Here is a 72,089-nt window from a genome sequence, read left to right as displayed (position 1 = left end):
AACCCGATCCAATCAAGAACAACCGAGGTGAGGGAAGGTTGACTTTTATTTTGTGGAGTGTTTACATTTGTAGAAATACTCACATGTGTTAGAATTCATGAATGCTCCTTATATGTCACCTTGCATATGTGAGTATGATGACATGTTATATTATTGAATTCTTATGATATGGAATTGAAAATTATGATATCTTATATATGTTGAGATGTGTGACGGGATCCAATGTGGCTGAGGTGGTTTCAGTACTGTGATCGCCGTGTGGATGTCGCATTCATGTATTGATTATGTGTATTAGATTAGATGTAGTCATAGATTACACTTTGTGGTCGATGGTAATTCCAGTATCATATAGTCCAGGACTGTATTTGAAACTGGATATGCTTCGTGGTCGATGGTAATTCCGGTGTTACATAGTTCATACTCAACTGCTTGTATGCTAGAATAGATATATAGTCGTGGATCACACTTTATGGCCGATGATAATTCCGGTGTTGTGACTACCAGGAGGGGGTTATCAGGGGTTTGCTGGGTGACCAATGGTCACATTCTGAGATTGGTAAGCTCCTAATCACGACTAGGGTTTGTATCGTTGGGTGATCGATGTGTGAGTGTCGGGACCAGGGATACAGCTTAATGTGTCGTAGTAGCATTTATCAGACTTAGTTATATTGTTAGGTGGTTTAATAAACAAATGGATTGCATCATTCACATCATGGACTATGTGTTTAATTTCTGTATTCATGTCATCATAAATTATTGTGTATGTCATTGCTTGTGCTTGATTGTGCATTCCCCCCACCGCTCACTGAGCAAGTTGGAAGCTCACCCCACATATCTGTTACTTTTAGATGATGATGCAGGTACGATGGTGCCATTGGGAGATGACTCAACCTCTTCTGAACCTGAGTTTGGAGTAGGTGACTGGTGGATGCTAGATGCCAAAGAGCATGACCAGGACTATGCCTGTGATCACTGTGCATACGCAACACCCTGAGATGCACGGTGTATTTTGGTGATTTTGATACCGAACTATTCATTGGTATTCTTTTTGGGCTTATTATGTGTAAGTCATGAATATTTGTAAATGGGATAACATGATCATGATTATGTAATATCATTAGATAAATTCCCCATTTTAAATTTATTATCCGCTATTATACTCTGATTCCGCTGCAAATGGTTTGGTTCGGATTGTGAAGTTGTGAATATTGAGGTACTGCTATCAGAGATCTTGGTAGGTTGGTAAGACGGGTAAGGGTCTTACTCACACCACTAGTATTCCTAATGGTGAGTTGGGATTATTGGAAGTGGGGTGTGACATGGGAGTTGCTGGAGGCTTTGATAGTAAAGCAGGCCTTAAGATGTTGTAACAAATATCTTATTGGTAGGACTCTGGTGGCTTACCATGATGATAAATGTAAAGTATTTTTTGTGCGGGCATGCGAGAGTAACCTTAAATCAAGCACTTGATCAAAGGAGAAGAGAAAAAGAAGGTCACTAAAGCCCTTGCCACTCGTTGAATTGTGCAGATCGATTATGCCACTTTCGAAACAAAAGAAAGAGTGGCTAGGGGGATTGTGTTTCATCCGCTTTTCTTCTCGTAGAACAAACTCATAGGCCCAACTTGAGTTAGGATCCATCTATTAAAGGTCAGTAAAATGGCTTCGAATATATTTGTTTTCCCAATTTATTCTGTCATGCCTTTAGGTGTTTACATGGAAAAACACCAAGTAATTCAATGTCTGCTGGTTACATCTCTGAATATTTTTTGTGCCAGTGACCAGTTTACAGATTAGTGCTCTTGGAGTAGTCGGTCTAGCTTTGAAACCTACACATCTATAGCTTTGTTTTCTAGGAAATCTATGCAATAAAAGATCTTGAAATTGAGACTTTTTCCTATACACCATTCATCTTCTCTTACATGAAGGTCTTTGTGCTTGGACGGCGGCTCAGAATCAGCCTTAAGAAAAAAATTCCGTAAGGCACAGTCAAGTAGTGGAAGAAGCACTTCTTCCAATCCTGGATGGGGGATCAATTGTAGGAATGGCATAAATTCTGATCTATGTTCTACATGGCCAAGGAAGTATCATTTTTTTAATCTCATTATGACTCGTTCGTTCGAAAGAGATTCTTTCTCAATGAGAACAGTGGAGTGCTCCTATATGGAAGGAGGTGAGGGCTTTCATTCTCGATCTTCATATTTAGTTGGCCTTCTTTATTGGATCAAGTGCTTAACTCCTCTTGTCCTAATCTGCTGGTCTTCGTTTAGACTATTTAGTCTTAGATTTAACCTTTGTGTACTTTCCTCTTTGTATGGTTGAATGCGTCTCTTTGGGTTATATTATGCATTTATTGTGTTTTTTTTTTTTCCTTCTAATGTCTCACTTCTTAGCTGGCATTATCTGCTACATGACTTGTGCATAGTATTTTCTACTACAAATGCTCTAGAGTGCATTTTAGGAAGACGCTGGTTTGTGTTGGTGTTACTAACCAATTGCAAACAAATTCAGGTTGGGCTTTTGGCATACTTCTCCAGGGTCATTTTTAGGTTATCAAAATCGAATTTCAACCCAGAAGGAAGTAATTGGAGGCCGAAGTAACTGAAATCCTCGAAGGCTTAAGATAGCATCTATGAATATCACTGAAGTTTGGTTCTTTTCTTAGGATTTACTTCAGCTTATTCCAAAATTGATTCAACGGCTATGGCCATGGCACATCTTTTTAACTTTTTGAGACATTTACTAGAACTACAAAACTGTCTATTTCCATTATGAATGTACCAATATTAGTCCAGTGATGCAGTTTATGTTTGATATTGCTATTAGTATATCTCTTAGTAATAGGTCTAGTTTAGTTCTATATGACAACGTAAATTCATCTTATTTATCTTAATAAAGTTTCTCTTTGGCCATAAAAAAAAATCCTAACGTGTAAAAAACCCTAATCCATAGTTACTGTCTAGATAAATATTCGTGGTAAATGTTTTTCTATTTTTTTTTTTTTCAAAGTATTTTCTTGGTTATCAGTTGCAGGGAACTTTATAGTGGAAATCTCTTTTACCAATGGGTTATATGGCAAGGCAGGTGAAGTCTCAACACATGCATTGTTAATCATTTAGGTGAATGGATTCTCTATGGGCTTAAGACCATGGGTTTTAATAATTGGTATAGGGATTGGGATTGACCTTGGCTGACATTGTTTTGATATCGATCTAGATCATTGTATCGGTCTGGATCAGATTGATTAATTTCTGATTTTCACTTAAAAAATTAATTAATTTTTTTTACCTTTTTACCCTTTGTCTGTATTAATACAATGATAACCGGATCAACCCAAAATTGGAATCGTCCATGATCAATACCAATCTGATTTGGGTGATTCTGCTGGTCCGCTACTGATCCCTAAAATCATGTTTACGACATGTATTTTGGAAAGGAAGGACCTGGAATTTGTGAATAGGTAGGTCCTAGATCACCTTCTTACATGATAAGTTTTAGTGTAATAGATTTTGCCATTTGGTAAAATAGATTTATAAAAATTCCGGATTGAAGGAGAGTGAACGTAGTTGGTTGGAAGATGAGGATCATAGGCATACATAGACATACATAAAGATACAAAGTGGCTGGATTTGTGTCTAAAACTTGACAAGTGACATATTCAAACCATCCATTATAATTGCTACATCAGTTTGCTATGTGATGGAACTGTTGGATTTATGGGCTAAATTAATTATTCGGGTTGATTAAATGGGTGAGAGTCAAATTGCATGAACCGGTTCGGTCCACTCTCAAGCTTAGGGATATGCTGGCTCAACCCATTGTGGTTTAGGGTTTTGAGTGCAGGACAGTATTATAAATACTAGGTTTTGGGTCCCTACAACCATTATTCACTCTTCCCCACTTTACCACTAAAGTGAGAGAACCAAGGAGGTTTAAGGGGCTGTAGAAGATCCATAGCCAAGCCAAGAGAGCGAAAGTGGGAGTGACCAACATCAATCATCTTCAGCATACTAGGTGAAAGGTACAAATCGGTCCTCCATAATTTTATTAGATTCGTGTTCTTGTTTTTCCTGTGTGGTTTCCTCAATAGGGTTTCAAACTCAAACCCATAGGGAGTTCTAACAAGTGGTATCAGAGCAGACCACATGGGACAAGAATCGATTGAATTTTTCTTATACATGAGGATTTTGATTGTTACTTAAAACCTGATTTGATTAAAAATCATGAAAATCATAAAAATCGTAATTTTACCATCACTTAAAGATCCTGTATGGGAAAACTTTCTTCACGAAAGTTGTAGATCACGAGAAGACGGTCGCGGCGGTATGCCAAAAGTCACCGGAAACCTCCGGACGCGCCGGCATGTGCCGCCGGAAACCGGCTGCCGGAGGAGAGAGAAAAAAAAAAAAAAAAACGGCGGCGAGTCATCGCCGGTTCAACTCGGAAACCCTACCGATTTGAACCGGCGACACAGTGGGTCAACTCATGTGCACTATTTGACTCGGTCAGAGGTTGACCGGGTCATTGACCAATTGACCCGAATTTGACCCGGAACTCATATGGCCGAACCGGTTGGTTTGGATTGATTTAAAAAAAAAAAAAATAAAGGCTTGTTTGGTTTTTGTTCATTTTGGGTTTTTATTTAAACTACTTTAAATTTCATTTAAAGGTTCGTTTTAAGGCCAAATTGAAATCTGTTTTTTGCGTTGGATTTCTTGTTTCGGGCCACATTTAATGATCTAATTTTTAATATGACATATTTATTTGAAATTTTATGTTTCAATCATTGAAACAAAAGGGCGTTTTTATTTAAACTACTTTAAATTTCATTTAAAGGTTCGTTTTAAGGCCAAATTGAAATCTGTTTTTTGCGTTGGATTCCTTGTTTCGGGCCACATTTAATGATCTAATTTTTAATATGACATATTTATTTGAAATTTTATGTTGTATTTGGTTTCAATTTGTTCCTTTTGGGTTTTTTATTTAAACTACTTTAAATTTCATTTAAAGGTTCGTTTTAAGGCCAAATTGAAATCTGTTTTTTGCGTTGGATTTCTTGTTTCGGGCCACATTTAATGATCTAATTTTTAATATGACATGTTTATTTGAAATTTTATGTTGTATTTAGTTTCAATCATTGAAACAAAATGGCATAAATCAATGCTTTGAAAAATATATATGTTATTGGTTACCATGAAATTGAGAAATTTTTTTTTTAAATTGAGATATGTTAATATGGAAAAGGGTGTAAGCTTCCGCTCATTCTTAGTTGCAAAGTAATTTTGCTTTAGGAAACCATGAAATGATGAGGTGGAATCCACCAAAGTGGTACATCTTATTATTTCATGATTTTCCACAGGGAAGCAATGTAGGTGACATTTGCCCAAAGGTGATGTCACCAAAGTTAAGAAAATGACAGTAACCTAGAGGTTCCTAAGCCCAAAGGTGAGGGGATTTCAAAAGTTATTGTTCTTTTCACAGTAAATATAAATTTACAAGAGGACCAGTGCATTCTTAGCCCAAAGGATAGGAATGTAGTTGCGGTTGTGACTCTTGTATGGTTATTGTTGTCCTAGTAACATTTATATGTATGTTTTGAACATAAAGATATACATCTCCAATGGGAAAGATATGATAGAACTGAGTGAAACCCACCAAAGTGGTACATTCAGTTCGATTGTATCTTCTCCAACAGTAAAGGTGATACTTTCCCAAAGGTTATGTCATCAAGGTTTGAGGATAATCATCCACATTTCAGAAAGGGACATTGAATTTGGAGTTCTTTTACCCAAAGGTGATTGAATTCCAAAGTTAGTGTTGTTTTCACAGTTAAAAGAAGAATATAAGAGCATCAGCTAATTCCTGTCCCAAAGGATAGGGATACATTTTTAGTTGTAACTCTTATTTAAAATATATTGATGGTATTACATGCTTTTATATTATGGTTTATATTTTGATATTTGGCATGTATTGTGTTGTTGTTACTGCTGTAGTAAGATGGTCATTCCCTCAAGTTATGTTTCTTCCATCCCAATACTCACTGGTAACAACTATCAAAAGTGGGTGGAGGAATTAGAATTGCATTTAGGTCTTCTTGACTTAGACTTGGCACTTAGGTCTTCTTGACTTAGACTTGGCACTTAGGGAGCCTAAACCTGAGCCTCTCACAGACTCGAGCAGAAGTGCTGAAAGGACCAAGTTTAAGAAATGGACTAAAGCAAACAGAAAGTGCATACTGGTTTTAAAAAAGGCAGTTCCTGAAATTATACGTGGGAACATAGAGATCAAAGACACTGCAAAAGAATTCCTAGATGCTATTAAAGCTAGATTTCAACACAATAAGAAAGCTGAGAAAACCACATTGATGACCAGGCTAATGAATACAAGGTATGATGGATGTGGGAGTGTTAGAGAATACATTTTGGGTGTAGCTACTGATGCTGGTAAACTTAAGGATCTTGGAATACAGATCGATGAAGAATATATTGTACACATTGCACTGAATACCCTCCCTAGTCAGTATAATATTATCCAATCTACCTACATTGCACTGAAGGACGATTGGAGCCTAAATGAGCTCATTTCCATTTGCACTCAAGAGGAAGAAAAATTGAAACAAACTAGGTTTGAGAGTGCACATGCAACTTTTCACAAGGGATCTTCTGGTGGACCAAGCAGAAGGAACAAAAATTTTTTCCAACAGAGGAAGCGTCAAGCCATATGACAGGACTAATAGCTCTCAAGAACTTGACACATCTCAAAAGGCTCAGGATGAAGAGAATACCAACAACGTAGAGTGTTTTTGGTGCCATAAGAAAGGACATGTGAAGAAGGACTGTTTTATTTTCAAGAAATGGTTAGAGAAAAGGAAGAATTCTGGGGTTGATAAGCAGAATGATACTAATAAAGGGTGAGGTAGACTGATCATCAGCAATTGAGAGCAAGTAAAATTTGGTCACATCAAGTAGTTAGGATTTCTTTACATACAGTTATTTGAAATGCTTGATTAGTGGGAGCTCTGATTTTGTTTAGTATTTGTTTATGTTTTGAACCTTAGCCCGTATGTTTTGGGGCACAGTTTGATGAATAATGGTTAAGTTTTAGCATTTACATTATGCACAGTTATTTCTTGAAATATTTGGTTTATGATTTCATTTGAAAATGTTTTTATAGGCAGTAATTGTCTTAGTTATAGGCAATATTTTACCACAATTCAGAAGGTAATGTTTGCCACATTTTAAGACAGTATTTGTCACAGTTCATAGGCAATATTTGCCACAGTTTATAGGCGGAAGGCCACAGTTAGATATTAACCACAGATCAAAGGTGATTTGCCACAGTGAAGGTTAATATCTCAGTTAAGGACCTACATAGAATGACAACAGTGTAATTTGAGGATATGTCAATATTTCTATGATGGTATCCCACATAGATTCGTGTTAAGAAACTTACTTATGTTTGTAATAACAGAAAGTTGTATGCCGTATATTGAGGTGTATCTTCTGCTGTTATTCGATGTGAGTGGTTTTTCAACTAAATCACAGTAAGAGTGGTTAATATAATAAGATTCTATGGTCACACCAATTTAAAAGACATCCTTATAATTAATGTAGCCCAAGTGGGAGATTGTTGGATTTATGGGCTAAATTAATTATTCGGGTTGATTTAATGGGTGAGAGTCAAATTGCATGAACCGGTTCGGTCCACTCTCAAGCTTAGGGATATGCTGGCTCAACCCATTGTGGTTTAGGGTTTTGAGTGCAAGACAGTATTATAAATACTGGGTTTTGGGTCCCTACAACCATTATTCACTCTTCCCCACTTTACCACTAAAGTGAGAGAACCAAGGAGGTTTAAGGGGCTATAGAAGATCCATAGCCAAGCCAAGAGAGCGAAAGTGGGAGTGACCAACATCAATCATCTTCAGCATACTAGATGAAAGGTACAAATCGATCCTCCATAATTTTATTAGATTCGTGTTCTTGTTTTTCCTGTGTGGTTTCCTCAATAGGGTTTCAAACTCAAACCCATAGGGAGTTCTAACAGGAACTAGGTTCACTACTAAGATGAGTTTATCTACATTGGACTAAAAGTGGTAAATTTCCTTTTACAAGGCTGATAATAATGTGTTGTATTTTTCAACCCCCTCCACCCCAATCTAGAATCGAACTAGATTCATCCACCAGTTTGGTTTGATTCCAGAATTAGTATAAAACACTAGTACACTACAAACCCAATCGAAGATCTCTCTAAAGTTGCGTGTCATTACCTTTTTTTTTTTCATAACAAACACAATTGGGCAGGAAATAATCAATCCATATGATGTGTGTGGAGTCCTCGATAGGTGCCAAGAGAACTGATAATAAATAATTTTGGTTATATTTTTTAGGAATTTAACAAATCGTGAATTTTGAAATGGATTGTTTTTTGATTTTCTGTATTGGATTCACTAAAACATTTCCCCCCTTTCTAATTGATTAAATGTTAAGGTGATACATGTGATTTCACGAAAAAATAGGTGGACTATCTCAAAGAGTTTCTCTCTTAAAAAAAGTACAATTAAGAGTTTACCATCTAAATATAAATAATTTTCTTGAGAAAACAGTCTAATGAATATCTGCGCTAGGATCTCTCTCTCTCTCTCTCTCTCTCTCTCTCTCTCATGATTCACTGAACTCGTAACATTCAATCCCCAGTGAGCCCATAATTTTTCTCTGAAAGGCTAGGATAGAGTGGTGCTGTTTTAAAAACGCTACTTCATCTAGAATGAGCCACCGTGGATATTAGGGGTGTCAAAACCTAATATGAATTGATAAATTCGATTGAAAAATTTTGAACCGATACTTATTGAATTGATTTTGGACTGATGTATGTTAGAAACCAAACCGATCAATAACCAAATTGGAACAAAACTGAATGAAACCGATAACAAAAAATGATTATGAGATTATAAATTGATGAATTGATTATTCAATTTTTCCAATATTAGTGATAATATTATTTGCTGTAAGGAGAATTATTACAAATCAATGAATATGCAGTTATGACAATAATGCTTCCATTGATTTTCTTGTTCATTATACAAAATTGGTTGGATCTCAATATTAGTTATCTTTTAAGTTATTGGTTATCCATTGGTTTCAATATCAATTATCTTTCCCTTCCAAAGGTAAACCATGATTTAGTCACAAATCCAAAGTGTTTTCATCAAATCTTTCGTCACTACAGATTATGAATGTAAGATTTCATTATGGTTCAAGCCTAATAATAAACCGATATTGAAAAACTAAAATAAATCAAAATCAAACCAAATCAAACCAAAATCGATCGAAAATCAAAGTTCCATATTGGATTGGTTTTTGGTCTCCCTTATTCGTAGACGGAAATCGAACCAAAACAATGGATTGACACCCCTTTTAGACATCGATTTGAAGTGTCCTGAAATTCGTGAAAAAAAAAAAAAGACATGTGCTCCTATTGCTTCGAAAAATCTACTGCCAAATCCAGTCCAATAGATTTCGACATCAGTTTTTTCGTACGACTACTGGTTCGGTCCCGGTCCGGTTTTCAAATTTGTGACCAAATTCGGCATCTCCTTACGGACTCCAGGTTCTGCCGTTCTATCTAGAGGGTTACTTCCGTAATTTCAAGAAACAATAGGTGCTATTCCTAAACAACTTTGGGTAATTATTTTATCGCAACGAATTTTTGGCGCCAGAATCTCCCTCTCCCGATTCTCTCACTCTCCTCCAGTCCTCCCACTCCCCGAGAGGTCACACAGCTCGCAACGTTCAATCCATGGCGAGCCCAGGTTTTCGCCCACCCCAGTTTTCGGAGGTTAGTTCTTCTCTTCCTCATCAATTTCAAGGAGTAGTTCCCCTCCCCGCTGTCTTGATCGGTTGTCAATTTTCTTGGTCGAAGTGGAGCCTTTTGTTGCTAATGATGTCACGAGTAGGACTAACTTGGTTTCCACTCTTCGGGAATTCTTGCGAGTCCTTGATTCCATTTCCCAAATGGTTATTTGATTAAATAGGTTATTAGACATATTTTATGGAAACTTTCTTTTAGAGGTGTTCTTCGCCAGTTCTTCGATGTACAAAATTTTGGATTTAGGTTTAAGTAGATTCATAGGCGACAATGTGACTGTTGTCTGGGAATAGGAATGTTTAGATTTCAAGATATTGTTGAGGTGTTCTCATGATTAATATGTAGGAGACATCATTGGAAGAATTGTGAGATCTCCAATAAATGATTACCTATTGTCGATGCATCCCCTGTTGCACAAATCTTAGAGGAGGCAAGGTTTTGAACTGTATGATTTGATTACTCTTTAAATTTTTTAATCTATAGGTTTCCTTTTTCTCCCCACTGAGTAATGTTGATGTCAAATTTAGAACTGTATTTTATTTGTGTTTTAGGATTGCAGTGAACCTAAAACACAGCAGAAGCTTAACGTGAACAGAACTTGCAAACTGTGGGCTCGATGAAGATGAAATTAATATAATTTAGAGGACCTATGGGTGGTCAAGTGATCGAAACAGTCTCTCTAGATTCTTGGGGTAAGGCTGCGTAGTTCTCGCTCCCCTAGAACCTCACACATGTGGGAGCCTCGTGCAACAGGCACGCCTTACCTACGGGGGTTGTTATGTGGTAGAAATATCAAAGAGTGTTAAAGGTCAGATGAGCAGAAATTTCCATTGACAGAAAATAGTAAGTCTAGAAATCAGCAAAGTAGTAAGTCAAGAAAACTGATAACTCATAATTGGTTGGCTGGAAATCCACCAAATTCTAGTCAAAGGTATGCAAGAATAAGGGGAGTAACATATAAAAAATCGAAGTCCATCAGATGGGTGAACTGGAAAAAGCAAAGGACTGAAGTTCTGCAACTCAGACTAGGCTCAACAAGGAAAATGTAAGACAGTAAACTTGAAGGAATCCGGCAGAGTATTAGGTGAGGAATAATAGCAATGATAGTCATAAGAAAAACACAAATTAAAGATCAGAAGTCACCCAAGGTAAACGAAGATGTATATACTTGCTGGAATTTCTGTATAACAGTAAAAGAAAGACAAAGAAAAGAAAAAGAAGAAGAGAAGATAGAAGGGGATATGACCAATAGGATTCACCACCTATGGCCTGCGGGAAAGGCTTCATGACCAGTCCCGAACCAAGGGTTCACCACCTTGGGTTGCCACTTGCTTCACCACAAGGGATGTGACTGATTCACCTCAGTACACACACTCACATAGAGCTAGTTTTCCAAAACATCAAATCTGTGGGCTACCATGCCATTTGCTCTTAATTTATAATAACCAATAGACTGATTACTAGAATAAAAACTGTCCCTGCTATTGGCTGCCAACCGAAAACTGAAAAGGAATACTTAACTATTACAAGGAAAATAGAAACAAATAAAATAGAAACTAGGTTGGAATCCTTTTGGTGGATCCATTGCTATTACATGCAAAATAGAAAGTAAAAAAATTAAAAACTTCTACTTCATATCTATCTTTCAATGGGGAGTTCTCTTCAGCCTCGGCCTGGGATTTTATTCTCTCCAAAGGTCCTCTTGTTCCATGGAGGAACATTATCTGGTTCAAAGGCTGCATCCCCCACCATAGCTTCACAACTTGGTGCACCATCTCAAACTGCCTCCCTACGTAGCCTTTCCTCCTCCACCGACATATCCAGGTCTCTCATTCCTGTTGCCCATGTTGGAATGCCTCCGAAGATGTTGATCATCTTTTCTTTTCCTGTCCCTTCTCCTCCTCTATTTGGAAAAGGGTCCTCAGCCACTGCTAGCCTTCTAGAAGAATTATTCTATCCTTGAGCCGTGAATGGATTTGGGTTGAAATGATCTTTTTAGGAGTTGCCTTTTCCGTTACCATCGGAAAGCTCGCCTTTTGCTCCACCATTAATCATAACTGGATGGAATATAACTTGCGTAGATGGAATTTCAATTCCAAATCTTTCGACAAGATTTGAAAGGCCATCTACTCAAACATTAGTTCCAAATTAGTCTCACTCGGACTCATAAATGTTAGAGATACCCCAAGGAACAGGCTCATTGTTGTACCCTGGGGTATCCCTTGACTATCTTGTCTTAGCCTCCCTTACTTTCCCTTGGCTAGCCCGGGGCTTTCTCCTTCTGGTTTGTAGCCTTTGGGCCCTTCTCCCCCCCCCCCCCCTTTTTTCCCTTGTATATTCTCATTTTGCTTGGTAATGACTTTCTTTATTTATCCAAAAAAAAAAACTCATTACATGGATTTAGAAATTAAGTACTTAATCCTCTATAGGCCTTAAATCCCTTATAGTCAGGCTTAAATAATGGGCCTGTTAGACTGTTACAATAGAAAACTCAAAATTACTTAGTCCAAGACCCATATAATCCATTGGGGACTTAAATTTGGGACTAACTTATTGAACCGCAGGTTCAACTTTACCCAAAAACCAAACTCAAATTCGAAAATTCATCTTCCAAGGGCTGTGATCTGCATCACCCACTACCCCCCCACTAAAAAAAAAAAAAATGGAGAAGGGCAGAAAGTTTTTGTTGAACCTTCACTTTTTTTGTAGGTATGCATTTGATATCATATCAATGACTGTTTGATGCTCATTGTTCTATTATGTACCATAAGTTATTGCATAAGAGTGTCAATAATGGGAAATCAGCTCAATACACTGTTGAATGTTTGATTTTTTTTTGCTAAATACAGGATATAGCTTGGCTTCCAGCATGGATCCAACCACATCATATGCAACCATATGATGGGCATAATGGTGTTCAAACTCCTGTGCAGGCATGCAAGGTATGTGCTCCCCTGCTCCCCTGCTCCCCTCTCTTTGAAGATTAATGCTAAGATCAGTTTTCATGAATTTTCTTCACTTGATACTAAAGGGCTAACTAAGTTTACCCTTTCTTTTAGTTGAGGGGTCAAACATTAACTGCAAGCTTGTAAATTAGCTTTTAAATGGGATCTATTTCTTCAGGATATCACATAACATATTTATGCTGGAATAAGAGTTACTTATGAAATTATCTGAAGTTCCAATGCGTTACTTCTCATTCTTTTAGGTGGTGTACCATTCCTAAGCATTGAACAAACACGATGTTGCATTTATGTCAATACCTTTGCTATTCTTATTTTTCCCCTTGCTTTTTGCAAGTATTGCAACTTTTCTTTTCGCAAAACTTGATAAAAAAACCGTTTTTGTGTTTTTACCGGCAGTCTGATGGGAAAACCAGAAAGTTATGTGTTGTACTTGAAAAAGAACAATTATCAAGGAGGGATTAGTACCCATGATAGCTACTGGGATGAGTTTATGGCTGGAGAACTATGGTGTCTCATTCTGGGCATGGGTTGACAACGTGCCCAATACCAACTTCAATGCTGGCTTACCATGTGAACAAGTTACCTTTGTAAAGTGGAAGGTTTCTGTAGGGGAACTATTCATGGGTTATATGAGGTTATTTTCCTTGCGGCTAGTGGCTATCCAATTACCCAAAGCTGGGAATCAATATCCTACAAAGATCTAGAACTGCAGGTCTCTCTATAACACTCCAAAAGAGCCTCTCTATAACACTCCAGAAGAGCAATGTCAACAACCTGGTCAAAGGATGATCAAATCTGGTTGCAACTCTGATCACAAGGAATATTAGGTGTGATGAATGGGTTGCCAAAATTAGAAGTGAAATTGATAGTTAGATTGGGAGAAATCAAGAGGTTATGAAAATAGAAATTGACTACAGTAGGGTTAGAAACAACAGAAAAAATAACTAAAGTGAAAAAATAGCATGTGTAAACCAAATAGAAACTAAGGGAATCAAAATGGAAACTAAAGAACAACGTAAGATGAGAGTATAGGAATGAAAGTCAGCTTAATGAGAAAACCCATTTGTGTTGGGGTAGAGGGAGAGCTGCTGCCCAGTACAAAGGAATCAGATGTTTAGGGAATGATTTGAATTATCAATAATGACAGAGGTCAGCTTTATTTGTAATGAGATTACATCATAATAGATAAAGTTCGTAAGGTGTCACTGACTGAGCATACTTATCTAAGACAACTAAGATAATTACCACGGTAACTATGGTTATTACCACAATAACTATGGTTATTACCACGGTAACTATGGTTATCTCAACACTCCACCTCAAGTTGGTGCAGAGATATCATACATGCCCAACTTGGAGATGAGAGGATGAAACACCTTATGAAGTAAAGCCTTGGTAAACACATCAGCTAACTGATCGACAAACTAGCAAAAGATATACAAATCTTCCCTTTCTCGAGATTTTCTTTGATGAAGTGCCTGTCGATCTCAATGTGCTTGGTTCTGTCATGTTGGACAAGATTGTGAACAATGCTGATAGCCACCTTGTTGTCACAGTAAAGCCATATAAGATCTTCAAAGGTGACTCAAAGATCACACAAGATGCTCTTAAGCCATCATATACGCAGCATAAGCAATATTAGGCCAAGTGTGAGACAAGTAGATTAACTAACCAATAAGTCTTTGGTATTGCTCTTTATCATCAGGTTCATCCACTGCACTGCTGAGTTAGTGGTTGACTTCCATGGGAGAATCTGTAGGCCCGCACCCAAGCATGCCAGTCTCGTCGAGAAGATCTAGAACATACTTCCGTTGGAAAATAAAGATACCTCTGCTGGATTTTGTTACTTCGATCCTAAGGAAGTACCAAAGGGGCCCCAAGTCTTTAGTTTCAAACTTTGTTTCTCATAGTGCCTTGAGACTAGAGATTTCCTCATTATTGTTGCCAGTAATCACTATATATCAACATAGACTATCAGAGTAGTAATATAACTAGCTTTCCTTTTAACGAATAGGGTATGATCAACTTGGCCCTGTCGGTATCCAAAACATTTTATGGTTTTCATGAACTGGCCAAACCATACATTGGGAGATTGTTTATGGCCATACAACAAATTCTGTAACTTGCAGACCCGACCAACCTTAGATGTAGATGCAAAAGTAGGAGGAACATCTATGTAGATTTATTCTTCAAGGTCCCCATTGAGGAACACATTCTTAACACCCAATTGTTGAAGATTCCACCCAAAATTGGTTGCAAAGGAGTGAGGACAGTAATGCCTTGATAGAGTTCATCTTTGCAACCGTTGCAAATGTTTCTTGGTAATCGATCCCATAGGTTTGGGTGAAGCCTTTGGAAACTAAGCATGCTTTGTATTGCTCAATAGTTCCATCAGCCCTTTGTTTGACCGTGAAGACCTATTCGCACCCAACTAATTCCCTTAAGGAGGACAAATTCCTCGGTACCATTTTTGCCTAACGCCAGTATTTCCTCTACCATAGCAGGCTTCCGCTTCGGATTTTTAATGGCTTCTTGCCAATCATGTGGAATAGACACAAAAGACAACGAAGAAACAAATGCCCTATAGGAAGGAGATAGAGATTCATAAGAGAAAACTTTGGGAGATGGGATGTTGAGTACATGATTGAACTTCCTTTCGAATAACAATGGGACAATTGTCATCTGATGGAACAATAGACACATTATCAAGTAAAGGAAGGATCCTACCTAATGGTGGAGGCATCGAATTTGATGGAGGCTCTACAAAAGGGTCTGGTGGCTCACCTATCGCATCCTTTTTCTTAGATCTCCGAGTGTAGGTGATCACATGCTTTATAGGCTGAACCGGTGTCTCCTCCTGAATCGTTGTCTCCCCTTGACTATGCTCCCCTTGAGTTGGGAACATATCAATAAGCAATGGAAGCCCTTCCTCAAGACTCTTCCCCTAAAGAGTTGAAGTAAAATATGGTTCAGATTTATGGAATGTGACATCCAAGGTTACAAAGCGTCGGAGGGTGATAACACTTATACAATTATACCCCTTCTGAGAGGCCAAGTAACCAAGGAAGATGCACCAAAGAGCACAGGGATCCAATTTGGAATAAGAAGGAGAGGAGTTACTGTAACACCCTAATCTGATATTTATACCCCTACTTGTGGACAGGCAAGAAGAAAGAACAGAGAAAGCCAATGCTGGCATGGTTGGCAGCTCTAGAGTGCTAAGAAGGCAGAAGTGACCCCACCTGCTCCTGTTTTGCCTGCCAACATCATTGGGGAACTCATCAGGAGGTGTGGACAAAGAGGTAAGTTTAATTACAAGACTAAGAATAGTAGAAAAAAAAAAGAAGGTGCGACATGAGGACTTCCCAGGGGGTCACCCATCCTAATACTACTCTCACCCAAGCATGCTTAACTACAGAGTTTTATGGGATTTGGTGCATTAGTGCTGGTATGATCGCACCCAAACTAGTAGGTCCAAAACTGGCTAGCCAATTTTGCCTAGCATAATGTAATTTTTGGGTTTTTACACAGTGGAGCCCACCTCTACTGTGCAAAATTCTTATTATACCCCTATAGGAAGACACTTAAATGAGGCATGAAATGCATATTTTATACTAATAAATAAATGGGAGGAAATGAATTTATAAACTACTAGGTATTATATATATATACACACACACACACACACACACACACGATTTGTATGAAATATCAGCCCATTATCCCTTATATATAAGGCAGCCCCAAGGGTTTGTTTGGCTGTCCTCTTAAGTTAATAACTAAGGCCTGTTTGGAAATAAAAGAGGGCAGCCAAACAGGCCTTAGTTATTAACTTAAGAGGGCAGCCAAACAAACCCTTGGGGCTGCCTTATATATAAGGGATAATGGGCTGATATTTCATACAAATCGTGGCTGCTGTAACAGTAAGGAGAAAAAGAAAGAAAGGAGAAGAAGAAGAAGGAAAGAGAAGGAAGAAGAGGAAGAAAGAGAAGTGAGGAGGGAACTCACTCACCTTAGGCTGCTCCTAGATCAACTCTGCACCCAGGTAACTGAACTTACTACTGCAGTAGGGTTAATTAGGTAATTTCATGTAGATTGGGCAGCTAGGGTTAGGGTTTTACCCAATTGTTTATTGCCAGGGAATCCCTGTAAGTAAATGCTAACCAGTAAAGAAGGCCCTAATTTCTATGGGCTATTGGGGACCCAACTGGTAAAGAAAAAACCCTATCCCTGCTAAACCCTAGAATATAGGATTACTTCTTTTTCAGTAGGGATTATGCAATAAGGGCTGGAATAGGGTTGATTTGGTGGAAATTCTGCCAAAACCCTAGGAACATAATTTTATTCAAGCTAGAATTATGCAATAGGGGCTGAATTAATTAGGTTAGGTTAGTACTTATAAATGTTCATCTCAAATTTATGGCCAAGGCATGAGAAATACTTTAATTCTGCAGATCTTTTTAAATTCTTAAAACTATTCCTGTAGAATTGGACTATATGAGTTTTGGGAGTAATAAATTGAAATCCAAAATTGGGTCAACTTGGCATTTAACATTTTTCCTTACTGACCTAAAATAAGTATTGGAAATTCAGAATGTAAAATTGATGCAATTCGGGTACTACAACAACCATTGTACAGAGTATGGAAAAGGCAAAATAAGATTCTGCAGAATAAAAGGAGGAACGGACAGGTCCCAACTGGCCAACCGGTTTTGACCTAGGTAACCCACCAGTTAGGGTTCCTGAAACCAGATGGGCTATGTAATAGGTTACTAGATCTTTGGACATAAGTTTGGATTTGAATATGTAAAATTAATGAGAAACATAACCCATGATTGTAGGGTCCAATGTTTGGAATCTCATATGACCTCGAGGACTATAAGTATGGATGAAACCCCTTCATCCAATGAGGATTTATTAGTGATTCTCTATATCTAATTCTACTATAGAAAAGGTTTAAGAAATTAAGGAATCAATACATATATGAGAAGGAACAGACAAAGACCTTTATAGGTTGGGTATGGGAATGCTATACTTAAAGCAAGTGGGTAAAATGTAGGATTTTGTTATGTACCTAATGATTTAAATATCTGTTGAATAGGGAACATAAGTGACAGTATGGCAATTTTCTTAAATCCAAGAAGTGAACTTGCCAAAATTGAATACCAAGGTGAGTGGGTGCCCTTCTGAACCCCCCATTCTTTTGGTGTGTTTGTTTAATCTTGTTTATGCATTAAATTACTTGTGTATGTGCATTTATAATTACCTGCATTTATTCTTTGATGGTACTATTGTGATGGAATGGGATGGAATGGAAATGAGAAAGGTAAGATAGGTGAGATGGGTCACGTACAGGTGCCCATGTTCGTATGTGTGATTGCAATGATTGGTTGTGCATCATTTAGAATGCTGGGTTAGAAATCACAACCCCAAGTGCTACACCCCTTGTCCGTAGGGGGTTAGGTACGAACTAATCCAGAATTATGTGGTTGCCTAATCAGCAGTGCATTTGTGATGAGATCTGTGGTATCAGTTATGGATATGGGTTAGGATACGACGTACTGTATTCCTGTGAATATATTTATGATACAGGGTTACCTTTTAGGGGTTAGCTGGTGTGGATCGGGACCCTCACCGGCACTGGCTAGCTCCTGCCTGCGGCGTAGCTTGTATACTTGAGGCCCAACGTATAGGGTAGGGTATGCCACCTATGTTGGTAACACTTATACCCATAGGTGATGAGACCTAGTAATGGATTATGAATTTTATATAGTTAATGAAATGGATTCATGAGTGTTATTCTTTATGTGTGGAGCATGCATGAGCATCATTCTCTATGTGGAGCATGTATGAGCATCATTCTCTATGTGGAGCATGCATGAGCATCATTCTCTATGTGGAGCATGCATTGCATATGGATGTGTGTGCTTGTTCTCCCCCACCCCTCACTGAGCATTACCAGTGCTCACTCCCTATCCTTTAATCCTATAGATGACGAAGGCGGTATTCTGCTGACCCTCGGCATTGATTATGAGACAATGTCCATGGATCACATGGCCCATATTCCAGAAGATGAACTCAATCACGGACCTGCCTGTGAATGTGACGACTGCGCCTATGGAGGCTAATTCTTCTGAGGAGTAGGATGGACTATTCCTAAATCTTTTTGTGTATATATTCCTGTTGATGCATACTCTGATGTATATAGTCTACTACTGAGATACTGTAAACTGTGAATATTCTCTTTTTGTAAGGTATGTAACTCTTATCTAAATAATTGTAAATATATCTTATCACTTAGTTGGCACTGGAGCTTATGTAAGATATTTTTTTTGTTGGACTGTGCGTATGTATATAAACTCTGATCTTTCGTAGTGTAATTGTGGTGTTATGATCTGCCCTAGTCTATATCCTGGAGAAACAGGTTGACTGGATTCGGTGAGATGTCCAGTGCCGCATGCCTTAGCCTGTTGGAGGCAGGGTGTGACAGAGTGGTATCAGAGCTAAGACTTGGGAAAAAGTATCATAACCCACATGACCTTAGGATATCCAGTGTCATAGGACTTAATAAATTAAAAGCTTCGAAATAAAAACATCAAATTTAGAGGAACATTGTTGTGGTAATTAAAGACGTCCAATAGAGAAAGGAAATGAAATATTGTATAAACTCTAAATGTACGTGCACTCATGGTCGGAATCAAGACACTAATTTTATGTGAAGCGTGTTGCATGACTCACCCTTACTAAATATGTGTTGAGCCTTTGGGAGTTAATCAATTATTTATCTTACAGGAATTCCCAAAAATGCCACAAAGATGTGCTCAACCTCAGTATGAGCTATGGCCAAGGAAGAGGGGTCGGGCTACTAGAGCTACCCCTTATGTGCCAGTAAGGGATGAGGCCGAAAAAGTTAGCACATAAGTTGATGATTAGTACACCCACTGGGTTTATAGTGGATTTGGAGGACATATATGAACCATGTATGATTCAGATGTGTGGTCGAGATATGATAGTCCATTTGATTTGCACAGACATGAAGGATTTTACTGTGATACTGGGAATGGACTGGTTGTCAGCATATCGAGCTTGTGTACTCTGTGCAGAGAAGAGAATAGTATTTAGACCTCGGGATGGAGATGATTTTACATTTCAAGGGCATAGGAGAGACAAGGCTAAGAAATTACTAATTTCTGCCATACAAGTTCAAAAATTACCAGAAGAAGGATGTGAAACCTATTTGGCATGTGTTAGGGATACTACCAAAAAGATTGCAACACTAGAAGAGTTAGAAGTAGTAAGAGAATTTCCTGACATGTTTCCTGAAGATCTATGTAGTGTGCCCCCAGATAGGGACACAGAGTTTTGCATTGATTTAATACCTGGGGCAGCACCTGTATCTAGAGCACCATACAGAATGGTTCCTGTTGAATTGAAGGAAGTGAAAGAGAAATTGCAGGATTTATTGAAGAAGGGTTTTATTAGACCCAGTGTATAACCCTGGGGAGCTCTAGTCTTATTTGTAAAGAAAAAAGACGGGAGTATGCGGATGTGTATTACTTATCGGAAATTGAACAAATTGACTATTAAGAACCGATATCCACTACCCCGTATTGATGACTAGTTTGATCAGTTGCAGGGTGCTATTACTTTCTCCAAGATTGATCTGAGATCTGGGTATCATCAGTTGAAGATCAGGGAGAGTGACATACAGAAGACAGCTTTCAGGACTAGGTATGGCCACTATGAATTTGTGGTTATGCCGTTCGGACTGACGAATGCTTCAGCAGCCTTCATGGGATTGATGAATAGGGTATTCCATGATATGTTGGATCAGTATGTTATAGTGTTCATAGATGATATTCTGATTTACTCCAGAAGTAAAGAAGATCATGCAAATCACTTGCGGTCTGTGTTGCAAAGGCTGAGGGAGAAGCAGGTGTATGATAAATTTAGCAAGTGTGAATTCGAGTTATCATAAGTGAATTTCTTGGGATATATTGTACCTGTAAGAGACATAGAGGTTGATCCTGGAAAGGTTAAGGCAGTGCTAGATTGGGAGTTTCCAAAGAATGTCAGTGAAATTCGAAGTTTTCTGGGTTTGGCAGGTTACTATGGAAGATTTATTGAAAATTTTGCTCAGATTTCTGCACCTATGACTCGGATGACTAGAAAAGGAGTCAAGTTTGAATGGACAGAAGAATGTGAGAATAGTTTCCAAGAGTTGAAGAGTCGACTGGTAACAGCTCCAGTCCTTGTTATTCCAGATGGTACCTCAGCTATGGTAGTATACAGTGATGCTTCCAAACAAGGTTTGGGATGTGTGTTAATGCAAAATGGAAGAGTGATTGCATATGCTTCTAGACAATTGAGGGATTATGAAAAGAATTATCCTACCCATGATCTGGAATTGGCTGCCGTTATCTTTGCACTGAAAATTTGGCATCACTATCTGTATGGAGAAAAACATGAAATTTACAGTGACCACAAGAGCCTTAAATATTTCTTCACTCAAAAGGAGTTGAACATGAGGCAGAGAAGATGGTTGGAGTTACTGAAAGACTATAATTACACAATTCATTACCATCTAGGGAAAGCTAATGTAGTAGCTGATGCATTGAGCCGAAAGCATAAGACTATCACACTTGTTGCTCTCACTACCAATCCGATGTTGATAGAAGAAGCAAGGAAGTTTGATTTGGAAGTAATTACAGAGGTGGAGACACTTGAAGATGTGACACTTGCCACCTTTATGATTGACCCACCTTATTTGAAAGAATTAAGGAAGCTCAACCCAAAGATGATATGTTGAGGAAGACAATCAATGCTATCAATGTTGGGAGACAGAAAGATCCAAGATTTTCATTAAAAGATAGAACTTTGTGGTTTAAAGACAGATTATGTGTTCCAAGAGAGGAGAAATCGATAGAGTTGATATTGAATGAAGCTCATAGCACTCCTTACTCTTTGCATCCTAGAAGTACCAAAATGTATAAAGATCTGAAGAAACTATATTGGTGGCATAATATGAAGAATGATGTGGCAGAACATGTATCTAAATGTATGAATTGTTAAATGGTGAAGGCAGTGAGACAGAGACCCCATGGATTGTTACAGCCTCTTCCAGTGCCAGAATGGAAGTGGGAACATATTACTATGGACTTTGTGACAGGGCTACCATGGACTAGAAAGGGGAATGATACTATCTGGGTGATTGTTGATAGATTAACAAAGGTAGCACATTTCATACCTATGAAGATATCTCATTTTATGGAGAAATTGGCACAGTTATATATTGATAATATTGTGAGAAATCATGGTGTGCCTGTCAGTATTGTTTCTGATCGTGATTCCCGATTTACTTATAAATTTTGGGAATGTGTGCAAAAGGCAATGGGGACCAAGTTGAAGTTTAGCATGGCTGCACGGCATTTCATCCACAAACTGATGGACAATCAGAAAGGACTATCCAAATTTTGGAAGATATGTTAGAGCCTGTGCTATAGATATGAGTTATAGTTGGGATGAGCATGTGCCTTTGGTTGAATTTGCATATAATAATATTTACCAAACAACAATTGGTATGGTACCATTTGATGCTTTGTATGGAAAGAAATGCAGAACTCCATTATATTGGGATGAAGTTGGAGAAAGAAGAATTTTGGGGCCAGAACTGATACAGACTACCTGTGAGAAGGTTGATATAATCAGAGAAAGAATCAAGGCAGCTCAATCCAGAGAAAAGCAGCTATGCAGATAGTAGAAGAAAACCTTTAGAATTTGATGTGGGTGATAAAGTTTTTTTGAAAATCTCACCAGTAAAGAGTATAAGAAGATTTGGAAAAGGAGGAAAATTAAGTCCCAGGTATGTGGGACCATTCGAGATTCTGGATCAGATTGGCCAGACAACTTACAGATTAGCATTGCCCCTAGAGTTGGAAAGGTTTCACAATGTTTTTCATATATCAATGCTGAAGAAGTATATTCCAGACTCTTCCTGATGGAGAACCTTAGGGAAGGGAGGGGAAATCAGAGTAGAGAGGGGGAAAAGAAGGTTTACACTCACACATTCATTCAATAATCAAATTGCTCTCTAAATCTTCAGTCGATTACAACCAATATATAGGAAAATAAGAACATGAAATTAGAAACTTAATTGGAATGGAAACTAGCCTAAATTAGAAAACAACTATAAAAAGGAAACCAAAGCAAGGAAATAAATCCTACTCCTACGTTCAAGTCTGGAAACTAAAAGCATGAAATAAAATACTAAGTAAACTACTAATTTTATTTCCAACCCTTGTTGGACCAAAACCCTGGGCTGGACCAGTTCTTCTTGGCTCTTGGCTTCCAAAGCCGGTCATGCTGGTCCAACCAAGAAAGGGCAGCCATATTTGCATCACTTCCTATGTACTGCCTACTATTGAATCATTAGACCTTGATGATGATTTGAGTTATGAAGAACAACTTGAAGGAATCTTTGATAGAAAAGAACATTAGCTCCGGAATCGTACTATCTCTTATGTGAAGGTGAAATGGAGAAACCTCCCAGAGCAAGAAGCCTCTTGGGAAAGGGAAGATGAGGTTAAAGAGAAATATTCAGAATTATTTGGATTACCAAGTATGCCTCACAAATTTCGAGGACGAAATTTTTTGTAAGGAGGGGGGAAATTGTAACACCCTAATCTGATATTTATACCCCTACTTGTGGACAGGCAAGAAGAAAGAATAGAGAAAGCCAATGCTGTCATGGTTGACAGCTCTAGAGTGCCAAGAAGGCAGAAGTGACCCGACCTGCTCCTGTTCAGCCTGCCAACATCATTGGGGAACTCATCAGGAGGTGTGGACAAAGAGGTAAGTTTAATTACAAGAATAAGTATGGTAGGAAGAAAAAAAAAAAAGGTGCGACATGAAGACTTCCCAGGGGATCACCAATCCTAATACTACTCTCACCCAAGCACGCTTAACTACAGAGTTTTATGGGATTTGGTGCATTAGTGCTGGTATGATCACACCCAATCTAGTAGGTCCAGAATCGGCTAGCCAATTTTGCCTAGTAGAATGTAATTTTTGGGTTTTTACACTGTGGAGCCCAACTTTGCTGTGCAAAATTCTCATTATACTCCTATAGGAAGACACTTAAATGAGGCTTCTTGAGCAATAGAGGAGGAGAACCAGATATCTTTGTCAGAGGCCTTCCTTTTTCCCTTCTGAGCTACCATTTTCTTGCCTCTGTGGGGACGGTGAGAGTCCATGATGCTGAAGGTCGAAAGAAGAGAAGAGATGCAAGGGTTTTTGAGAGGGAAGGGAGAGAATATTGAGAGATCTAGGTTAGAAATGATTTCTAAGCTAGGGTTTTCGGAGAGGAATAGTCGAAATAGGGTTTTAGGCCAAAAAGAGTTTTTTAAATGAGACACAACAGTTCAAAAAATCGATTTTAAAGGAGTTCAGAATTGATTTTTTGGCAACGCCGATCGACTGGTATATTATAGCGGTCGACCGGTAATCCTTTCGGTCATAGGCGATCGACCAGAGGATTTGAGGCGGTCGATCGAAAGACTCCAAAATTGCCTGAAAACCTAGAAAATTGTGAGTTTTGAAAGCATTGTTCAAGTTTGGCCTTTTGGAATAAATAAGCATGAATGAATGTTTATTCATTCAACCAAATGGGTTACAAATACCAAGCTCCTTCCTTAGGAAGCTAAAACGCTCTTCACCAAGTGGTTTAGTGAATATATCTACAAGTTGTTTCTCAGTTTCAATATATTCTAGAGAAACATCATCATTTTGAATGGTGTCTCGTAGAAAGTGGTGTCGAATATTAATGTGCTTTGCCCTTGAGTGTAAAATGAGATTTTTACTCAAGTTTATGGCACTGGTGTTATCGCACATGATTGGGCAAGATTCGAAACTCACTCCAAGATCTTGGAGAGTTTGCTTCATCCAAAGGATTTGGGCACAACATCTACCAACTGCAACATATTCGACTTCGGTGGTAGACATATTTTATACTAATAAATAAATGGGAGGAAATGAATTTATAAACTACTAGGTATCATATATATATATATACACACACACACACACACACACACACATATACATATATATATATATATAGTATGTATGTATGTAATTTATATGGAAATAAAAGAGGGCAGCCAAACAGGCCTTAGTTATTAACTTAAGAGGGCAGCCAAACAAACCCTTGGGGCTGCCTTATATATAGAGGATAATGGGCTGATATTTCATACAAATCGTGGCTGCTATAACAGTAAGGAGAAAAAGAAAGAAAGGAGAAGAAGAAGAAGGAAAGAGAAGGAAGAAGAGGAAGAAAGAGAAGTGAGGAGGGAACTCACTCACCTCAGGCTGCTCCTAGATCAACTATGCACCCAGGTAAGTGAACTTACTACTGCAACAGGGTTAATTAGGTAATTTCATGTAGATTGGGCAGCTAGGGTGAGGGTCTTGCCCAATTTTTTACTGCCAGGGAATCCCTGTGAGTAGAATGCTGACCAGTAAAGAAAGCCCTAATTTCTATGGGCTATTGGGGAACCAACTGGTAAAAAAAAAACCCTATCCCTGCTAAACCCTAGAACATAGGACTACTTCTTTTTCAGTAGGGATTATGCAATAAAGGCTAGAATAGGGTTGATTTAGTGGAAATTCTGCCAAAACCATAGGAACATAATTTTATTCAAGCTGGAATTATGCAATAGGGGCTGAATTAATTAGGTTAGGTTAGTATTTATAAATGTTCATCTCAAATTGATGGCCAAGGCATGAGAAATACTCTAATTCTGCAGTTCTCTTTAAATTCCTAAACTATTCCTGTAGAATTGGACTATATGAGTTTTGGGTGTAATAAATTGAAACCCAAAATTGGGTCAACTTGGCTTTTAACCTTTTTCTTTACTGACCTAAGATAAGTATTGGAAATTCAGAATGTAAAATTGATACAATTCAGGCACTACAGCAACCATGGTACAGAGTATGGAATAGGCAGAATCAAATTCTGCAGAATAAAAGGAGGAACTGATAGGTCCCAACCGGCCAACCAGTTTTGACCCAGGTAACCCACCGGTTAGGGTTCCCGAAGCCAAATGGGCTATGTAATAGGTTACTAGACCTTTGGACATAAGTTTGGATTTGAATATATAAAATTAATGAGAAACATAACCCATTGAAGGCCAGTTCTTCTAAGGAGTAGGATGGACTATTCCTATATCTTTTTGTGTATATATTCTAGTTAATGCATACTCTGATGTATATAGTCTACTACTGAGATACTATAAGCTGTGAATATTCTCTTTTTGTAAGATATGTAACTCTTATCTAAATAATTATAAATATATCTTATCACTTAGTTGGCACTGGAGCTTATGTAAGATATTTTTTTTTGTTGGACTATGCATATATAAACTCTGATCTTTCATAGTGTAATTGTGGTGTTGTGATCTGCCCTAGTCTATATCCTGGAGAAACAGGCTAATTGGATACGGTGAGATGTCCAGTGCCGCATGCCTTAGCCTATTGGAGGCAAGGTGTGACAGTTACGGGAAAAACAAACGCACCCTAAGATCTGATGAGGAAGTGAAGAAGCTATAGAGGGATCTAGGAGAAAGGATATCGGTGGCTTAGACTTAAGCACACTAGAAGGTACCCGGTTGATAAGGTGGGCAGCTGTAAGACAACATCACCCCAGTAGGTTTTAGGAACACTAGTGGTGAACATGAGAGTTCAAGCTATGTCAAAAAGGTGAATTTTTTACGCTTAGGGATCCCATTTTGTTTTGGGGTTCTAACATAGGAAGTCTCGGAGAAAATGCAATGAGAGTCTAGGTATTGCTAAAATGCACCATCCATGTCTTTTGTGCCGTTATGACTATGAAGGACTTGGACAGTAGCATTGAACTGTGTGCAGATCATGGCACGGAAGGACTAGAAACAAGAGAAGGCATCAGTTACTATGAAGATAAACCCAGGTAAGTCGGGTGCAATTATTATCAATAAAAGTTATAAACCAACAAAATCCATTACGATCAATAGTATGAGAAGGACCCTATAAGTCAGAGTGAATAATAAAAAGGGTTTTGGGATTTGATACCAAGTTGAGAATCAAAGGTTTAGGGAATGATTTGACTTATCAATAATGACAGAGGACAGCTTTATTTGTAACGAGATTACATCATAACAGATTAAGTAAGGTTTCATTGAGTAAGCATCCTTATCAAGGTTTCATTAACTAAGCATTTTTATCGAGGACAATTGAGATAATCACTACGATGACTATGGTTACTACCACGATAACTATGGTTATCTCAATAGAATCCTCACGATAGATATTATTGTTAGGCCTACTGGTTTTATGGTCGACTTTCAAGTGATTTACATCCCTTCTTCCTTTAACATGCTTCTTAGAAGGTGAAGGAAGGATATATTTGTTCTCTCACCTAACTGTGGAGAAGGAATCCCTCAAACTCCAAACTTGGCATCAAACCAAGGTTTTCTTACTGCATTCCACATTAGAGCAGTCCTAGATCCCACAAATCAATGCTCACAAAACTTACTCAAGCTCATGGCTAGTTTTTTTTTCCTTAAGTCATTTGTAGTGGGTATAATCCCCTACTCTTTACATATAACCAAGGTTTAAGTATCGGTATCGGGTATCGTACTAGAGGGTGATGTTAATGTTAGAGATATTAGTTATGTTTCTCTAAGAATAGTTTATTAATTTGTCTTGTTATGTTTTATTTCCTCTTCCTCCTTAGGGAGGTATGTGTAATTTCTCTCCTTAGGGAGGTATGTGTAATATTTTGTAAATATATTAGTGAAGTAATATATTGGTGTTAGTGAGATTTTACTCACAACACATTATTCCACCGTACCACCGATTCTCTTCTTCTCCCTCTTCTTCCTCATCCCCCATCTCATTGTTCTTCCCTCATCCTCATATTCTTACTTGGTATCAAAGCATAAGATCTTGGTTTGAGAGTCGGATTACAAGTTTCTTACTTCTATTTTCTCTCTTTGGAACCCTAGGTTACAAAAGGTTCTAACGAAGAGATCATTATGTGAAAAGACTTGAAGAATCTATGAAATGAGCTTGAAGGAAGGTCAAAGATAACCCAAGAGGAGGTTTTATGTGAAGAGCTGGACGGTTTAAGCTGTTTGGAGCTCACAGCAGCAAAAACTAGGTTGTTTATGACTATTGCTAGCCCTCCTTTGGGATTACTTCTTCTCTCTCATCCGGCAGCCTTTGGAGGTGAGGTATACACCCTTTGGATCGCCCAAGGCATCCCTACCAAGCCTCTAAGCACTCGGTCCTAGGGGGATTGAATGGTGAGTTCATAACTCATTTTTGTTCTGGTTGGAAGGTACCGCCTCCCATGTTTTTCCTCATTTTTTGCTCATTTTGTGATGGATTTTGGCCACGCTGCTTTGTGAGATGTATTGATTGTGTCCCTTGAAGTATTATGTCCTAATTTATTTACACTAAAGTGTGCTTTGATCTGGTTTGCTTTGGCATTGTGTGTTTACCTCTTGTTGGGTTTATCTCTGAGTTCCTGTGGAGGCAAAGTTGGGTAGAGTGTGTATTCCCCATATTATGTGTGAAGTTCTTTTTACAATATGTCTGAAGATAGTGGCCTTGAAGCCCTCTTTGGTGATGTTTCAGCCAGTGTATCGAGTGGTGCTCCTCCTCCTATGGTTTTTGATAACCCACATATCTATTGTAAAGTTGGACAACACCAACTATTTTGATTGGGCTCATTCTGTGAAGCTTTCCGTGCAGAGTAGGGGAAAGCTAGGGTATGTTACAGGTACCATTAAGCTCCTAACCCAGATGACCCGACATATCCAAAGTGGGAGACTGAAAACTCCACTGCTATGACATAGCTGATTTTTTCTATGAAACCTGAGATTGGAAGAAGGTTTACAAGGAAAGAAACTACCAAGGATATTTGGGACAATGTCACTAAAACTTTTGACCGTGTGGGTGACTCGGCCAAAGTTTACCAACTACTTCAGAAGGTCATTGGCATGAAGCAAGGGAATAGGACCATTTCTGAGTACTACAACACTATCATTAGTCTCTGGGAGGAGTATGATCACTATAGGGACTTCCAACTGTCCAATTCTGAGGATGAAGCAAAGGTTTATCGGTCACTTGAAAAGGAACGGGTTCTTATTTTGCTTGGTGGGCTAAATCCCGAGTATGAGCCAATTCGGATACAAATATTGGGCCTATCTCCTCTTCCATCCCTTGATGAAGTGTGTAGCTATTTGCAGAGTGAGGAGACCAGGCAGGTGGCCATGGAACATGCCTCTCCTCTTGAGCAGTCAACTCTTACAACTAGCTCTTAGAAGGATTGGCGTGGTGGTGGCCAAGGCCTAGGCCCACCTCGTGGAGATAATAGACGATGTGATCATTGTGGGAAGTCTGGGCACACCAAAGAGATATGTTGGGTTCTTCATGGTCGACCTCTTGGCATGCATGGTGGTTCTAGTGGTGCTTATGGTGAATGTAGTGGGGGAGCTAGAGCCCCACAGTGTTGAGGCCAAACATGCTACTATAGGGTCTGCTTTTATCCCACAGGCAGAGCACAACTCCCTTACTAGAGAGGAGATTGCAGCATTTCAAAGGGCCATGTCTCAGTTGGGAGGCTCATCATCTTCTTTCCTTACAGTGCTAGATTCCTCAGCTTCCGCCTTGTAGGTTTCCTCATCCGCCCCTTCTATAGCTCTTTCTTGGGTTATTGATTCTGTGACCGTGATACAGATCATTTGACTCGTACGTCCCATTATTATGATACATACTTTATTTGTTCTGGTAGAGATAAGGTCAGGGTTGCCGATGGCTCCCTTTCCTCCATTTCTGGTAAAGGTAGCATTCCTATTACCTCTTCCATTTCACTTGATTCTATTCATCACGTTCCTGACCTTACCCGTAATCTCTTATCTATGAGTCATCTGACAAAATCCTTAAATTGTTGTGTCACTTTTTTTCCTTCTCATTTTCTCTTTCAGGATTTAGTGACGAGGATTACTGGCAGTGGGCGTGAAGAGAAAGGACTACCTGCTTGAACCTCAATCATCTTTTTCGGCTACAACTCAGTTTTATGTGTGTGGACGTACTGATAGCAGTTCTGTAGATTCTGTGATGTTGTGGAATCAACGTTTAGGACATCCATTTTTTGTTGTTATGAGGAAACAATTACCTCATTTATTTACTTCTTTTTCTAGTTCCTATGTCTTTCATTGTGAACCATGTAATTTTTACTAAACATTGTTGTTCTTCTTATCCTTATCATGGTAATAGATCTGCTGCTCTTTTCAAATTGTGCACTCTGATGTTTGGGTGCCTTTTACTACTACTTCTTTACTTAGTTTTCGTTATTTTGTTTTTTTTTTTGTTGATTTTTCACGTGCTACTTGGACTGTTCTGATGAAGCAAAAGAGTGATGTGTATGATGCTTTTAAAATTTTTTATCATATGGTATGTACACATTTTGACACCAAAATTAAAATTATTCGTTCTGACAATGGTGGGGAGTAGTATATGTATGGTGGTCTTCAAGACTTTTTTACTGATCATGGCATTATCCATCAGCTAGCTTGTTTTGACACACCCCAACAAAATGGGGTAGCTGAGAGGAAAAACCGCCATTTGTTGGAGGTCAGTAGGAGTCTTCTCTTTGGCATGCATGTTTTTAAAACCTTTTGGTCTGATGCTCTCTTTATTGCTGCTTATTTGATCAACCGTATTCCAACATAATTCCTTGGCTCCAAAACTCCCTTAGACATCTTGTCTCCTTAGTCTTCTTTCTCTCTTCACCCCAAAGTGTTTAGGTGTATCTGTTATGTCCATGTTAATAAGTCTTCTCGGACTAAACTCGACCATAAGGCATTTAAATGTATCTATATTAGCTACTCCTCCACTACCAAGGGATACAAGTGCTATCATCCTTCTTCCAGATGAAGGCTTCTCTTTAAAGATGCCACCTTCCTTGAGTCTGCTCCATTTTTTGCCTCTCTTTAGCATCCTTTTCAAGGGGAGCATAATGGAGGTGAAAAGGCTACTGATGAGATTCCTTTTCTTTCTCCATTGCCTATCTCTTCTTTTATGCTTGACATTGGGAAACACAAAGGTGGATATTACTGATGTTGGTGATCATATAAAAGGTGGTTCAAGCTCAGGTAATGAAAAGATGACCATTGTGTATACAAGGAGGAACAAGAAGAACTGCCAAGAGTCCTCTTTGAATCCAATTCCTGAGATCCACCCTTCTCAGCTAGGTAATATCCTTCCTTCCCCATTAGAGTTAGATCTTCCTATTTCTATTAGGAAGGGAAAGAGAGCTTGTACTAATCCTATAGCTTAGTTTGTTTCCTATTGAAAGAAACAAGAATGTTAGGTTGCAAACCTGTAAGTTCTCCTATTGAGCAAAATCATAAGCTAGGGGAAGATGTAGGCCCTTCTCTTATTGATGCAGGGAAATATCAAAGGCTGGTTGGGAAGCTTATCTATTTGTCCTTGACTCGTCCAAATATTAGTTATGCAGTGGGGGTGGTGAGTTAGTTTATACATGCTCCCAAGAGTGGGCACTTGGATGCGGTTTACCGCATTCTCAGGTACTTGAAGTCCTCTCCTCGAAAAGGACTACTTTTTTCCAAGCATAACCACTTGAGGATAGAAGGCTTCACTGATGCAAATTGGGCTGGCTCTATCTCTGATAGGAGATCTACATCAGGCTATGGCACATTCGTAGGTGGAAACCTAGTTACATGGCGGAGCAAGAAACAATCTATGGTGGCTCGGTCTAGTGCAGAGGCAAAATTTAGAGCCATGGCTCATAGAGTGTGTGAGCTTCTTTGGTTGAGAAGGGTGGCCCAAGAGTTGGGATTTGATATTGAGGCACTAATGAGGCTTTATTGTGACAACAAGACTGTCATAAGTATAGCCCACAATCTTGTGCATGATAGGACAAAGCACATAAAGGTGGACAAACACTTCATTAAAGAGAAGATTGACACTGGTTACATATGCACATCTTTTATGAGGACTGGAGATCAGCTGGCTGATATCTTCACAAAGATTCTTCTTCATCATCACTTCAGTTCTCTGCTATCTAAACTGGGAATGCATGATATTTATTCTTCAACTTAAGGGGGGAGTGTTAGAGATATTAGTTATGTTTCTCTAAGGGTATTTTAGTAATTTATCTTGTTATGTTTTATTTCTTTTTCCTCCTTAGGGAGGTATCTATAATTTCCCTCTTTAGGGAGGTATGTGTAATATCTTGTAAATATATTAGTGAAGTAATATATTGGTGCATAGTTTTTAAGGCGCTATTAAGGCGACGCCTTACTAGCGCCTTGGTGTTGATGCGGTCTAGAGATGGTAAGGCAGTGCTCCGCCTTATGTGAAGTGACGCCTTGTGGGGTTTTTTTTTTTTAAACACATTTTAAAATTACTTGATGAAGATTCCAAATATAGATTTTTTATTGGTAGGTGTATGATTTTATTAACACTTGAGATGTATAGGATCAACTTTACTCCACCAAAAATAACCAAAACAAAAACACGATTCACAAACAGGGTTTGGATTTCGTCAAGGGTTTTAAGAAAGGGCTTTGAGAAGGAATCAAGGAACAAGGAAGAACCACTTATCTAGGTGACCATTTTGCTCCGGCAGCGGTGAGTTTGCTCCAGCAACGGTGAGCTTCATTATTCATTGATAGGAGTAGAAATATAGCGGATGATCTTAGGGCTTAGGCACTCATTTTGGCATCATAGAGGTAAGTATAATAAATACTTGTATTTTTTATGTCTTCTTTTCTTTATTTTTATAATCTTGCTTCAGAATTATGTATTTATATTATATGTTAATATGTTATGATGATTGATGATTGATGATTGATTTAGATGCACTTAGTTTATTCACTTTATTGATTTGTTTTCTTGATGAATATCTTACATTGGTATGAATATGAACCTTTAATATTTATTTAACATATGAGTAATAGGATTCAACTAGGATTTGAGCCAAATAGATTGGTTTTATAAAAAAATTACACAGGAATGCTTTAGTCAATAAGGCGACAGTTTATGCCCGCCTTATCGCTAAGGCGCTCCGAAAGACCCTCAAACGCCTCCGTCGCCTTACAGCCTTAAAAACTATGGAACCAGCAGCTGTGAATGGGGACAGAAGATGAACAGTAGGAGAAGAAGAACAAAGGGAAAAGGAAAGAAAGTCAGGGAAGGGGAAAACAGTTGAGCTCCTTGTCGGTTAGGCGACGCCTAAGCAAGTACCTTGCCGCTTAGGCCCATCCACCACCTTGGGTCACCATGGCACTTTGATAACTATGGAAGAAATATAATAGAAATTTCATGCACTGTGGAGAAATAAACATCTAAAGCTTCTTGAGAATGAACTTAAAGATGTGTTGTGGGATTTCTTAGAGTTTATAAAGTATTCTATGTTGGAATATTGCATATTGAACTATGTTTTGGTGAAAACTAACGTGTGTGTTAATTGATGAAAAAGCATGAAACTAAAAATGAGCATATGACAATTTGTTGGATCAAGTCGATGAGTAAGCATCACTGCTGTTGATCCTTCCCAGGTATCAAAGCATCAAGCATCTACAAGCCAAGCAAGCCAAATGTCATTGAGCTATGAGCATCAATGGAACATCTCCAACGCAATTGAATTGAAGAGTCAACTCTTTTGGAGATTAACTAAAAGCTCAAGTAACAAGGAAGCCAAGTATCAAGCTCTCTCCAAGCATCAAATGGAAATCAAGACTTAAAAGGGTAGTTAACAAAGGCTTTGGATCTCAGGATTCGTTTTTATTTATTTTTGTAAATCCCAAGATATAAGGTTGCCACAGTTCGGTAGGCCCAAGGTACTTGGATGTGAAAATGTCTAAGTAGGACTAAAGGTAGAAGCCCTCCCAAGATAGGACTTGGCCTGACTTGTCCCTAAGCCATAGAATGGTCTATGATATAATTTGGACAAGTCACTAGGCCTAACATACCTGAGAGTATCATTAAGCAAAATGGCCAAGTCACCTACTTGAAGAAATGGCAAAAACTAAATTAAATCAAGGCATTCTAGCATAGAGGAAGCACTTGGGGTCAACCACCAGATTCATAGTGGTCACAGCGTCTAGGTGATCCTTGGCGCTGGCAGTAAAAATCAAGAGCACACCAACAAGGCGTCACCTAGGCAACCAAGGCACCCTTCCAGCAAAGGGCGCCTTGATGCCTAGGCATTGTACCCCCACGATATGAGGGTCCATTATTTAACAGAGGTTTTCAATAGAACAGCATTAGCATACTACCAGATACACATCTCATAACACTCACTCACACACACACACACACACAAAAGAAGAAGAAGAAGAGAGAGAGAGAGAGAGTAAAGAAAAAGGGAGGAGAAATGGAAAAGTAACATACGTCAGGTGGGAGATACGAAAGATTAGATGATGTCACAGAACCATGCTCAACGGCATTTTCCAGGACAGCACGCAGTTCCATCTCTTCCCGTAGGCGTTCTTGCAATATCTGAACCTATAACAGAATAACTTTAATTAGGGGATAACAAAGATACGAACAGTACTACTTTTCATTAGTCCCAAAATAGTTACTTGAAGCTTTCGCAAGCACTTGTATCAAAGAATGACGAGAATTCGAAACTAAACAAACCGTCTTGAATCCAATGTAGTCCAAGCATTAAGGCTCTCTTTGGTATCATAGTTCTTTTTTATTTTTGTTCACAAAAACGGTTTTGGTTGCATTTAGTATCATTAATAGAGAGCTTGTTTGTATTTAAAAAAAATAAAATAAAAAATTGATAAAACACAAAAAATCAAAAAGAGATCAAGAGTCACTTGTGTGTTTTGGCCAAAATTGATTTTCAGCCATTTTGTGCTGAACTTTAATGAACACATGCTTGAAGTCCCACTATGGAGGGGGTAAAGTAGTCATTTGCTATGTAATTAGAAATCCACGCCCTTTGCCCATCTTTCTTCTTTTTATTTTTCTTCCTAAGTCCAAACCATGGCCACAGCCTTCAATTTCCGCCAGTAAGACCTAACCTTACATTAATTGAATCTATTTTAAAATGCTCAAGTCCCAGACCAGAGAGACGTCCAGACTTGTCTCCCCAATGGTTATATTTTTAACCGTTGTTGTCCAATGGCTAGTCTAACAGCTGGCTGGGACCCGAGGGATGTTTGGACGCTGCGTCTGGATACCCAGCCAAGCCTGTTTCAACTCCTAATATTTATTAACTGCTAGTTTCTGTAAATAAGGTTGTGTGGCATATACAGTAGGAGACTTTGGGACTTCTCAATGAGAGGATGTACTTGAACTTAATTGGGACATCATATAGATCATTCGGCAAAAGGGTTAATTGCGAGAACTTTTGTACTTCACTTGTAAATTGAGCCTTTTGAGAGGCTTTTATCATTTGTTCTTCATTCTTGAAGTGTAATTGCTTGTCGAAGAGGTGTGTTCTCCAAGACTGAGAGTAATTGTGAAGTGGTTTGATTGACACCGAGATGCCAATTGAAATAGTGGAAATCCAAAGAGAGGATTGTCTTTGGTAGTAGACATAAGCATGGATTTGGGCCGAAACACTCTAGATTTTGTGTCTTCCCTTCTGATTTTGTTTAGTCCACTTGTTCTTCATCCATAAATCTAGAGCCAAAGTTTTGTAAAACCCAATTCACCCCTCTTGGGGTTGTGGGTTGTTGTAGTCCAAACCGTGGCCGCACCCTTTAATTTCCGCCAGAAAGTAGAAGAAGAATTAGAGGAAAAGGAGCTGCAGCAAGCAGGACAGAGAAAGTGGAGAAAGAGAGTTATAAGGAAGATGGGTGAAGAGATGTTCCCTTCACCCATTTCTTCAAAAAACCATTTTTTACATACGGATACCAAACCTATTTCTCACAAAAAACCATTTTTGTCAAGTAGTTACTACCATTTTGATGTTTTGATAAAAACGGTTTTTGTTAATGATTTTTGTAAAATAGACAAAAAAAAAATTTTGATATCAAAAGAAGGCCGAAGTCTACAACTGAAAAATAATAAATAGACATTAACGAATGCCACTTCCTAAAAAAACTTTCCTACTCAACACTCCTATAGATTGTGAATTTTTTTTGAGCACCTTTTTTTTCCTTATTCTCTTCTTCTTTTTTTTTTTTTTTTTTTTTTTTTTCCCTCTCTCTTTTTGATAGATGTAATTCAGTCAAGTACTTTTTACATAATCTTGAATCCAGTTTTATAATGGGGTCAAGAAGCAGCAAGATAGTGTATTGTTGCAATGGTGAATATAAGCACGAAAAACTTACGTCCTGTTCAAGTTGGACTCTGTAAGGATAGGTACTACTGCTTTTATTGCATGAACTAGGGCTTCCAGTTTCCCCACAAGAGTAGTTCACCTGAATAAATGAAGGGTTAATAGATCAACAGCCATGAAATTCTATGGTAGATCTCACAGTGAAGGCATAGAAGATTTATGTCTTATCAAAGGTAAAGAATCAACAGCAGCAATAAAGAAGCTGGCAGTTGACAGTATAACAAGATAAACTTTTGAGCAGTCAGTCTGACAGAGAAACCACCCCCCTAATCACATACGCTAATAAAACACGGAGAGAGAGAGAGACTGGCGAAATTCCATATCCATCACAGAGTAGTATTAAAACCCAAAATCCTTTATAAGACATTAATCAGTAACCGAAAAGGAAGCACTGAGGTAAACAAGTTGAAGAGATGATAACAATGTAAGAAAATACCACCAGGACTGTCACATCAAGCCATGGTTTAGTTAATACTATTTCTTCCATATGAGAGCAAATAATATATATATATGACAAAGTTGCCTTCCAGATCATACAGGTAGATGTCCATCCAGAGGATGAGAAGAAGAAGAAGAAGAAAAGGGGCAGAGGATAAATTCCACAACAGATTTTGAATTCCAACATCCTCCTGTCAGTTCTTCCCATCAAGTTTTTCAGAATAAGGATCCAGCCTATAAAAGGTCTGTTAGTGCTAACCTCTATTTTGGAGTTGCAACTCCTAAATTCGTTCACAAGATCAAACTGATCTTCAGAAACACAATTTCTCCCAGCAGTCTGTGTACTTCTAACCAGAGTCTCCCCTCTGTTGAAAATAAGAAAAAGTAAGCATGGGAAGAAAATGCTCCTGAGATAGACCGAAGCATATTAGGTCCTAATAGAAGTCAACACAAATAGCTAAAGAGCAGCCACCAAGAAACAGCAAGGATGTACCACTTACAAGTTCAAGGGGAATTGCAAAACAGTCGAGTCAAACATATTGTCTGTGGTGTATGCACTCTTACATAAAGTACCGATATCCCGACTAGTTTATCTGCTGTTTCAACAAATGATAAACATGTAAGCTTGAAACTGATGCCCCTTCTCTAGCTACAAACAGTACCAAAAGATAAGTAGCACCAAATTTTCTTTCCTTAGAAAAACAATTCTCAAAATAAAATTTATCTCAACAACTCATGGACCAGCAATTTTTCAAGTAGACATAAAAATGCAAGTATTGCATGATTGTTTGTTTCCTTCAAATCTCTTCTTAGAGAATGAAGAGAAAAAAATGTCATAGAAGATCAGTTATAACTCAAAAGTGATGCAAAGAAAAAGCACTGTGACACATGTGAGCAATACACAATACACCTACGGTTTACCTTTTTTTTTTTTTTTTTTTTTTTTTTTGGGGGTGGGTGTGGGGGGGATGAATAGGTTGACAATTTGACATACTTTGCACCAGAATTGTGAGGTTTCTAGCCATGCTCACCCACCCAAAAAGAAATTAGCATTTTTCTAAAAAGGGGAGAAAAGAAAAAGGAAAAGGAACACATATGACCCTTTGGGAATCAAAGCATGAGAAGGGAACCCTCAACTGGGAAACAACAACAATAATATAGAACAGTTAATAATAGAGAGGTAAATAGGAAAAACCAGAGGAGTCCAACTATTATGAATGAAAAATGATCCGACATCAGACATCAAAAGTTAAAGAGAGAAATCAAAACTCGCATAACACTTTAAAAAGAAAAAACAATAAAATGAGAGAGTAATCGTTGTAGAAATAAAATTCCATTTACAAAATCTCTCGAGAGATTGCACAACAGAAAGATCTGAAAGGAAAAGAAAATCTATGGTCGTAAGTGACAGCATCTCTCCGTTGACTAATGCAGGAATGCCAGAAAGTATCATTAACACAAACACAGAAAATGTAAGGACCAAAAAATAAGTTGAACAGTAAACTAGAAAGGGAATTCACGTTCTTCCAAAAGGAAACAAATCTACAAAACTAAGCTACATGATATTACAGATTCTACCGGCCTGGTATTTCCCCAGATAAAAAGGAAAAGGATCAAGGGAAAGAAGTGGACAGATCCCGATCTCGAGGCCCTATATTGTCCCCTCTGGAAGACCAAAAATCAAAATCAAACCAAACTATGAAACCCAATACCCCTTTCTACAGTGAAATCAAAGAGGTAGTAGTTATCTGCATTTCTTTCAATAAATGAAAGACAACGACGATATGATCTCTATGAGTCTCCTCTCTCACAAATAAAGCCCCCACACTTAAAATTTCCCTGATTTTTACCAGTTCAGCTTAAGAACTACAAAAATGCTTCAATAATTGTCAAGACAAGCAGGAAAAAGGAATGGGGTTTCATTGAGAAACAAAATTGAAGTACAGGCAGAGAGAGAGAGCAGAAGCTTGGAGGAAGAAGGAAGAAGCAAACTTCTAGGCTATCTCTGCTGGAGAAAATAGGGCCCTAAAAGAGAAAATCAAAAACGAAAAAGGGCAGTCTTTTCCTTTCAGCATCTCACTAACTAAATGAAAGGAAAATGTAAGAAGAGATCATCACTGAAAAGAGATGAAAATGCTCTTCCATCTGTACAACATCAAAGCAGGTAAGCAAAAGCGAAGTAGATGAGACCCAGATGAGGAGGGCGAAAAGGAGAATAAAAACAGACCTGCGGTGCATCCTGCATGGTACTTTGATCTTTGGAGAGCTTTCAGAAGTCAATACCAATAACTGAGAAGCAATGCGAACTCAGAAGTCAGAATAAACTTTGTTCAAATCATCCCCCAGTAAGACTGCAACCCCTACCCACTACTAGTACGAGTATCCAACTATCCAAATTCAAATCTTCATTTCTTCTTCCCCCAAGTCCAAACAAACGTGCAGTATACTTAACCAACCAAAATTTCCAAATCACTCCCACTCTCTGTTCCAAAAATTCAAATACTTCCTTCCTCCTACAAAAAGAGAAACAATAAGAAGGAGAATCTGACACTCCCACTACTAGTACTTTGATCTTTGGAGAGCATTTTCAGAATCAAATACTTCCTTACAGGACTTGTGCAATGGAAATCTATCTCGAGACCGGAGAGGACAGGGGAATTGCTCAGAAAATCATGGCGACTGCTTTCTTTGACTGAGAATGCCCGGAGAACTCGACGAACAACAAAAAGATAATTATCTTTTTTTTTTTATTTGAAAATATGAAACCTGGAGGATGTCCTTAGATATTGGAAATGGCGAACCAGCGAACGGGCGGCGGGAACAAGAACACAGAAAAAGATGAAGGAACCATGGGAAATAATGATAGTGGGAAGAAAGAAAGAGAAAATAATGAAGAGGGAAATCAGAGAATCAGTGGTAGGGTAAAGCAAGGTGGGCTTCGGAATTTGGACTTGGGGAATTTTGTTTCTTTTGCTGGTAGACAAAACTATAGGCATCACTTACTGGCTTTCACGATCACGGAGTGGTAGTCCTATCATTGTTTACCGGCATTTTAAAATACGGAATCGGCGATCAAATGGTTCCTGGATCGATATCGGTTAGAATCGGTTTCAAAAATCTTAGAATGGGCCCTCAGATCTGAAAACCCATTCTAGAATTTCTTGGCATGAATCGGTTGTATCGAATCAATTAAAATTGGGATTGAGATTGATCACGGTCGATTCTGATTCAAACCGTCTCATTAACAGATCCTATTCTTGAAAACATGCTGTTTACTCAACCTGTTGCTCTAGCTAGGTCCTAGCGGTGCTAATGGGTAGGGATGTCAACCGGTCAGGCTTAGCGGGCTCGGCCAAAGTTTAGGGTTGCACCGTGAATGCTCGTCTAATTAAATGGGCTTAGTTAGAGCGGACATGGTACGATTTATAATCAGGCTACCATAAACGGATCTTCCCAATGTCGATGCAATAGTCGAAATATTCAAACTAATAAGCTTATTTCACTGAAAACACTATTATGCTTCAAGCATATACTGCAAACCCACCATTAATTTTGAAACTTAATTTTCTGTTGCTAAAGACACTTGTTCATTGATCAATCTCTTGTTCATCTTGAAAATTGGAGCAAACCAACTTAGACTTTTGCTTTACTCTTCAATTTTATTAGCGGCAAAATGGGGATTTCAAATAGTCTTAAAAAGATCAGGCTAGGTCAGGCTAAAAGGATTAAGTTCATTTTGGGATTATAAATGTGTCAGGCCAGTCGGGCTAGGTGATTGCACCATGTTCTACCCAAAAAATAAATCTAGATTTTAGGAGTTTCTTTTTACGAAAAAAAAAAAACCTCCTCTCTCACTTCCATATCTTTCTTAAAAAATCTATATTTTAGGACGTTTTCTTTCCCTCCTCACTCTCACGCCTCTCTCTTTTCTCTTTTAATCTGAATCTTTCCAAACAAGAAAAAAAAAAAAAAAAAAACTCTATATAAAAAAAAATCTTTAAGTTTAAGATTTTTTTTTAAATATATACGTACGCATATAATTTATTTTATTTTTTGACAGAATAATATCATTCTATATTAACACTAAAAAAAAATATTTAAAAGCTTTTAATTAAATAAGGGATATATGAATTCTCTTCCTCCTCTCATCATACCTCTCTTCTACACCTTTTCGTTAATCGTTTGAATGGTCTCTATTGCCATGGCAACAGTGAACAACAATGTTGACGACTATGATGATAGCAGGGCGATTAACAGCGCTATGATTATGATGAGAATTATTTTAAATCGAATGGCAGGGAAAATCTTCTTGTCCCCAATCTTCTTCTCCAATAATATTTTTGCAGAGGGGTTTTGTAAGCAAATCTCTATGTTTGTGTTGGCATGATAAATCACGATACGTGAAGAGATTTCATTGGAGTATGTTTCAAAGAGACCTCCTGTTGTATACCATTTTCTTTCCATTTGGATTTGGATTCGATGGGATTCCTCGTGTGGCTTTCGCTCGTAGTTTTCATCTGATCTCAATTTGGTTTGCTTGTAAACTCTAGTGCATCACTCTATTTTTTAGATTTAGAGTGAGAAAGAAGTCTTTAATGTTACAATCTCCTTTAAGTAACAATGGGATCTGCAGGACGCGTTCCGATCTATGTTCCTTGATAGTTTGATCACCAATGGGCTGATTTGAGGCAGACTTTGGTTCTCTTCAGTTATCATAGCCTCACAGGGGGAGATAGGGGGCTCCTCATGCAGATTTTGATTTCCTCCGTTTATCTCTATAACTTCGTTTTTGTTTTTTGGTTTTAGAAGATCATCTACCACCATGCCTTTGGTTGTGCTTTATGGTTTCTAATGAATATTGTGTTTTGGGAAGATTTCAGTTTAAACCATATTGGTTGGAGTCATCGTTGGTACGTCTGTTGATCCCATGGAAAGCAGAAAATGATATATGTTGAGGTATATTTGGGAAGCAAATAGTTGATCACTATATGAAATTGGCAAGAAAAATAATCAGTAAAGTTGGGAGATTTTAATTCACACATTTTTCTTTTGCTTGTAGATCCACTTGATTAGTTACAACGAAGAATTTAAGTCAACAAAATGGGAGTTTAGAAAACAAGTAGAAGAGCAATTAGATGATACTTCTATTTCAGGTAAATCAACTCACTCACTACCGCTATATAAAAATGATCAGATTATAGAGAAGTATTCCCCTACCACAACCGGCCCCCCCCCCCCAAAAAAAAAAACTAGGCTCCACCGCTGCCAACAATCCATCCCCTCTTCTTTTCCTATTGTCTCTGCTTTCACTTTACTTGGCTGCCCTGGTGGCATCACTGACCAGCCCTCTCTCAGCCATCCTCCCACTACAAATCGATACACGCACTTTATCTTTCCCTCCATTTGCCCCCACCCTTTGCTACTGCAATGGGGATTTTATGTAAATTTTCTTTCGAAGACTTTTTCTCAATATGCTACTCACCTTCTTAGTACCCCTACTTTTCTATCCCTTGGGAATGTGTGGTATCTTCTATGGCAAGCTACCTTCATTTTCTTTTGTATCTTCTTTGATGGGGTCAGCTTGGAGTGGTGGCAAAGGTAGTAATAGTAATGGCAAAGGGGCCATGCTTGGTGTAGAAGGTAATGGGATAAGTGAATTACGTAGAGGGACTGGTACCAGTGGAAGTTGTTCTGTAGTGGTGCATATGGAATCTCTACCACTCTTTTTTTTTGTAGTAATGGTGGTTGTTCAAACATCTCAGATCTGTTTTCTTTCTTGGCAGGATTGCCGAACCTGAAAAGGTATCAATTGGAGGAGGGGTTGTTGCAGTTTTGAAGTTATCTATTAGTGGTCTAACTGTTAGATCTACTATGGGTACAAATCCAAACCACAATTGAAGAAACCACACAGAGAAACAAGAACACAAATCTAATAAAATTATAGAGGATCTAATTGTACCTTTCACCAAGTATGTTGAAGAAGATTGATATTGGTCACTCCCACTTTCACTCTCTTGGCTTGGCTATGGATCTTCTACAACCCCTTAAACCTCCTTGGTTCTCTCACCTTAGTGGTAAAGTGGGAAAGAGTGAATAATGGCTGTAGGGACCCAAAACCTAGTATTTATAATACTGTCCTGCACCCAAAACCCAAAACCATAATGGGTTGAGCCAGCATATCCTTAAACTTGAGAATGGACCAAACCGGTTCATGCAATTTGACTCTCACCCATTTAATCAACCCGAATAATTAATTTAGTCCATAAATCCAACAATCTCCACTTGGGCTACATTAATATAAGGATGCTTTTAAATTGATATGGCCATAGAATCTTATTACATTAACCACTCTTACTGTGATTCAGTTGAAAAACCACTCACATCGAATAACAGTAGAAGATACACCTCAATATACGGCATACAACTTTCTGTTATTACAAACATAAGTAAGTTTCTTAACATGAATCTATGTGGGATACCATCATAGAAACATTGACATATCCTCAAATTACACTGTTGTCATTCCATGTAGGTCCTTAACTGTGATATTAACCTTCACTGTGGCAAATCGCCTTTGATCTGTTGTTAATATCTAACTGTGGCTTTCTGCCTATAAACTGTGGCAAATATTGCCTATGAACTGTGACACCAAATACTGTCTTAAAATGTGGCAAACATTACATTTTGAACTGTGGTAAAATATTACCTATAACTAAGACAATTATTGCCTATAAAAACATTCTCAAATGAAATCATAAACCAAATATTTCAAGAAATAACTATGCATAATGTAAATGCTAAAACTTAACCATAATTCATCAAACTGTGCCCCAAAACATACGGGCTAAGGTTCAAAACATAAACAAATACTAAACAAAACCAGAGCTCCCACTAATCAAGCATTTCAAATAACTGTATGTAAAGAAATCCTAACTACTTGATGGGATCAATTTTTACTTGCTCTCAATTGTTGGTGATCAGTCTACCTCACCCTTTCTTGGTATCATCCTGCTTATCAATCCCAGAATTCTTCCTCTTCTCTAACCATTTCTTGAAAATAAAATAGTCCTTCTTCACATGTCCTTTCTTATGGCACCAGAAACACTCTACGTTGTTGGTATTCTCTTCATCCTGAGCCTTTTGAGATGTGTCAAGTTCTTGAGAGCTATTAGTTCTGTCATATGGCTTGACGCTTCCTCTGTTGGAAAAATTTTTGTTCCTTCTGCTTGGTCCACCAGAAGATCCCTTGTGGAAAGTTTCATGTGCACTCTCAAACCTAGTTTGTTTCAATTTTTTTTCCTCTTGAGTGCAAATGGAAATGAGCTTATTTAGGCTCCAATTGTCCTTCAGTGCAATGTAGGTAGATTGGATAACCTTATATTCACTAGGGAGGGTATTCAGTGCAATGTGTACAATATATTCTTCATCGATCTGTATTCTAAGATCCTTAAGTTTACCAGCATCAGTAGCTACACCCAAAATGTATTCTCTAACACTCTCACATCCATCATACCTTGTATTCATTAGCCTGGTCATCAATGTGGTTTTCTTAGCTTTCTTATTGTGTTGAAATCTAGCTTTAATAGCATCCAGAAATTCTTTTACAGTGTCTTGATCTCTATGTTCCCACGTATAATTTCAGGAACTGCCTTTTTTAAAACCAGTATGCATTTTCTGTTTGCTTTAGTCCATTTCTTAAACTTGGTCTTTTCAACACTTCTGCTCGAGTCTGTGAGAGGCTCAGGTTTAGGCTCCCTAAGTGCCAAGTCTAAGTCAAGAAGACCTAAATGCAATTCTAATTCCCCCACCCACTTTTGATAGTTGTTACCAGTAAGCATTGGGATCGAAGATACATAACTTAAGGGAATGGCCATCCTACTACAGTAGTAACAACACAATACATGCCAAATATCAAAATATAAATCATAATATAAAAGCATGTAATACCATCAATATATTTTAAATAAGAGTTACAACTAAAAATGTATCCCTATCCTTTGGGACAGGAATTAGCTGATGCTCTTATATTCTTCTTTTAACTGTGAAAACAACACTAACTTCGGAATTCAATCACCTTTGGGCAAAATAACTCCAAATTCAATGTCCCTTTCTGAAATGTGGATGATTATCCTCAAACCTTGATGACATAATCTTTGGGAAAGTATCACCTTTACTGTTGGGGAAGATACAATCGAACTGAATGTACCACTTTGGTGGGTTACACTCAGTTCTATCATATATTTCCCATTGGAGATGTATATCTTTATGCTTAAAACATACATATAAATATGTCACTAGGACAACAATAACCATACAAGAGTCACAACCGCAACTACATTCCTATCCTTTGGGCTAAGAATGCACTGGTCCTCTTGTAAATTCATATTTACTGTGAAAAGAGCAATAACTTTTGAAATCCCCTCACCTTTGGGCTTAGGAACCTCTAGGTTACTGTCATTTTCTTAACTTTGGTGATATCACATTTGGGCAAATGTCACCTACATTGTTACCCTGTGAAAAATCATGAAATAATAAGATGTACCACTTTGGTGGATTCCACCTCATCCTTTCATGGTTTCCTAAAAAATTACTTTACAACTAAGAATGAGCGGAAGCTTACACCCTTTTCCATATTAACATATCTCAATTTAAAATTTTTTCTCAATTTCATGGTAACCAATAACATATATATTTTTCAAAGCATTAATTTATGCCATTTTGTTTCAATGATTGAAACTAAATACAACATAAAATTTCAAATAAACATGTCATATTAAAAATTAGATCATTAAATGTGGCCTGAAACAAGGAATCCAACGCGAAAAACAGATTTCAATTTGGCCTTAAAACGAACCTTTAAATGAAATTTAAAGTAGTTTAAATAAAAACCCAAAATGAACAAAAACCAAACAAGCCTTTAAGGTTTTTTTTTTTTTTTTTTTTTTTTTTTTGTCAAAAGAAGTCAGCCACCGCCGACTTGCAACTGTTCTGCAGGTTTTTTTTTCTCTCTCCTCTGGTAGCCTTTTTTTGGCGGTGCATGCCTGTGCGTCTGGAGGTTTCCAGTGACTTGCGGCATACCGCCGCGACCGTCTTCTCGTGATCTACAACTTTCGTGAAGAAAGTTTTCTCATACAGGATCTTTAAGTGATGGTAAAATTACGTTTTTCATGATTTTTTTTTATCAAATCAAGATTTAAGTAATAATCAAAATCCTCATGTACAAGAAAAATTCAATCGATTCTTGTCCCATGTGGTTTGTTCTGATACCATTTGTTAGATCTACTATGGGTACAAATCCAAACCCCAATTGAAGAAACCACACAGAAAAACAAGAACACGAATCTAATAAAATTATAGAGGATCTAATTGTACCTTTCACCAAGTATGTTGAAGAAGATTGATATTGGTCACTCCCACTTTCACTCTTTTGGCTTAGCTATGGATCTTCTACAGCCTCTTAAACCTCTTTGGTTCTCTCACTTTAGTGGTAAAGTGGGGAAGAGTGAATAATAGCTGTAGGGACCCAAAACCTAGTATTTATAATACTATCCTACACCAAAAACCCTAAACCACAATGAGTTGAGCCAGCATATCCCTAAACTTGAGAGTGGACCGAACCGGTTCATGGAATTGGACTCTCACCCATTTAATCAACCCGAATAATTAATTTATCCCATAAATCCAACACTAACAGGATTCATAAAATCTTTACCCATTGAACTAGCTGGTTCGTTGGCAATCTTTTGGTTTCCTAACACTTGTGTTGCCTGCGGAGGCTTCAGACATGCAATTTGTTGCTCTTCTAATTGTTGCAACTGTTGTTGCTGCTCTGCTATTTTTGTGTCCACATTTTTCCTTGATAGTTCTTTCTATAAGAAATTGAGTTTCTAGCTCTTTCACTTGTAGAAAGAATAAGCCTGGGATATGATGATTACTCTGGACATCTCCCCAACAGATTAAACCAAGTTTTTTTTTCTACATTGATAACTGAAAGGAAAATAGAATAGGAAACGCTTTCTTGGTTTTTCATATTTTCAAGCAGCATAAAGTATGTTAGGTCTTAAGAAGTCAAGGCTCAATAAATAGTCAACTTCCAAGTTTTCAGTATCATGGTTGATCATAAAGGTAAATTAGTGTGTCATCAAAGTAATTTCATAAACTATGTGCAAAAGGTAAAGGAGGAAAGAAGTCCAGTTTTGGTAATGGAATTCAAAGTACCTATTGTAGTTAAGCAGCCTGAAACATTATCTATCTCTGAGAAATTTAAGATTTTGAAGTGAAGGCAGTAAGAAGCTCTTTCAGTGACCAAGCAAAAGCATGAAAAATGGGAGTTTTAATTATTAATATGTAGAAACAACTTCAAATTGCTTGGAAAATAACAATTGTAATTAGAATCATACTTTAAAAATTGGGATCTTATTATTTAGAATATCTCTAATTAGCCAGCTTGTAAGAAAAAGATTCTTGGTGATACTGTGAACTATCTCCTCCATTTCCTTCATTAACACTTCTTTGCTCTTTATATTTTGCATGGATTTCTGAACCTAAACGAAAGTGATGAACATTGAGGACAGAAACAAATGAATCAAAAAGTATTGACCAGTATGTAATCTGAGGAAATATTGTACTAAAAATTGACATTTGTACCATCTGTTTGTATATCACAAGCTCAGTGTTGTCTAATTGCTTCTTGGCTGGACCAGGCTCTATTCCTCTCACTCCGTTTTCATAGTTCAATGAACATAGAGTCTCACTCAAGTCATTCTCCTTAGGGCTGATCTCTACAGACATCAATGTCTTTGAATCTCCACCTATTTATATAATCTCTGAAATCAGATATGTTTGAGATAGTTCTATAATAGTTTTTTACTTTTCTTCTAGCTAGGGAAAGTGGACGAAAAAAAAAAGAAAAAAGAAATAACAAGTGGTAATATAGAAGAACTTTTTTTTTGGGGTGGGGGGTGGGAGGAGATGTCTTGGTTGTATTTAAATGTGCACTTGATAAAATCAGTCTAACCTAATGAACAAAGCCAACTAAACTTGGGGCATCTCCTTGGTGCAGAAACTAAATGATGTAGGAATTGTTTCTTGCCTATTGTATGCAAAATGATCTGCATGTGTTATTAGAGGCTTTGGATAAACTCTAGCTAATGCTTCTCTTAGACGAGAATATTCTACCTTGTGTGTGTGTGTGTGTTTTTATTTTATTTTATTTTTTTTAATATCAAGGGAATGCTGATTTTTATCCTCCTGTATGACTAACATTAAATTTTTTTCTTTAGCAGGAAGAGTCTTATGGGGCAAAGTACTTGGTTTAGCCAATCAGGCAGGCTTATGAAAATGTCGTAGGTAGTCATTTGGAGCCATTGTTGATGATGATGAATACGAAGATGACAGTATGAAGATGCTAAGTCATCCAAGTACTATTAGCAGTTTATCCTTTGCTCTGATTGATATGCTCGTCACTTTGTAGGGAAAGGTGGGGAGTGGGAAAGATGGATTGGGCTTGTATACTAACAAACATTTCAAACGAAAAAATGCCATGCAAATTGGTTTAAACTTATATATTTCTTCTCTCCTTTTATCAAATATGAATCCAAGTCCACGTCTCTCTCTCTTGGCCATATGACAAATGCCCCATGTGCATTTGCACGTGCAGGTTTACTAGTATATATATATATATATACATGCCCCTAGGACGACCTTAATGTTTTCCTTGCAAACTTGGAAATATGTTTTGATGATCTCTCCCCATTTGCAATATCTCTCAAGTTCCCCATGAAGCATAGATTAGTGGTGGAATAAAGCCAGAGTGTGGAACAATCCGCAAATTGAAAGAAATAGAAAAGGCAATAATCAAAACATGGAAATCCATAACAAGTATATGAACATGTAAATGTGACGAGCCAAGTAGAAACTTACAAAGCCCAAATTACAAAGCAAGATTTAAGAGCTTTTAATACCCAATGTCCAATTTTAAAGGTTAAAGAAAAGTTGCATTCGTGTGTGGTCATGGAATTCGGTTCTTATATTTGTAGATAATTTTTTTTTTTAAAAAGGTATGTCCTCTTATTTAGTTAAATTGTACTCTCTCCCCCCCCCCCCATTGTAAAACTAGGAAGGTTGAGGATGATCTTTCTTGGTCAAGATTGGTCCTTGAAATCACATAAAGGGTCATCTAAGAATAAAATTTTCTTTATCATAATCTATGAATTTCTCAAAGAATTTCGACCTTAGGGTTATGCCCACCTTGTGTACATATGATGAGTTATCTGGATGAATATGTGATGATGGTAGACTTGTAATATACATAACCTTCTTTTCAAACTGTTCCATTGGAAACATAAGCTATTGATGAAGATCAATGCAGATATATTCACCTGTAAAGTAGCAAAACCAGAAAACCATGGGTTAGAACTGATTCAATTTCTTTGCCATCACAATAAATAACAAGTAAAAATCAAATGAGAAGGCAAGAGTTTTTTATGATAAAAATCCTCATGAATAATGACAAACCCACCCGAAGATTCTTAATTTTCTCATAATAGCTTCTAGCCTACTCCATTAGCTACTTGTCATGCACAAGGAATAAAGATAATGATTAAGTCGTATTTTATATATCCATTGCCGTTTTAATTGAGTCGTTCTTTTTTATTCTTTTTTTTTTTTTAAATTCAGTTTTAATTCAATATCATGTCTTGTGCATCTTCTAGTTATTTGTCATCTTTCTTTATCACCATGGTTAACTAAATCCCACAACATGAGGATTGGATGAAACCATGAGATGAAGAGCAACTTGTAATCAATTAATGCCTGTTTTCATAACTCCATGTACCAAAACCTTATTGCAAAGCCAAAATTATGTATGCCATTGATTACCTTTTGTATGTGTAATTACCAACTTCCAATACAGTCTTGCTTTTTATCTAATGCTATGTATATGTTGAATAGCTCATGGGACATATTAAAAATCCATATTTCCTATTGACCTATTCAAGCATGCGATATAGGGCTAAATTGTTTGTATATTGTTCGTAAATTTCATGGTGGATTCTAATTCCTAAGTGCTTCCCCACATCATAATTTCACACCTCTCAGGTTCTTGTATAGTTTTAGGTTCGTTAATTCATTTTTGCCTTAATCTTAGTTTTAATTTATTATTGTATGTTAATTAAGTTAGTTTAATTTAATTTCAAAGTTAATTCTTGCCTTTCACCATTGTTAGTTTAGTTTAATTTTTTATTTTATAGGTAACTTGTATGTATTAAGGAAAAAGAAAAATATAAAAATACAGAATAAGGTAACCCCTACAACCTTCTTTGGGCAGACCAAAAGAAAGGTTGAGAGGTCCCTAAATCAAACATGACAAACCCTATAACACAATTTATGTAATATACAAATAAAAAGCTTTAACAGTTAGGAAAAGATGCTATGAAAGAGTTAAGTACCCCAATCATGGGAGCAAAGAAAGTACGGGACACTTTTCATGCGACGACTCTTCTGCAAAAAGCTTCTCACTACTTTACGTGACAACCCCATTAGTTAGTACATTCTACTTGTGTTAGAACTGAAATTCCCATAGAGCTCACCTCCCTGTGATTGACCCGCATATACACACGACCCATGCCCTTGCGGCATCACTTTTTTTTTAAGTTTTTGGCGCCGTTGTTGGGAAGGCAGTGCCTCTGTGTTTAGTGTTAGACTGATTTAGAGTGCCTTTATTTCTTATTTTAGTTTACGTTAAGTAAAAATAAAAATTTAGATTTAGGATTCATCTTAGTGTTGTTGCCATTATGCAGTGCATGACAAGCCAACATAATATGGAGAAGCAAATCTCCCAACTTGCTATAGTTTTACATGAACGGGAAAGAGGAAGTTGCTGAGTCAACTTGATCCGAATCCTAGGAACTTGAATTTGAATTAGCAAGGAAAACCTAATTCATTGAATTCAGTTAAACAAAGTTCACAACAAGGAGAGCCCTCCAGTCACTGTAATGCCATCTATGCATTAAGGAGTGGTCATGAGTACACTCGGGATAATATACCTGATTCATCTGAGAGTTTTGAGAACCCATTTGTTAAGGTTAGTACTCTATCTCCTTTTCCAAATTCATCTAAGGAACATAATACTGATGAACAACCTAAGAAAATCTAAATGCCTACTGCTCCTTTTCCTAAGAGATTGGTGAATAACACCAAGAAAATTGCAAGAGTATATCAAGTCCTAGTACGAGAACCATTCTCGTACAGGGCTGATCGGCATAGATGGAATCCACCCAGTAACCAACTCTGTGGTGGATTCCATCTATATGGATAAGCCCATACGAGAACTTGATCCACACTCGAAAACTGCTTCCGTCGACAAAATCCTTAATGTTTTTAAGAATGTGCAAGTCAACATTTCTTTGTTGGATGCAATCTCACAGTTCCCTGCTGCTAAAGTCCTCAAAGACTTACGCACACAAAATTGATCTACTAAATTTGCCTAAGAAAGTCTTTTTGACTACAAATGTTAGCTCCATTTTGTCTCACCAGATGGTAGCTAAATATAAGGACCCTAGTTGCTCACTATATATTGTGTTATTGGTAACATAAAGATAGACCATGCTCTTCTTGATCTTGGAGAAAGTGTTAATGTCTTGCCTTTCTCTATCTACTAGTAGTTAAGCTTGGGAGAGCTAAAATCAACTAATGCCATGCTTCAGTTAGCGGACAGATCAGTTAAGACTCCCAAATGGATGGTTGAGGAGGTCTTACTTAAAGTTGGGGAATTTTTATTCTATGTTGATTTCATTATTTTATACACCCAACCAGTTGCCAACATTTGGGAGCAGATCCCAATCATTCTTGGTAGACCATTCCTTGCCACCAGAAATGCCATAATCAATTGCAGGAACGATATCATGAAACTTTCTTTTGGCAATACTTCTATGGACTTTAATGTCTTTAGGTTGGGTAAGCGAACAAATATCCATGAGAAGGAAGTTAATATGCTCTTGGAAATCCCAGATTCCAGTGAGACATATTCTGATATTGATTTTGATTTTGGATTTCAATAGTGTATGGAACAATTGGTGGTTTTGATTAGGGAATTATGTCTAAGGTTTGGAGTCTCCAACCACCTGTAGAGCCCATTGGACCCTTATCTACCTCAATGCCCAAGTCTTCTATTATTGAACCCCCTAAGCTTGAGTTGAAGGAGTTGCCTCCAATCTTAAGTATGCTTTTTTAGGTAAGGATCACACTCTTCCAGTAATCATTGCTTCTGAATCGACTTCAAGTCAAGTGGAGAGTTAATCGCTTCTAAAGGAAAATAAGGAACTGTCACACCCTGCCCAAAATATGGCTAAGGTATGCGGCACTGGATTCTCAACCCAGTCAGCCTACATATACCTAGGATCACGGACACAGTGTAGTAACCAAACAAACCACTTGAGACATCATAATAAGAATAAGCATATAAAATCTATAGGAAACATATATTGTGGTGATCGGCTACAATGATAAATGATAATACAGGCCCACAATGAATAATCCACAGGTTACAATAACGATATATAAATCTTACAACCATTGTTAATATAATACAAGAACAAAAGGTAGAGATATTCATCCAGCTACAAAGTGTCTTGCAGACACGGCCTCACAACCGTTCTGATCTTCTGCCCATCTTAGCTCCGGTTCCACCATCTAAAAATAAATATCAACAAGGGGTGAGTATGCAAGCACACACAACATCATGATACAACACATACTCATATTAACATCCATAGATGCACAGCCATATGATTCATTTTATTTATACACATCCATTCTAGTTACTAAATCTCAATATGTGGTATAAGTGCTATAAGCAATATAGGTGGTATCCCCTATCTTATACATTGGGCCTTAGGGATACAAGCTAGTTGCAAGCAGGAGTCATCCAGTTCTAATCAGAGCTCGGTCCCCTAGCCAACACCTAAATAGTAACCCCTGACAGAGCATGGTCCTGGTATCCTACACGGTCATCGGTCTCCCACGTTGTCCGACAGTTATGAGTATAGTACATCGTATCATGTTGTGCCCTCTCAAGATATAGTACATCGTATTTGGGCATAGTAGTCCTCCGTGACCTACCAACGAATGGGATTAGGCAATACCTTACCCCCTATTGGCAAGGGGTTATAGCACTAGGATGTGATCCTAACCATATGCATCTCCATGCATCCATAGTAATCATAGCATCCAACATACATTTATGGCCATCACTATAATATTGACCTCTGAGCCCACGGTATTGGATTCCCCCCTTGGCCACATAGACCATCGATGTTACAACCATTACCACACAGCTATCATACTACACATCCATAAATCCTCGATCACATCAAAGTTGATGAAATCATGCAACATGTGAAATATATATATATATAGTTTTAAATACATAACACAGTATTCATTGCATTCCACATGTGCATGCGTAACTGAAGATATTAAAACACTCCATAAAATAAATCAAACACCCACTCACCTGATTTCTCGAATCTGGTTTTCTTCCGTTGAATTCCCGAACCTGCGATCCTTACCGGGTACTTTTTAGGTTCCTAGATTAACATTTTACATTTAAATTAATTAATTAATTAATTTTTGTCTTTACCAATCATTATTAATTTTACTTTTCCATATCCTAACTAAATCCTATACCGGAATTTCATTTCCAACTGATATGGAGCACATTGACCTCAAGTCAGTATTCCTTCTCAGTTTGCCAAACTAGTATTTTCCATACCCCAATCCTGAGATATCACGGTGTGAGTATGACGCTTATCCATCTTACACCTCTATCAGGATTTTGATAGCAGCACCTCAACATCCACAACCACACTATGCTGAACCAAAAGAACAATTGTAGTAAAATTAGAGTATAATATAGCGGAACATAATTTAAATGGGGAACGTCTAATGATAACATCTATTCATAACCAAGTTATTCAATTTCATATATCCATGACTTACATATGATAAGACCAATAAGAACACCACTAAACAGTTAAGTATCAAAATGACAAAGAGACACCAAGCCTCTCAAGGTGTCGAATAGGCACAAGTGTCATAGACACAGTCCTGGTCTTGCTCCTCAGCCTCTGGCATCCACCAGTCGGTCACTCCGTACTCGGGTCATGCACACACACATGTTTCATCATCTAAAAAGTAACAAATACATGGGGTGAGCTTCCAACTAGCTTAGTGAGGGGTGGGGTCATGCACACACATGCGCACACACACACACACACACACATATATATATATCCATGATGACATGAGTACAGAAAGTAAACACATAGTCCATGATGCGAATGATGCAATTCATTTTATTATTAAACCACCTAACAATACAACTAAGTCTGGTTCATGCTACTACGACACATTAGGTTGTATCCCTGGTCTTGGAACTCACACATTGGTCACCCAACAATACAAACCCTAGTCATGATTAGGTGCCTGCCAGTCCCAGAATGCGACCATTGGTCACCTAGCAAACCCCTGATAACCCCCTCTTGGCAGTTATGGCACTGGGATCACCATCGGTCACGCTGGACTAATTCCCACCTCCGAAAACAATCACATCGTACCGTGGGTGTGGAATTCCAAAAAGGTTCATCAAACATAGCACCACTAGGTTATCCAACACCTTATCCCCTGTTGGCAAGGGGATGTAGCATAGAGAATGTCACCTAACCACAATATCCTACATACCTTGCATAATGATACAGTTAGTATGGAATACAATACCAGAATCACCCATCGGCCACATCGCATCCATTTTCAAGCCTATCTAGCATACAAGTAGCTTGAGTATGGTCTACGCAATACAAGAATAACCATCGGCCGCAAAGCGTACCCATTTCCAAGTATAGTCATAGAGTGCACAATACCGGAATCACCATTGGCCACAAAGTGCAATCTGTGACTATATCTCAATCTAATGCAAATACACAATGCATGAATGCAACATCCACATGGCGATTATGGTACTGGAACCACCTCAGCCACATTGGATCCTGTCACACATCTCAAAATACATCTCATATCATATTTCCACATTTCTTAACATAATGAATCAACATAAACAACATCTCCCAATTGTCAATATAATCATTTGAAAAATTAAATAGGCATTTATAAATTCCTCACACATGTGACCAATTCTAAAATACTAAACACTCCATAAACAAAAGTCAGTCATCCCTCACTTCGGTTATACTTGGAGAAAAAGGGTTCCGAGTATGTCACTGGGTGTTCAACTCACTTTTGATCTTGTTGTATGTGCGCGTCTCTGTCCTAGGTACAAAGGTAATGAGATGTTAACGGGTGTTGGAAGCACCATGGGGGACTCACAAGGTCTACCCCCAAGGGTAAAAGCACTGTCAACTTTGACAGTTCTGGGAAGGTCATCGGAAACAGGGAAGAATTCCACCGGAGATATGGGAAATTCCATCGAAAACACCACTGATATTTTCGATGGACCCAATAGAGATCTCATAGGGTCCTAGTCTTCACCGAAAATAGGCCATTGGATCCTGCCTAGGTTGTTTCCGGTGGGTTCTTAGAAATGAGCCCAAGGATTTGGGGCTTTCCGGCTCGGGTCCGATCATCGGGCTTTGCTCAGTGGAGTTTGTAGAGGGTCTTCCTACCTTTATTTTAAGTTGAAGAAATCCTGATTCCACTGAGCCATTTGGGAGATATGACGATCAAACGATCGAAACCCAGGTTCATTTTTGGTCATAGGCGTTGCTGGAGCTCACCGACTTGGTTTGATCTCGGCAACCACATGGGAGAGTGAAATGTACACTCACCCGACCTCCTGGAGGTTTTGAGGTTGTGGCTTACCCCTCCAACCCAGTGACTCACTCCCTTGCTCAACTACACTAGCTCAAAATGAAGAAAGAGAGTGATAGTGGATGTAGCACCTACCTCCAGTAAGATTCCAGCAGTGGGATGCGAAGCCGGGAGCTAGATCAAGCTCCTCCCTTATCCTCCTTCTTCTTCTCCTTCCTTCTCTGCCTTTCTCTCCTCCCTTCTCTTCCTTTTGAACAAGTGAGAATGAACTCGCTTCTCCTATTTATAGAAAGTGAAATGCTTAGGGCTTGTTTGGTTGATCCTTGTCAGGTCCAAGTAGGTTATTCCGTCATTCGGGACACACGGGCCCACCCCCTTAGACTCACAGGGTGTACAAGTCATGGGGAAGGGTGTGGGAGAGTGTGTGGGGTCATCCGGGACTGTTCATGAATGTGGGTGGTGGGGTCCACGGGCATCAGAAACCATTTGACAGCATAGTGGGCCACCAAAAATATGCCACCAAATTCTGCCCAGGCTATTTTTGATGACTTTGTTTCCGGTGGTCAAGGTAGTGTTCTGCCTTGAACAGTTGCTATGCCCACTTGGCCATCCCCGGGGGTGTTGCCCTAGGTCGTGTGTATGGTCTTTCGAAAAATTTTGGTACGTTTTGGAATTCAGGTAGGGAGGTGTTGGGTCACTTACCGCTTGGGGTTGGAAGGCTTGATTCCTCTCCAGTTAGACTGGCATGAAATGCTCAAGCAAGTGGGGTCATCCCTTTCCTTCTTGCAATGGGCTGCCATGAGCCAAAACCCGTTGGTACTCTGTATCTCCGATCCAAGATCTATCACAAAAGTTCAATTAGACTAGGTTAGGGTACGGGTGTAACAGTATTCCAGTCCAGTTCCCGAGGTCTATCTATGGTACTGGAAAGAACCTCAGCCACATCGTGCCCCAGACCATCAATACCATAGTTAAAATTGTAGATCTCATTCACAGAACCACAATAACTTATCCTCACTTACCTCTGCAGTCCAAAACCATTCCTCAACCTCATCCACCCATATTCACAGGTTAGCAATAATAATAGCACAAGATAAATAAGTCCATCATATCAAACAACATGCATAGCAGCGATATGACATGCCATTCATACACATGATTCATGAAAATATAAATTAATGGAAAAACACTCCATAAAATAAATGTCAAACACCCACTCATCTCAAAACCCAAATCACTGTTTACGATAGATCCCCCACAATCAATTGCGCATCCTCGCTTGATTGTTTAGGTTTCTAATCAATGGTGTTTCATTTTTATTAAATATTTATACACCTTTGACTACACACAGGTTCACTGCTGAACCCAAAACAATTCCTAAAGTCCCACGTACTAAGCCTATTAAAGTCTCGGAAAAGCCCTTGAACTATCCCTACCCATAAGGTTAATTTGGGTAAACAAGGTAGGGAACATAACCCACAAGGGTAAGATACAGTTAAGCCAAAACAGGGGCTGATTGGGTTTAAAACACCCCAACCAGGCGGGTCACAACTGGCAGGTCAATTTCTGCAGAAATTTCTGCACTCCCAGAGGCTATTCTGCCAGTTTCCTTGTCTTGGGCTGCTCATGGCCGATGGGTATTGGCCTTGGCAATATGGGGAAGGTTCCATAAGGCCTCTAGGGTCATTTTACAGCCCCCAAACTCCCAATTACAGTACTTAAAAATTATATAACAGTATACTACCTATTCTTACAAAAATTTAGAATTAATCCCAAATTGGATAAATTGAAGGGCTGATTCCATTTTTCCCTATAATTCACCATTCAATAAAGATCAGGTGAATGGAATACAGTAATTATAATCCAATTCCATTCCATCTAAGTCCAATAATAAGCTGCAAGGAAGAATTTAAACTGGTAAATCTTAATTCTCCTAAATCTGAATTAGATTAAAATTGTGCACATACTTTTCTGCAGAATTTTAATCACATACTAGCTCAATTCAGTCCCTGTTTGCATAAATTCCACATTAACACTGAAAGCCCTTTGTTTTAGGGTTTACAGGGATGGATTTACTTCAAATTACATCCCTTAACCCCCACTGAATTTAGGGATTCAGCTACAGGTACTGAATCCAGTCCCTAGGGACTCGAATTCTGTCCCTACCTTACTGAAATTCCTAACCGAGCATGCTTCTACCATAATTAACCTAATCAAATTCAGAGGAATAAAAGGGCAGCTGCCTTACCTTAGGTGTAGGCAGCCCCAAAACCGCTGCTGTTGTACTTTTCCTTCTTCCTCTCTTTTCTTCTTCTTCTTCTTCTCCTCCTCCTCCTCTCCTTGTTGCTGTTCACCCCATTTTGCAGCTGCAAAATGAGGTGAACAACAGCAGTATACCCTTTTTAGGTTCAGTCCTAAGGGTCCTTAGGGCCCGTTTGGCTGAACTACTTAAAGCTAAAATTACTTCTTAAAACTACTTTAAAACATGAACTAATTAAAATTTAATTCCCTTTGATGCGCCCCACCAAATGCTGACCTATGAGGTTGGATTTGGTCAGCATTACGACCTCTACATGTTGGGTAAGTGCGAGACTCAAGGGTGTAGGGACATGGGCCCCACACAGGAAAAGCAATTTTCTTGCATTCTGCCAAGTGAACTGGCTTGCTGGTTGGTAGCAGGTTAACCCGCCAGTTTGCCCTTTTTTGCACCACCAGTTGTCTCCTCTCTTGGGCTTCTGAGTCCACTCAATGTAGGATTGGTCCCACTCCTTTTTGACTATTTTATGCTCCTTCCTTGGTCAATAAATTAGCCAAATTCTCTCTTTTACTACTGTACATATGGATCCATAGGAAAGCAGCCTACTCTCTCATGCCAACTGGGCTGTAACACTGGGGTCAGCTGCTTCCAGTTGAGTGTGTTACAATTTCCCCCCTCACAAAAACTTCATCCTCAAAATTTATGGAATTGCTCATCTTCGAGGATCAATGCCATTCACTTTAATATCACTCTTATCAATTGAGTTGCAATGTTGAATTTCCATTTACTGTTGCTAGCATGGCCACATACATGTCCTGGTGATAAGGTTTTGCTTTACAATTCTAGGCTGCATATTGTTCCAGGAAAGTTGAGGTCTCGTTGGGATGGTCCTTATGTTGTATAGACTTTTTTTTCTCATGGTGTTATTGAGGTTTTGAACCCTAGCAACCGATGCAATTTTCAAGGTTAATGGTCAACATTTGAAGCCCTACATTGAGTTGCGATATTTTTCTCTAGAAGAGGTCATGGATCTCTATGAGCCTCTATATTCATGATCATATCTCTTAGGAGTTTGAATTTTATTGTCCTGTAAACACTCACAAGACATAACTCATCCACTAGGGTAACCTAGGGGTTTAAAGGTTTGTTACACATGATAAGTGCAATTGTGATTCCTACAAAAGTGAGTTATGTTTTTATTTTTCTTTTCTTTATGTTTGTTAGAGGACTAGCAATTTTTAAGTTGAGGAGTGACAGTTCCACTTTTTGTTCTTATTTCCATTATTTGTCTGTTAAGACAGTAAACTTAGTGCTCAAGGGAGGCAACCCACTATTTTACTTTAGTTTTTGTTTCTATCTTTTAGTAACTTCTCCAGGTACGAAGAGATACCAGGCATAGTTGGGAGTTGATTGATGGTAGTCGCACTTTAATCCACAACGTTGTATTGCTCTTTTCCTTTTGTATATATTTATTTCTCCCTTGTTCTTTATGTTCTATATTAGTGCATGCCATTGGGGGAGACAAAGAAAAAAAATGATAAACATAATTTGTCACACCCCAATTCCAGTAGACCCAACTTACCATTAGGAATACCAGCGGTGTGAGTAAGACACATACCTATCTTACAAACCTACCAGGATCTCTGATAGCAGACCTTAACATTTTCACAATCTCACATCACAAACCAACATAAGCAGCGGAATCAGAGTATAGTAGCGGAATCATAAATAAAATGGGAAAACATCTAATGATAATATAATAGCAATAACTGAGTTATTCTGTTATATTCATCCATGACATATAATATAATTTAAAAAAAAAATATACAATCCACAGTTATACCCAAAAGTATCAAAGTATGATGTACAATCTCACGGTGCAGCGTAAGCACAGTGGTCGCAAGCACAGTCCTGATCGTGCTCTTCTGCTTTTGGCATCCACCAGTCACTCACACCATACTCTGACCCAGAAGATACTGAGTCACCTATCATTGGAACCATGGTACCTGCATCATCATCTAAAAAGGGGTGTATGCGTGGGGTGAGTTTTCCAACTCGCTCAGTGAGGGGTGGGGTCAAGCACATCCAAGCAAGACTAATAGCAGTAATAATTTATGATGCATGATTGTAGAAATTAAACACATAGTCCATGATGCTCGTGATGTAATTAATTTATTTATTATCCACCTGACAATACAAACTAAGTCTGGTAAATGCTACTACGGCGCATTAGGCTGTATCCTTCGTCTCGGAACCGTCATCGACTATGTAAGGATAGAAACCCTAGCCATGAATAGAAGCTTTTCGGTCCCTGTATGCGTCCATGGGTCACCTAGCAAACCCTCGATAGCCCCCTTCTGGCAGTCACGGCACCAGTACATCATCGGCCACACCGGACAGGTTCCTGCCTCCGATAACAATTGCATCGTACTGTGGGTGTGGCATTCCAAAAAGGCACATCGAACATACCACAATGGGTTATCCAACACCTCAACCCCTGTTGGCAAGGGTTCGTAGCATAGGGAGTGATACCTAACCACATATATGCTATATGCCTTCATAGTGATACAGTTAGTATGAATTACACGATACCGGCAAGACCTCGGCCACTAAGTGTAATCCATCTCCAAATACAATCCCGGGTACACGATACCAGCAAGTCCTTGGCCACAAAGTGAAACTCGAGACCGTTTACCTAATCTAGCATATATATCACAGTTGAGTATGGACTATACGACACCGGTAGCAATCATCGGCCACAAAGCGCATCCATTTTCAAATGCAGTCCCAGGGTACATGATACCAGCGAGACCTTAGCCACAAAGTGTAACCCACGACTACAACTAACTCTAATGCACATAATCAATGCATGAATGGAACATACAGATGGCAATCATGGCATCGGTACCACCTCAGCCACGTTGGATTCCATCTCACACACACACAACCAAACACATGGCGATCACGGTATAGGTACCACATCGGCCACACCGGATCCCGTCATACATTTCCATACAATTCATATCATAATCATAAAATGACAAATATAACATATCATCATTGTAATTGAGAAATTACAATTAAACATATAATTCTAAGAATGTGAGCTATTTAATAATAATAAACATTCCAAAAATAAACACAGTCCATCCCTCACTTGGTTTACGATCGAGTGTGTTCGGGTTGAAGTACGACCACCGATCGATCAAATCAATTCTGGCTTTGAGGAATATGTGCATCACTGTCCTAAACACAAAGGGAAATCATATATCAGTACGTGTTGGGAACATCGGGAGGGACCCACATAGATCACCCCCAAAGGGTACAAACACTGTCCCCAAGTGACAATATTGTCACTGGAAACACCCATCGGAAACAGGGCATTTCAACTGAAAATATCAGTCTTGCTTCTAGTGGAGAAGATAGAGAGCACTTAAGGCTCATTTGTCCACTGAAAACAGACCACCAGAAAAAGCTACAGTGTTTCCTATGCCATATTTCTGGTGGTAATACAGAAAGGTCCAACTTGAATTTGGGCTTTTCGGCTTAGGCCTGATCACTAGGATTTGTTCCATGGAGTTTGTAGGGGATGTTCCTAGCATTATTAGAAGCTAAGAAAATCCCAATTCCATCAATCCATTTTGGAGATACATCGATTGAACGATCGAAACCCTAGTTGGTCTTTTGGTAATACATGTTACAAGAGATCACCAGGCTTAGTTTATGCTTGGCAACGACATTGGAGAGGTGCAACACGCATTCCCAGACCCCAATAGAGTTTTTACACTAAAATCCCCATCCAACCCTAGCCCTACTTAGGTTGAAATGATGAGAGAGAGTTGTATGGGAGGTTGTACTTACCTCCGGCAATGATTCTGGCAACAAGCGGCAGTCGACACCAAGGTAGGCCTCCAATCTTCTTCTTCTTCCTTCCTCTCCTCTTTCTCTCCTCTCCTACGTTGAGCACAAGGGAAATGAGAAAATGAATCCTCATTTCCCAACTTATAACTTAAGTCGACCTTAGGGTCTGTTTGGGTTGGACCCCTTTTGGGCCAATCCGGTTAAAATGAATTTTGGGGCACGAGGACCCGACCATTTAGGTCTGTAAAGTGGTCACATCACGAGGAAGGTGTGGAGAATGATTTGGGATCGTCCTGAACCATTTACGATGTGAGTGGCGAGAACCACGGGCATACGAACCCCAACAGTAGCCTATCAACCCATTAAAAACAGACACCGGATCCAGGCCCAGGCTGCTTCCGGTGGTATATTTCTAGTGGTCAAGATAGTTTGTTGTCTTGACAGCCCGCTGTCCCATAGCTGGTCTTGCACGGGTGGTTACCCTCGGACTTGCTAAAGGCCATTCAACAATTTTGATGCGTGTCGGAATTCAAGTGTGGAGAGTCGGGTCACTTACCGTTTGGAATCAGAAGGTATGAATCTCCTTCAGTTAGATAGGCATGTAATGCACAAACATGTGGGGTCATCTCTATCCCTTTGGCAGTGCACAATCGTGAGTCAAAACCCGATCGTACTTCCGATATCCGATCCATGGCCTGTCACAACAGTTCAAATTAGACCGGATTAGGGCACGGGTGTAACATAATTTTTCATTTTTAAAGATAGAAAAAAATGATAAAAACAATTTTCTATTTTTGAGCTTCCAAATTTCATTTTCTTGAGTTATAGCTTGGATTATGGGATTTGTAAATTCCTTTGACACTTAGTTAAACATAGTCTTCTATTGTTTGTTAAGTTTTCACTTGAAAATTTTGAATTTTTTCATCTCTTGTAAGCTGAATATGTTTCAATGTATCTATGAAAGCCTTAGAAAAAAAAAAAAAAAAGAATAGTATTTATACAACAAAAAAAGATCACATTCTTAGTAACCAAGTTTCTTTGCCACAAGCATTGAGCTTTGGGTCAAACAGTTGGGATGATAGAAAAAAAATGATAACAATTTCGAGATATTGCTCCTACTTAAGTTTTGGATTGTAGCCTATTTGGTTCGAGTTATTGAGTTCTAGGGGTGTTTTGCATCTTATTCCTTAAAGCCATCTGGCTTTAGAGCAATTGGCTTAAAGCTCGCTACAAGGACCATTTAGAAAGCTTAAGAGGCTTGGACATTGCACGAACCTGAGTAGCATGTGTGGGAAATGAAATAATTGCATGTAAGAAAAAAAAATGGGTTGAATTATAAAGTTCTTGAACATTTAAAGTGTAACTTGAGATGGGTGAACATAAGTGGGAGAATATTTTGTTCTTTATTTAAGTTTGTGTTAAAACGATTAGCAAGTCTTTAGAGTCTTTGCTATGATTTATAGATTTTGGATTTTTCTCTGTTCTTAAGTGATCGAATTGGGTTGACTATTTTTTTTTATCTTTATTTACTTGAGACGAGTAAAAGTTCAAGATGGGGGAGTGTGATTAGGCCGTATTTTTTACATCTATTTCCATTTAATTGAGTATTTTGATTTTAGATCGATAATAAAAGTGACTACATAAAGTGATTTTCCTACATTTGTAGGTTACAGGATCATGTGAATAAAAGATGCTAAATGGGAGGATTCGTTGCACTTTAGACACTAGTCTACCCATGAATCGACTCACATGTGATCAAGAACAAGATAGAAGAATTTTCACTGAAGTATCAAGGGCAAAGGAGGAATTTCACCTCAAATTAGAAGCCTAACCAAGAGATTGAGCAACCAAGAAGAATTGGATAAGGGAGGACTTGCACTAGTTTGAGAAGAGAAGTGTAAGGGCATGATCGAAATTTTGAAAGTTGAAGAGTTCTCCGGAATATATTAGATATTGGGCTCATTGCGTTCATAATTTAAAATGATGCACTTTAATTCTAGGGTTGGGTCAGTCCGGGGTCAGGATGGATAGATATAGCCAAAAAAACTGTTTTCACTAAGTTGGAATTTGAAATGAAATTTAAAATTTTAAAAAATAAATTTAGTAATCTGTCTCCTCTGCCCCACACGGTACTCTTTCCCTGATTCCTATTTCTTTTTGGTTTCCTTCTTTCTCTCCCTTTTTTTTTTCTCTTACAAGTATCTCGCCCTTTCCTAAACTGTTTCTAACACTCTCTCTCCTTAATCTATATATAGGAATCAAATTCACAACTTAGGGGATTACCTCTTAAGGAGTTTTTTATTGAGAAAATTTTTTTCTCTAGAGTTTTAAGTTAAGATTGAAGTTGAAGTTTGGGGTTCTTAAAGCCTAGATTTCTATAGTATATATTCAGTAAAATATTTCTTTTTATTATTTTTTTAGATTCAGTACAAAGATAGAATAAGAAAACTTCCCTTGGATTGTTTCACATATGCATAGTGGTCCTTTTCCATCATTTCAAAATCAATAGAGGTAATTGCATAATGAAATCTAAAGTACCACTGCCTTGACGATTATTTAAGGCAATATATTAAACTTTTGAGATAGCTAATTTGCGCTCTTGTTGTTTGACCTAAATACCCACTGGTTAATCCACAAAGATTTTCTCGTTTAGTTCTCCATTGAGAAATATAGTTTTAACATTCATCTGAAAGAGTTCTAAATTCAGATTTACGACAATGGCTAGAATGAGGCACAGTGAGGTAATTCTTACCGCAAGGGAGAGCATCACGTCATAGTCTACCCTCCCTTTAGGTATATTACTTCGCCATAAGGCGTGCCTTATACTTGTCAATTGAATCGTCCGCCTTGGGTTTGACCTTTAAAATCCATTTGTTTCCGATGATTTACACCCAGGAAGTATGTCAACTAACTTCTATACTTGGTCTCATAAGACTCAGTTCATCCTTTATAGTAGCTTGCCACTTATCCTTAGTACGTGAGGGGAGTGCTTCCTGCGGAGAAGCGGGCTCATCCTCATCCATTGCAACGTAAATGGGAGCTTTCCCTTGAATCTCAAAATGATGACGGACAATGTTTCCAAGAGTGCTCCAATTTGTGAGGGAATCCTGACGATTTTTTTTCTAATACACCCCCACTAGGCTGATGATTAGTCTCACTCTCTTTGGCAATTACATGAATTCTCCACCCTCGTCAAGCCTAGGTGAGATGCTTTCATCGTCTCTATCTTAAAGAGGACGAGATCCCTATTGGCATCACTAATGCTGGGAAAGTCTATCTCAATAAAATCCACATCGCGTGGCTCTATCTGAGTCATTCCTCCATCAAGGTGTTCACCGTACATAATGTAACCCTTTGAGCTATTGGAATATCTTATAAATATGTGTTTCATAGATTTTTGGCCAAGCTTCCCAAACTTATAGGAGGTGCAGTGAACATAACATGCTGATCCCTATGGTTGCATATGTCATAAGTTAGGCTTTGTGCCCCTCCACAACTTATAAAGGGTCAAAGGAACAAATTGTTAAGGCACCCTGTTAAGGATGTAGGCTACAGTCAAAAGAGCATCCCCCTAGAAATATATTGGGTTTCCTTGTGCCATTATGGACCTAACTATATCTAAGAGTGTCCTATTCCTCCTCTCCGCTACATCATTTGCAGATGTAAGGAATGGTCAATTGCCTGCAAATCCCCTTCTATTCACACAATTCTTTAAATTGGTCAGATATATACTAACATCTCTGGTCAGTGCGCAGAGTTTTTAAGCTCTTGCTTAATTGATTCTCAACTTCTACCACGAAGTATTTGAAGCAATCTAATGCCTCGTAGTAGTGAGTGATCAGATACACATAACCGTATCATGAATAATCATTAATGAATGTGAGAAAATAAGAGGGTCTATGGCATGCCTTTACATTCATAGGTTCACAAATGTCTGAATGGACAAATTTTGGAGCCTAGGTAGCTTAGAGCATTACTTGCTAGATCGGGCTTACACATAGGAAGGTTGACTTTAGCAAGTGGGCCTAAAAGGCCTTCTCTGGCTAACCTAGCCATCATGTTTCACTTATGTGTCCCAATCTAGCATGTCCTGCTATAGATTCAAAATCATCACAGATATTGACGGCATAAGAAATAGGTGAAGTAGAATCAATTAAATTTAGTTTAAAAAATCCATCAATTAAGGGTCACGTCCAACAATAGTACCACTCAAATAAAACTCTAAAATGCAACTGTCAATGTGGAAAGAATATCGTAAAGGTAATACTGCAGAAACTAAAAGTAGATTATACTAAATATTTGGTGCGTAAAGCATATCGTGAAGAAGCAAGGTGCACCCAGTACGCATCTTGAGCTGGTAAGTACCAACTCCTCAAACTACTTCACTAGTGTCGTTCCCCATAAAAATGTTCTGGGATCCAACCAGAACTCTATGATAAAATCACCTTGATCTCGTGCTATATGTTTTGTTGCTCCTGTATCCATAATCCAATCAAACTGTGTATGGGCAACCAAAACATAGTACAAACAAATGTACAGAGAGAGTAGGATAGAAATGGTACCTTCTTCGGCTCAGTGCAATCACAAGTGAAGTACCCCATATTCTGATAGTTATAGCATTTGACCTTGGACAAATTCTTCTTTTTGTCATGCTTGCGTCTTTCGCAGTTGCAGGCCCGTCCTATTTTGGTGCCTAGTTCTGAGCCATATCCTGATTTCCTGGGTTGCCCTATCTTTTATGCTTAACTTTTTCTTACCTCCCAAGGTGACTAAGGCAATAACACGGTTTGACTCTTGACACTCTGCCTCAAGTTCCACATGTGCTGTAACATCAGCAAAAATTTTAATGCCATCATTGTGTGTGAGAACGACCTTTATGGGGCTCTAGGAATCAGGTAGTGTCCTGATGACAGCTTGAAACTACTGCTCGTTAGTAAGGGTGGTCCTAGCTTTTTTCATTTTTCGAATCATGTCCTTGACCACCCTAAGGTGATCTGTCATAGTGTGTTTAGGGTCCATCTTATACATCACAAACTTCAAGTTCATACCAATTAATTTTGTAGTAAGTGTACCTCCGAAGCCAATTTTTCAGTTGATCCCACATGGACTTAGCCATGGTATATTTCTCATAATTACCAATCAGATCATTGTACATAGCGCTTAACATAATAAAGCACGTACTACGATCCTTTTTCACTCATTGATTATAGACTTCCATATCACGACGGTACTGAGTGGTTGTACCCTCCATGGGTTTTTTCATAACAATGGTCAAATACTCACGGTAATTTTACTCATCAAGCAAAATATTGCATCTTTCGATGCCAATTGTCATAGTTGGGTCCAATTAGTTGGTCACCCATGGTGAGGTACGTAACAATATGATTAGTGGTCATATCACTACACACAAGAATGTGCAAGGTAGACATTAGGTACACATTAAAAGTTTGTTCCAGAAACCCTAATTAAAATTAATGGTACACATGGTGAGATCAAAAAATTCACTAAGCTCACAATCAAATCTCACATGTGTGGGTCAGGAACATAGAAATTTAATTGATTCCTAACAAATATGAGAAGAATTAGGTATCTCTAATCCACAAAATTACGTCATACAAATGGGTGCGCTTGGGTTCCACATAGGAACCCAATTGGTACTTAAAGTGGCATGTCGAGGTAGTGTAAGCGTATGATATGTAGTGCAAGGCACTTTCCCTTTGCAAGACTTCTCAAAAAATATAATTGCATTGTCCCAAATAACATTTACAACCTTTAAAATCCTATTACGTTAATCTACTGAGTAGGAGCACCGCACTTTACATTGTGCACGAAAACTACCTCTAACGCACATACATTGGAACATGCTACTCAAATAAATATCAATTATGATATTTAACCTATAACATGTTAAACAAACATAGGTTAAGGGGTGGAGATTGACTGCGCTTCACAACAAATGAAGTGAGTCACAAGTCAATTAACCACTATGAGAGTGTATGATTTAATTGACAATATATATGTACATACATGCTAAATACATTAAAGTAAGAATATATATATATATATGCCAAAAACATATAATTAATGAACAATCATAACCAAGTAGCACAAAAAAGGAAAAAAAAAATGACAGAGTAATGCCTAATATGCGCATGCCCTCATGATGCACCAAAAAAAAAAAAAAAAAAAAAAATCCCAAACATATCATGTGTCACCATGGTTTGATTAATCTAATCAGATTGGTATCGACCATGTTTGATCCTGATCCCGATTCCGATTCATGTTCAACACCATATCGGTGGATGCTTTGTAAGTTAAAACATTTTGTTTAAAGTATTTCTGTCCGATCCAAGCCAAATCGAATTAGAATCGGATCGATATAAGCGATCCCAATTCTTCTCAAAGCGGGAAGCAAGTTTTTATTTTTTTAATTTTTTTTATCAAGGAAAGAAACAAAAAGAAGATTCATATACTGTGATCAATAATAGTACATGAAACAAACAAAAAAGGTTCTCTTTTTTCGTTAGTATTTTTTTTACTTCCTTTTTTATTTAATAACAACAAACCAATTTAATGGAGAATCTTCTTTAGAATATCCCCTATTCTTCCTAAACTAATACTGACAACTTTGTACACAGAGTTGTCTCCAAACAAGAAATGACCCTGAATCAAACCGATCTCAAATCGTCTCTTGATCCTTTTTTTTTTTTGAAAGGTACTTGTGCGCTTATAATTGCGTTAACCTCATGCCGTCCCTTCCACTCTAGGAACTTGAGAGACCCAAGCCTTCATTAAGGCCCCGTAGCACAACTCCAAACTTGAATCATGCAATCCAGTAGAAACCACCTATAAGTGCAACCACAAGAGAGAAAATGGCGTCCCCACTTGGGTTACAACTTGATGAACTGACTGCATAGGGGCAGGGACTGCTAGAGAACGAAAAGAAACAAGAATCTGAAATATACGGCTATGACTCGGTCAAGCGCAACGAGATGCCATGATGTACGATTATGCACAATGATGCACAACGTAATCAAGAACCTTGCTCTGATACCAATGTAAAAAAAAGCAAATAGAGGAATGGGGATTATCTCAATGTAGCTTTCCTCGCAGTGGAATAGATCGGGTTGCACCATGCATCAATCCGCATAAACAACAACAAACAAAAGATTGTGGGATCTCGCTAGGCAAAGTTTCACCTTCCACTAAGGATTGCAATGGAGGTCCTTGGAGACACACACACTCTGAATTGGGAGAGACAGAGGAGAATAAGGAGAGAGAGAGCTCTTGAGATTAGGTCCAAAACCCTACTTTGTCGTAGCCAAACCTCTTATTTATAAAGATTTGGCTAGCTTGGGTTCCTAATCCTAGTGGGTCTATGATTACCCCAAGTGGGCGTTCCACGAGTGGGTCTTAACCTAGTTCGATTAACATATTCCTTTATGGGGTTCTTATGCAACCCTTACCCAACCTTGGATTCATTCCATCAGAATCTAAACCCAATGCCCCACAAATACACCATAATAAACCATCTTCCTCATCCACCCTACACGCACCCACCCAAAACATATCCTTTTAGACAATGCGTTTTGATCTAAAACCCTAACTAAAGTTTGACATAGAATACAAGAATATGATTTAATCAAATATAGGAAAATTGATGTGTACCTTACAGTTGAGTGTGTTGGTGACGAATATGATGTAATTCCCTGGTCTTGACTATGAATCTTCTACCTTCAGACCTCTTGATGTCACACTCTGCCTCCAATAGGCCAAGGCATGCAGCACTGGATACCTCGCTGTATCCAATCAGCCAGTTTCCCTAGGATCTAATGTAGAGATGAACTTACATAAGTCCAAAATCTTGTATCAAATCAGAGTACGCATATAAGTGAAAATTTATATTTTACATAACCCATGGTGATCAAATCTAAATGATAAATAATAATTATGGACACAATTGAATTACAACTCACAATTACCATAATATAATCACATCTTACAAGCATAATAATAAAACCTCAAAACAAAGAAACTCTCAGTATTCCACCATATGTCTCACTGGCACAACCTCACAACCATTGTTGAGTCTCGATCCACTCCATCTCAGGTTCCACCTCAAAAAAACATATCCACAAGGGGTGAGCTTCATAAGCCTAGCGAGGGGTTAGCATGCAAACCCACACAACATCATAATGCCAACACACACTCACAGTAATATCCATATGATCCATTTTATTTATGAATATCCATTCTAGTTACTAAGTCTCAATATGGGGGTATAAGTGCTAAAAGCAACGTAAGTGGTATCCCCTTCTCAGTACGTCAGGCCTTAGAGATATAAGCAAGTTGCAAGTAGAAGTCAGCCAGTCCCGGAAAGAACCTTGATCCCCCAGCTAATCCCTAAATAGTAACCCCTAACAGCTATGGTGTCACACCCCACTTTCAGTAGACCTAACTTACCATTAGGAATACCGGCAGTGTGAGTAAGACATGTACCTGTCTTACAAATCTACTAGGATCTCTGATCGCAGTACCTTAACATTTCACAATCTCACATCACTAACCAACTAAAAGTAGCTAAATGAGAGTATAATAGCGGAATCATCAATAAAATGGGGAAAATGTCTAATGATAAAATATTATCCATAATCGAGTTATTCTGTTACAATCATCCATGACTTATAAATAATAAGTTAAAAAGGGTATCATCTACAGACATGTATCAAAATCACAAAAAATACTCCAAAAATCTCATGGTGCAGCATATGCACAGAAATCACAAGCATAGTCCAGGCCATGCTCCTCCGCTTTCAGCATCCACTAGTTGCTCACTCTGTACTCGGGTCCGAAGGAATGAGAGTCACTAGCCATGGGTACGATCGTACCTGTATCATCATCTAAAAAGGGGTGTATACGTGGGGTGAGCTTTCCAACTCACTCAGTGAGGGGTTGGGTTCAAGCACATCCAAACAAACCAATAACAGTAATAATTTATGATGCATGATTGCAGAAATTAAACACATGGTCCATGATGCTCGTGATGTAATTTATTTATTTTATTATCCACCTAACAATACAACTAAGTCTGGTAAATTACGGCACATTAGGCTGTATCCCTCGTCTCAGAACCACCATCGACTACGCAGGGATACAAACCCTAGCCATAAATTAAAGCCTGTCGGTCCCCATATGTATCCATGGATCACCTAGCAAACCCCTGATAATCCCCTTCTGGCTGTCACGACATCGGTACCAATCATTGGCCATGCCTGAAAAGTTTCCACCTCTGGAAAAAATCACATCGTGCCACGGGTGTGGCATTCCAGAAAGGCACATCGAACATACCACAATGGGTTATCCAACACCTTAACCCCTGTTGGCAAGGGTTCGTAGCGTATAGAGTGATACCCAACAACATATATACTACATGCCTTCGTAATGATACAGTTAGTATAAATTACACGATACCGGTAACACATCGGCCATAAACTGTAATCCATCTCCAAATACAGTCTTGAGTACACGATAGTGGTAACACATCGGCCACAAAGTGTAACCCGTGACCTTTTACCTAATCTAGTATGCATATAATAGTTGAGTTTGGACTACGCAACACCGGTACCAATCGTCGGCCACGAAGCGCATCCATTTTCAAATGTAGTCCCTGAGGACACGATACCAGTAACACATCAGCCACAAGGTGTAATCCTTGATTATAACTAACTCTAATGCATATAATCAATGCATGAATGCAACAAGCATACGACAATCATGGCATCGGTATCACCACGGCCACGTCGGATCCCGTCTCATACATACAACAAACACATGATGATCACGATATCGGTACCACCTCGGTCACACCGGATCCCGCCATATCTCTCCACAATAGTTCATATTAATTCAATAAAAAAGTAACATGTGATAGCATACCATCATCATTTGAGAAATTAATAATTATGTATAATCCTACACATGTGAGCAGTTCTATAATAATAAAAAAATCCCAAAAATAATGCAACCATACCTCACCTTGTTTATGCTCCTTTGTGTTAGGGTTTAAGTATGGCCACCGATCGTCCATATCAATTCTGAGCTTGGGGTTTGTGAGCATCACTGTCTTAGACACAAAGGGAACTGAACATCAATACGTGTCAGGAACGTTGAGAAAGGCCCACATAGGTCACCTCCAAGGGGTACAGACAAAGTCCCCTAGTGACAGTAATGTCATTGGAAATAGACACTTTCAACCAAAAATATCAGTGTTGTTTCCTGTGGAGGTGGTAGAGATCTCCTAAGGCTCCGGGGTTCATCAGAAATAGCCCATCGGAAGCAGGCCCAGTGTTTTCGATGGGTTGCTTCCAGTGGCAGTATAGAACCGCCTGTGTGATTTGGGGTTTTCTGGCTCAGGCCCAATTGTCGGGATTTATTTCGTGGAGTTTGTAGGAGATGTTCCTAGCATCATCATAAGCTAATAAATTCTCAACTCCATTGAGCCATTTGGGAGATAT

At 38.4% G+C, this 72,089-nt stretch overlaps 1 protein-coding gene and 2 pseudogenes across 4 annotated transcripts; all 3 read right to left on the bottom strand.

Annotated features, from left to right (window-relative positions):
* Window positions 1–16,176: 16,176 nt before the first annotated feature.
* Window positions 16,177–16,294, bottom strand: LOC122068335 (annotated as a pseudogene).
* A 7,434-nt stretch (window positions 16,295–23,728) lies between these two features.
* Window positions 23,729–23,846, bottom strand: LOC122068348 (annotated as a pseudogene).
* A 10,340-nt stretch (window positions 23,847–34,186) lies between these two features.
* On the bottom strand, window positions 34,187–39,291 carry LOC122068334. 4 transcript variants are annotated; one of them, XM_042632209.1, is made up of 6 exons: window positions 39,245–39,291; window positions 38,863–39,148; window positions 37,136–37,231; window positions 36,895–37,000; window positions 36,190–36,279; window positions 34,187–34,405 (listed from the first exon to the last, which is right to left on the bottom strand). In XM_042632209.1, exons 3-6 carry the CDS (start codon window positions 37,171–37,173, stop codon window positions 34,202–34,204), a joined length of 438 nt encoding a protein of 145 aa, XP_042488143.1. In that variant the 5' UTR covers window positions 37,174–37,231; window positions 38,863–39,148; window positions 39,245–39,291; the 3' UTR covers window positions 34,187–34,201. The 4 variants fall into 4 exon arrangements, with proteins under 4 accessions (XP_042488143.1, XP_042488141.1, XP_042488144.1 ...); XM_042632207.1 differs by having other exon boundaries at window positions 38,863–39,285; XM_042632210.1 differs by having other exon boundaries at window positions 34,187–34,399; window positions 38,863–39,285.
* Window positions 39,292–72,089: the final 32,798 nt, after the last annotated feature.

Source organism: Macadamia integrifolia, unplaced genomic scaffold (assembly GCF_013358625.1).
Source record: "Macadamia integrifolia cultivar HAES 741 unplaced genomic scaffold, SCU_Mint_v3 scaffold373, whole genome shotgun sequence".
NCBI lineage: Eukaryota > Viridiplantae > Streptophyta > Magnoliopsida > Proteales > Proteaceae > Macadamia > Macadamia integrifolia.
Note: the sequence above shows the minus strand (reverse complement) of the source record. Positions and strands in the feature narration are given on the sequence as shown.

Coding starts and splice junctions, on each gene's coding strand:
- LOC122068334 (XM_042632209.1), bottom strand. CDS start 37,173: ATGTTTGACTCGACTGTTTTGCAATTCCCCTTGAACTT. Junction 36,280..36,894: donor GTTGCAACTCCAAAATAGAG/GTTAGCACTAAC, acceptor TCATTTATTCAG/GTGAACTACTCTTGTGGGGA. Junction 34,406..36,189: donor GAGTCCAACTTGAACAGGAC/GTAAGTTTTTCG, acceptor ATTCTGTTATAG/GTTCAGATATTGCAAGAACG.